This window comes from Xenopus laevis, chromosome 7S, assembly GCF_017654675.1.
Source record: "Xenopus laevis strain J_2021 chromosome 7S, Xenopus_laevis_v10.1, whole genome shotgun sequence".
NCBI lineage: Eukaryota > Metazoa > Chordata > Amphibia > Anura > Pipidae > Xenopus > Xenopus laevis.
This window is the reverse complement of record NC_054384.1, coordinates 61,020,908-61,092,996: the sequence shown is the minus strand read 5'-3', so window position 1 is coordinate 61,092,996 and position 72,089 is coordinate 61,020,908. Positions and strand designations below refer to the sequence as shown.

At 37.4% G+C, this 72,089-nt stretch overlaps 1 protein-coding gene across 1 annotated transcript; it reads right to left on the bottom strand.

Annotated features, from left to right (window-relative positions):
• Positions 1–31,964: 31,964 nt before the first annotated feature.
• Positions 31,965–70,010, bottom strand: barx2.S (BARX homeobox 2 S homeolog). The gene is made up of 4 exons (XM_018227725.2): positions 69,203–70,010; positions 35,997–36,297; positions 33,628–33,712; positions 31,965–33,457 (listed from the first exon to the last, which is right to left on the bottom strand). Exons 1-4 carry the CDS (start codon positions 69,387–69,389, stop codon positions 33,164–33,166), a joined length of 867 nt encoding a protein of 288 aa, XP_018083214.2. The 5' UTR covers positions 69,390–70,010; the 3' UTR covers positions 31,965–33,163.
• Between the last annotated feature and the right edge of the window lie 2,079 nt (positions 70,011–72,089).

The following is a 72,089-nucleotide window of genomic DNA, read 5'->3' as shown; positions in this document are numbered from 1 at the left end:
CATGATACACAAAATGCACATAAGGCCCAATTTAAGAAGGTTCAAGTCTTGGGCCCAATTATTTGGATACTAAAACCACACGAGAATTCCTAAACATTGCATGGTTTCTTCATTTGAATACCTCAGCTTCCTGGTGATCAGGTTTTTTTCTCTGACAAATAAATTAAAAGCACGGCAAGTGTCTTCCAAATATATCTCCCACATGTTCTTGACTACAAAGGCAAAGAATATAAAAGTGAGGAAACTTCTGAGTAAATTGATGCCATAAATCAATAAACTAGCATTATATGTGCAGCTCATACTTCAGTCTCCTGCAAACAAAACTCACTATGTGGCCAAATGTGTGAGGGAATTGGAGTGAGCTCTCTCTGTTTAGGAAGTTGGAGGTAAGCTGGTGCAGCTTGAAGAGCTTAAAGGGGAACTATCACAAAAATGAAATTATTTGAACTTCATCATATTGAAATAAGAAACTTTCAAAACACAATCAATTAAATATTCTACATCATTTCTGAAAGAATCAAGTTTATCTTCACTATGCCAGTGATCTGTTTCTCTTCATTCTCTCTTCTTGCAGTAGTTGGGTGTCAGATATTCATCGACAATTAGATCCAATATATCTTATAGGGAGCTATAGGCAAAAGGAGTCCCCCTATAAGATATATTGCATGAAGAAAGTATGAAGAAAAACAGATGATGAGAGAGCAATAATAAAGATAAACTTGTTTATTTAAGAAATGGTACATCAATTTTTAATTGATCATATTTAAAAAAAAATTCTTATTTAAGTATGCTGACGTTTATATTACATTTTTTTTGTTTATATTTTTATTCTTATTTTTTTCATGTTGTCAAACTTACAACTTAGGGCCATAACACAATACAAAAAGCATTATTGAAGCATTATTGAATAAGTGCAGAACATCTTACATTGTTCATATATTGATCTATAGGTCTCATACATAGCTCCTTATGCTGTGTGTGTGACATTCAATTGCTTTCATACATAGTAAAATGCATTTATTCAGTTTCTCCAGTTTCACTACTCCACTCTATTCTTGCCCTGTGTGTCCTTTTCTTTCCCTTTCCATTGTTTAATATTTCCTATCCTCCCCAAATTGGGTAGTACCCTGTTTGTACATCAATTAAATCCCAATTGAGCTTATATAAAATTTTCATTTTCACGATAGTTCCCCTTTAAGAGAAAAGACACCAGTAGTTGTTCATAGTCACTGCATACCTCCCAAATGTCCCATGAAATGTTTTAAGGGGACAGTCCTGATATTAATGAAATAGCCCGCTTTCCCAGATTGTTGTGCATACTGTATGTCACAAGTTGGTTACCCTTCTCATCTTTGGCCCTTCCTGGCTCTATCCAAATGTCAATGTTTCATGACTGCACCTGTGATCATATTCCCCTGACTTTTTCCAGTGTAAGGGTAGTGTCAGCTCTGCACACTCAATTGGAAGGCGGACAAGGAAAAGAAACAGTATATGGGCAGTGGAGAAGTTAGAAGCAGTACTGAAATGGGATGTGACACATTCAGTAGTTATTTGTACTGTTTTTCTGAAATGCAATGCTGTGTGTAGTGGGTTTGGGGCTCTTGGCAAACAAACATTTGCATTGCCCTATTATTTATATAAAATAGGACTGTCCTGTCTACATCACTTCAGCTGTTGTTAAGCTATAACAACTAAAAGATCTTAGACTATCAATAATGATATAGGTATGGGATCTGTTATCTGAAAACTCATTATCCAGAAAGGGCCATCTTCCATAGACTCCATTTTATCCAAAAAAATTCAAATTTTTAAAAATGATTTATTTTTTCTAAATAATAATAAAACAGTTCCTTGTACTTCATCCAAATGGAAATGAATCATAATTAATTAATTCTTATTGGAAGCAAAACAGCCGATTGGGTTTATTTAATGGTTACATGCTTTTCTAGTAAACTTAAGGAATAAAGATCCAAATTATGGAAGGATTCATTATCTAGAAACAACCAGGTTCTGAGCAATCTGGATAACAGATCCAATACCTGTATATATGAAGATTTTAAATACCACAATCACACTCTTTCATTTTGTAATTTGCCATAGTGCCATATACATCAAAAATGGTCATTATTGGCCCTAACTGGGGGTGACAGTGCTACTAGGTAACAATCAAAACCATAAGATATTCAGAGTTTTGTATAGATCTTGTATGCTCTGTCCTTATAAGGCCAACATAGAGCTGACCTTATATGTTGGGAGAGATTGATTTTACAATTAATTTAATATATGGTTGATCTGAGGTTATTACTTATAAGGGTATATTGATCTAATGCTTTGTATGTTTTTCATATGTAGGGATGTGAAAATCTTAGACACCCTTACACATTACAGACAGGCACATCCCTAATAATATGGACACCTCAGTGGGTCCTTATGGGGACCTTGTGCTTATGTAACCCCTGCAGTTCACACAGTGTACACCAGATGGCACTGTGCCAGAGTATAAAAGGTATAGGAACCATGTGCTCTGGGTCCATTGCTTTAGCCCAACCAAGCAAGCTGGAAGGGAATGGGTAGTGCTGACCCTAGGCGCCGTGGCCCTAGTAATTAGACAGCTATACTCGTTTTATAGATCACTCTAGGAGTGATAGAGAGGTTAATTAATTGAGCAGCTCAAGGCTCCGCCGAGGAGATTAGAGGGATTAAGATCCCAGGGTATTACTAACCCAGAGTAAGGAACCAAGTGTTGAGATAGGGATGTCAGGAGTTCCCCTAGTCTGCCACTGGAAGATATCCTGAAAACTGGGCAATACCCATCACATGCTGTCAACTTACTCTCTGCTGTATATTCCCTAGCCTGTGGGGATTCAGCCTATACGTGCTGTGAGTATATGCTTCCTTTATGCTGCTGTGTATGTTCTATACTCCATTGTGGATCAATGTGCTAAATGATCTCTGTGCTCTTGTTCAATAAATATTGTTCTTGGTTCAACTGTTAAAGAACTACTGGCGCCCATCATTGTGCTATCGCATATCAGTTTACAGTTACACTACACCCTTGCCTCCACCCTGCTGCGAGGGCTTACCCCTGAGAAACAGACCTCATCGGTGGTCTCAGTCCACCAAGGAAAGTAGAGTAAACGGCTCTAGCACAAGTCAGTTTACTACAGCGCTACACATACATAGGATATCAGGGGCATTTTTTTATTGTAAATATATTTATTCACTGGTTGCCAATACAAATTAAGGATTATTTCTATTAATGTATGGCCTGAGTACTAATGACTGGGTCTTTGCTATTCTTGTGTGGTAGATTAAGTCTAAGTGAATATCTGCAATCAATTATGGAGATAAACTGGATCATTTGTGATGTGCATGGCAAGATGCAGAAGATGCGGAAAACAGGTACAGTCTGTCATGTTTTTGCACTTTGCTCACTGACCTGATCAACACAGCTTGCATTCAACAGTCCTGCATTTATGAAGGGTGGTTGCAGGCAATAAAGGTTCCCACCCAGCTCATATTCTCACTTGCAAATCATTCAGCCAGTTGCTGGAAATCCTAAAAAGTCACAAAATTACCAAGCAAAAGTATCAGATGCAGTTTAAAAAGGACACAAGCATAACTCATAGTTAAACTTGTGTTTAGAGGCTGAGTTATTGTGAGAAACAGCAGTTAGCAGTAGATCAAGTATGGGAATTCTTATGCAACAAAAAGAAAACCTCTCTTACCTGTAAAACTTTTTAAAAAAGAGGAAAGATTAACATCTTTACCGAATCACTGAAGGAAAGATAGGGTTGAAAATGAGCAGCCCAATACTCTTTTCTGAATTTTACTTTATTGAGAGTACTTCTGCCATTTTATTTCTCTGCATATTTTAAGAACAGAATTTCCTTAAAGGAGAAGGAAAGGCTTTGTACACTTGGGGGTTCCAAATGTTTGGCACCCCCAAGTGATTGTATTGACCTGAAACCCCGAGCCGGTGCTCATATCAGCAAAAAACTGCACCGGCCCGGGGCTATATCAGTGAGCACCACAGAGCAATTCTCTTCCATCTTCCTCTTTCCTTTGCCTGCTGCGTATGCGCAGTAGAACGAAAGGCCGAACTTTAACTAAAAAGTCAGCTATTTCTTTCAACTGCGCATGCGTTTGCCCCAGGAAAATTGAATAAAGAAGACGCTGGAAGAGGATAATGGTGCTCACTGGTATAGCCCCGGGCAGGTGCAGTTTTCTGCTGATAGGAGCACTGGGCCGGGTTTCAGGTAAGTAAATGGAATCACTTGGGGTGTCTAACCTTTAGCACCCCCAAGTGTACGAAGCCTTTCCTCCTCCTTTAATACAGGAGCAACATCTGTCTGAATAATCTCTATGAATAAACGTATGCTATAGCTTCTTAGAAACTCTTTGTTCCTCTATTTTCATTTTTTAGCACAGTCTGAGTACAACATGTTCCAAATAAATGACAGGTGTAGTTTGTGCTTCACTATAAATTTAAAGTCCTATGCAAAAATTAAAATTAGGCTTTTGAAAATTGTGGTGTTAACTACCTATCATAATAGGTGGTTACACATTGTGTTAGTATGCTTTATTTTAGATATGTGCTTCCAGGCTTGTACAGTATAATTAATTATTTCACAACATGTTAATGGACAATACAATACATTATACAGTAATACGTAAGCACTGGATAAAAGTGGCTAACGATTTGCCAGCTCCTCTGTGTCACTTTGTGCTTCAGTGGCATCACAGCTCCTGTATGTCACTTTGTACTTCATTGGCATCAAAGGTTGGCAGACACTCAACCTCAGCGGTCACGCTCTGCCTTGCATTCCTTACCTTCTATTTATAACAGTTCTTTACATATCTGTTGCCTTGGTAAATGTGCAGTGCTTTGCCAAGGAAGGATTAGAGGAATTATATTACAGAGGTAAAAGCCAAACAAGAGCATTTTCATCCAAGGTTTGCCAAGAGCTAAGCGACAAATTCTGATACTTATGCTATGACTTCTTACTGTTACAGATGATGAAATGTCAATGCAAACTGTCACTTGGAGGCTGAGCTGAAATGATAATGGCTTCATTACTGTGTACACCTCCTAAACACCAGTGTGTTACATTACAAGTATTCATTTATTAAGTGTCAGGGGCCTATCGGCTCCCAGCAGAGAAGTCCGGACCAAGGAGGAAGCCTCGGGTTAAAGTCCAAGTTTGCGGTAACCAGAAAGGGATCAGGAGTAAACATAGTCAATTTCAGGAAATAGTTCAATAGGCAGGCAGAGAAGGAGCAAAGTTAAAGTTCAGGCAGGGTCAAAAAGTCCAGGAATCAGGATAGAAGGAATTTACGAACACCCAGGAATGCAAAAAACGAATCCGATAATCGGGCATCGAACCCGTGACCTCAGCATCCATTTATCTTCAAATTTCACACCGATCTTCGGTGCACTGATATTATTTCATAATGACATAGGGTGGCCACTTTTGTGTTGATGAATTCACCCTATGTGTGGAGCTAAGGGTCACAGTTATTTTCAGTGGAGAGAAGAAAATATATGTACTTTGCCAAGGGGAACCTTTTCAACCAAAGTACTGAGTAAAAAGGCTCTATATAGAATAGACCCTGCATTAGTGACAGGTTACTTGAGAATGTGTAACAAAAGAATCTGAATATTTAAAGCACTGGTTAGAGGTGACTCCACAGCACTGAATATAGGAGCCTTAATGACTGCTTAAACAACAGTGTATATTGTATATAATATATCAAACTATTGCTGCGTAAACGCTGTGTAAACTCTTTCAAAAAGGACTGGGAATGACATGCAAAAATTTGATCTTATTATCAAAGACAAATTAGTCTCTGTGTGTGTGATTTTTGATTAATGTGAAAGTTATTATAAAATATTCTGCTAACTCAAATATGTACTGTATTTTAGAATCTAGTGTGTTATTATTATGACTACTAGTAATGGGCGAATTTGCACCTCGTTTTTGACGCCGGCGCCCATTTTTGATGCCAGCAAATTTTTTCACCCGAATTTTCGCGGGCGTTTCTCGAATTTATTCACTGGCGGCTAATTGCGCAAATTCACCGCGAGTTCGTGCCCTAATGTCCTAAAGATCACAAGGAATACCGGTGACAACAAATATGTAGATTCTACTCTGACTGACTTATGTCCAAGTCTCCCCCATTAATTGCTTAGGTGAAAGAAGCTGGCTGCACACTTTTAGATCATCTGCCTTAATGACTACATAGTGTTGTTTTATTTCATATAAGATCTGAATGGTTCTATACTTAGTAATTAAGTTGGTTTTAATCTTTTAATTAGGATTCTTAAACTGAGTCATTTGTGTCTATAGTGACTTAACAATCTCTGATATATGACTAGAATGAATTCACAGCCACTCCCCAAATAATCAAAGAAACCACACAGCATTATGCAAGCTAGCAGGTAAGCTTTCCTATGGCCTTTCCGTACCACAACTTAACCATGGAAAAACAGGGATGTGTACCACTCTTTCCACAATAAACCAGTCGAATCATAATGGTAGTTAAAACATTGAAATTAAAAATACTTTTTAATGGAAGTTTGTGCAATTGTGTACAAAAACTGTAACCTCCAGAAAATACAAATGAGAAAACACAAAAGCTCTGACCTGAAACGCAAGTATATTAATTTATCCTATCGTTTTTCACTGTCACTTAACACAGACATAAATGTGTAATATGTGGATTAGGTTTAGAAAGCCAACAAATATTTGGTTGTAGTAATGGATGAATGAATTCGGCAGGTATGAATTTGCGGCATACTTCCGCGTTTCGCCGCCGGATCGAAAAATTGTGGACGCACGGAACACTATTCGGATGTCCATTGACTTTAAGCTGATCTCAAAATCGACATGAGCATCAATTTTCAAGTTTCGTGAATTTTTCGCTGTTTCGCAAATTTCGCTGGAAAATCGTCAATTTTTCTGCAAAGCGGGAGAAATTCACTAATCACTAGTTGGTTGTTATAGGTTGTAGATCTAATGCTAACTTTGTGCCCTTTATTACAATTGGCCAAATCTTTCCATTAAACACATAGAAAGTGACATTTCAATGCAAGACGATCTTAAATACAGTTAGAATCATCTGTAGTTTTAATTATTAATTCTGCTGGCACATCGTAATGTTACTTTATTACTTATTTTTGGACCTACAACTTCTAACCTGTTTTTCACTATATCCCATCAGTCTCTTTTCAGTTGTCTTCCGTTACCCATGAACTACAACAGGAACAAATGGCACAGCCATGAATGCCAGAAAACAAATGCAATTTATAATGAAGTAACTGCATTCACACCTAACCTCAAGCCACCGCTATGTCACCATGCATCTTCTCTCTGTTGTACGAGGCATCTTAATTATGTTGTGTGTTCTTTTCTATATTCATCTGCAGTGCAGTGTCCAACTACTGTATTTTTTACCAAATACTGTGCTCGTCTCTGAGCTAAAACATTGTACATTGTTGAAAAGAATATTTTTTTGAAAATGTGCTTGTTTATTTTCCTGACATTGTGGGTACGTAATAAAAAGGATGAATCAGCATAGCCAGCGATAGATGAAGGCTATTATTAATAAGCATGGTAAAATGTGTAATAATATTACAACTTACACAATAAAGAAACAATGTGTGATGAAATTCCAACACAAGTACAAATTCAAGCATTGTAATATATTAGGGCACAATAAATGAATGTGCAACGTGCAAAAAAAAAAAAAAAAGATGCTAAAAACTAACACCAGTCTTCCACCAATCATCATAAATAAAGAAGTATGTAAGAGGTAAGTTTCTAGTTACTGCTATAAGTACAATTGTATTCATAATTCATTTCACAAACATAGGGTGTAGTGCTACACAATCAATCTCACCGCTTTTTGTAGCGTCGGGTGCCAGCTGCGACTCTGTCTGCCCAGGTCCAGTTCAAATTCCAATACAAATTCCAGCAGCACTCCGGTATAGTGAAAGAAATTTATTTGTGCAAATGAAGCAACGTTTCGGGCATAACCAGCCCTTTATCAAGCTTGAGAAAGGGCTGATTATGCCCGAAACGTTGCTTCATTTGCACAAATACAGTACATTTCTTTCACTATACCGGAGTGCTGCTGGAATTTGTATTGGAATTGTATTCATAATTCATGTTCCTTGAAAATGCTGCTTAGGGTCGCAAGTATTGTAATATATTTACAAATCATGCCACATCAATACTGTTCATTAGAAGCCACTCCTATTGTAGTGTTTATTACAAAGAGAATATTAACTCTTTTTTTCAGTATTCATACTCAATGAACAGAGCTGCTTCAAATAATCTTTTTAGATTGACATTCGAAATAAGGTAGTTATATATATATGTTTTGGAAGCCGTGTATTGCAAAAAATACCCCAAAAACATACATTCTAGGCACTGTTTTATGCTCTAATTAACCTTTTTTCAGCACAATCAGTGGAAAGAAACACTTCCATTTTTCTCTAAGACAACGAATTTCTGCAGAGAAAGGGAGCTGTACATTTGCATGAAAGAAGTTGTGTCTACAGAGTGTATCTCGCTATTTTATTCCTCACTCAAACTGCAAGTTGAGTATAAATGAGTCATGCTTCAGATCAAAGCTGCACCCTGTTAAACTTATGAGGCTTGTATGGCTTAAATATACTGTTAATTTATCGACATCAGCTGGAATGAGTTTTGGCATATTGGTACTTTGGACTGGCCCCAGCAGCCAGAATGACAAGGGATTCTTTATTGACTCTTTTGATTTTTTTCTATCTACAGTCAATCTCAATATGCTTAGAAAACGGTATATTAGGCAAATGGCACACAGGACGATTTTGTGCATGTTGTGTAGCTCTATTGTCAAACTTGCCAACATTCACTTTGAAAGGGAAGGCCCAGTGAATGTCCTATAAAAGCGCATATTACATTTCCTTTTTTTGGTGCCAATTTCCATTTCCACCTCTCAATGGGTGTACATTTATTAGTTCCAGAGTTAGGGCCTTTATTTTATTCTTAGTACACTTAGGGCAAAATAAAATCAAGTGCTTTGTGTGATATGACTATGCTTGAAATGATTTTTGTTTTTAGATATTGGCTTTATAGATAAAACCTCAGTTCATAGTCCCACTGTCAGTTGGAAGGTGAGTATATCTGAATTTAGAATATTATTTTTAACAATTCATATTCAAATTTGCACTAATGCTAATTAACACTACAGTTCCCGAATAGCGCTGCTTGTTGGGAAAATGTCATTTATTTGCCCTGCTTCAGTTTGAAAGGAATTACACTGGTTAGTTTAAGCAAGAGAAAATGATCAGTAAATATATGCACATGTTTTAGCAACATGAAGGAAGGAAATATTTGGTAATAATGCTAAAGGGACACTAATTATTTAACAAGCTTCAAAGTATTATATTTATTTTGGCTCTGCGCCCTCAGTGAATCATTGAATCATGAGTAATAGAACTGCAATAGGGGTGGAGGGCTGCGCTTTTTGACATGTGGATCTAATCTTCTTTCAGAAGCTCATGGCACCTACAGTAGGTGGATCCTGATTCAAACAATGACGGTGCTGTCATGAATGCTGCTTCCACCAAATATTTCATCATAATATAAACATAATTATTAATAATCTCTACACTCATTTAAAGTGATTCAGTTATTGCATAAAACAGGATCATTGTTATTTTTGGGTGTCATAAAGAAGTCTTTGAGGACAAAGGAGTTTTATTCATAATTGCAACAACAAAATTAAGGTCTTCATGCAGTTATTGTATTCCTGGTATTGTAAATAAAGAGAGGTTATTCAGAGGTTTTTAAAGCTATAGTAATTGATTACAATAAGACAAGTCAAAGTAAAGGTATGGAACCTGTTATCCAGAATGCTTGGGACCTGGGGTTTTCCGGATAACGAATCATTTTATAATTTGGATCTTCATACCTTAAGTCTAACAGAAAATCATGCAAACATTAAACAAACTCAATAGGCTGGTTTTGCTTCCAATAAGGATGAATTATATCTTAGTTGGGATCAAGTACAAGCTACTGTTTTACTATTACAGACAAAAAGGAAATCATTTTTAAAAATGTGAATTAGGTCGATTATAATGGAGTCTATGGGAGAAGGCCTTTCCATGATTCGGAGCTTTCCGGATAATGGGTCTCTGGATAACGGATCCCTTACCTGTACTACTACAACTTAACTGACAACCCTATACTAAACATATTTATATTTTTATTGAAGCATCTGTCTTCATAGGTGTCTTTCTAACTGAAGCTGCAACCATATTACTGGGACTGTTCATTATAAATTTAGATGTATCATATTATTGTTGCAGTTGCAAACATTTTGCATAGTCATTGCAGGAGTATATGCTATTCATTGAAAACTACTACTTACAAGTGTCTCATTGGGATGAAATTGTGCTTACAGCAGAACTCAAAGTGAGTGTTTCAGATTTCCCCCACCCCCCAGACATTATTTGGGCACTCCTAGTAAAAATAGCCTTGCAGATTTGTTTTGATTATCCAGACTGACTCTTACTTAAATAATATTCTTCATTTTAGAGCAACAGCTAAGCCCTGCTACCTTGCAGCTACCAAGGCTCAATAATAAACGGGAAAAAAGTGCAATAAATCCAATTTCACTAAAGCGCGGTAATTTTGACTATATGTTACTGCATGTTATCGCTGCAAATATTTTTCCGGCAAAATATTCGCAGTGACTAAGTTTACTAAACAGCGATGCGCTCACAAGTCATTGCGATCACTTGCGGTAACTAAGGTAATGAACCAGCTTACATTACGAGTTGCGAATTTTCTGGTGAAAAATTAAGTTCGCGAATATTTATGCTATAAAATAGTCTTGTTTTATGTTGTTTATTATGGCATGATTTGTATCCTCAAAACTGCTAAACGTTATGGATATTATCAACAACACAGTAAACAGATTTCATCCAATCAAATAAGTATGCATCATATCAATCCACATTTTAATACATCCAGTCACAAGACTTACCCCCTGCCAATATAATCATATTAAAAAAATTCATAAACAAGTTGTACCAATCAATCTGTGTGCATCATATAAATGTAGTTTAATCTAGGCTGACAAAGCCTTTGGTCCCTCCTAGCCATAATTCGTCTTTTGTCTGAAAAAGCTGCTGTAGCAGCAGACAAAAGAATAATCCAAAACATCTTTGATTATCCTGTCACTTCTCTTTTCTCCTGTCAGGAATGGCAACAGGAACAGAATGATGGGTAAAACAAGGTGTTATGGGATATTTCTTGTCCCCTTGATAATTTTCTGGCGAAAAAAGAATCTACCGCCACCATATAGATGGCGTTAAATTGTGTGAATATTAAGGCGTTAATTTTGTCTTTCTCACATTTTGCTGTTTCGTAAACCAGGCATTAATGTTTACGTAGCGTTATTTTAAGCCTATTCGAGAACACATATTCTTGCGCGAGTAAATTTGTAAATTTATCTCTACCGCAGGTTAATAAACATATTTGGCGATACATATTTCAATATTTTGTGTGCATATTTTTACCACGCTTTAGTAAACGGACCCCTTAATCTGGCCCAGCATGCAAAGTGTTTGTAATTTCTCCATTTTTGTCTATGTAGGATAGCTGGATACAGTATATGTGTCCCAAAATATGATACTCCATAATTTCATCATATTGTGAGTCATAATCATTACGTGCGTCATACTGATACTTAAAAATGTTAAAGTTGTCTGTAATAACCACAAGCCTATATATTTAACAATAATACCTACCTTAACTTGTGTGTTAAGTGTGTCTGTCACTATAGTTCTGTGGTTGTTTGATAACTTTTATGTATCTTTAAGAAGATGCTAATCTTTTAATTGAAGTTAAGAACTTTATGTGATATATTATTTATCCTCCTTCAGATTTGCACAGATAACTGTCCAATGCTTCTTTACCAGAATAACAACATTAAGCTATTACTACATTTGATGATTCACTCTTTGATCTTTACTCTCCCTTTGTAAACAGATATCATAAACCAGTTAATTATTTATTAATATATATTTGAAACATTAGTTTCAATGTGAAAAGTAAGACACATGATGAATATTTCCACAATTTAAGGTAAAATCTAATGCATTGGCCCATATAGTCAGATAAGTGGTACTAGTAGAACAATCACCCAGTGATGTAATGCAGTGATCCCAACCTTGAGCAACATGTTGCTTACCAAACCATTCAATGTTGCTCTCATTGGCCTCAAAGCAGGTGCTTAGGTTTGAATTTCTGATTTGGAGGCAAACTAGGTGTACTGCCAAATAGAGCCAGGCTACCATTCCACATAGGCAGCGTTGGACTGGCCCATTGGGATACCAGGAAAACTCCTGGTGGGCCCAGGTGTCAGGGGGCTCTTCTGCTGCTAAAGATTAAACCTATTTCATGGTCACTTCTTTGAGAACAAAGAGGCTAAATAGATGGAATAATAGATAATAGTATGTAAAGAAAAGAGACTAAGGGGCAAAATTACTAAAGGGCGAATTGACTAACGATGGCGAAAATTCGCCAGCGTGATGTCATTTCGGAACTTCGACGATTTACTAACGGTCACTGGCGTAACTTCGCTAGCAAAGGAGAAAGGAGAGCAAATTCTCTAAGATGCGGATTTTACTGAACGTTACCTTTTGCACCAGACTTGCCTTTGCCACCACAGACCAGACGAAGTGCAATAGAGTAGATAGGAGTTCCTAAAAAAATAGTTGAAAATTTTTCCCAAAAAACGCTAGCATCTTTTCCTTTTTTCAGGGTGATAGACTGCAAAAGAGCATACATTTTTTTCGGGGTAACCGGCTTCCCCCCTGCATTTCCTAACATGTGGCACATAAACTATACACTGGGCTCATGTGTAGGGCAATATAACAACTCTATTTTCTTTTATTAAGATTTTGCGGGTTTGTGTAGTGTAATGTATTTGCTGCAACATATACGTCCATTGAACTTCACGCCGTATACAAATTAGGCAACCCTATCGCAACTTCGTTTTGCTTGGTGCAGTAACGCTAGCGCAACTTCGCCAGCGTTCGTCGCCCTGGACGCAACTTCGGATTTTAGTGAATTAGTGTTGTCCTGGACGAATCTACACCTGGCGAAGTGTTGTGCTGTGAGCGAAGCCGACGCTGACGAATTTTCGGAGGTTAGTGAATTTGCCCCTAGGAGAATAGAGGTTGAGTGAGGAGAAGAATAATATTAGTTCAGAGAGTGGGCCCCTGGTCTATGTTTCTTTGGTGGGCCCCTGGTCTAAGGTTTTTAGGTGGGCCCCTGGTGTCCCAGTCCGACACTGCACATAAGTGCTGCCAATTACAGTCCTTATTTGGCATCCCTAGGGACTTTGTTCATGCTTGTGTTGCTCCCCAACTCTTTATACATGTGGCTCATGTGTAAAAAAGCTCAGTGCAACCACATGTTTCATTATTATTTGATTGAAAGGTTTCTGCAGCTTTCAGATGTGTGTCTCCTATATGCAAAGCTTCCCATTTGAGTTTAGATTCTTACATTTGTTTCTAATTACTATCCATTTCACCATTTGGAAAGTAAAGTTTATTTGTTTCCTTTTTATGTACTATATAAGATGTCACGCTAGAGTAGACAAAAGCATGTATTGACCTTTATGAATAACATTTGGATGGATACATGCATATGGGAATACAGTATTTATATGTTTTATATTGGTTTAAACTGCAGGCCATTCCATTTTGCTGCACCCGTGGTTTTAAGTAAGCTTCTTTGTCTTCTCAGGAGGCCATCAAATTGCCCATGCCCATTGACTTCTGTTTCCCTTGAAGCTTATGCTAGTGTTTCAATCACTGCACAATATTATAACACATAATAGTAATTAAAACTTGTGCTTTGTTGATAGCGAACATTTAAATGGAAAATACCACCCTAGTATTCAGTAGGTTTTTTGTTGGGATTACGTAAAAACTATTTTCTAAACACTCAACAGCATCTATGTAAAGCTACACAAAACTCCAAGGATCTTTTGATGTTCTTTAGGGACACAGAAGCCCATCCTGTTCAGGTGTGTGGATGAAATTAGTAGTATGGGAGGGGTGCAATTTAAGGTACCTCATGCCTGTCCTGTGGGATTAATACTTAGAAAGTTAGATGACGTGCTCTGGGAGTCAGGACACTGCCATTAAGAGTATAATAATGCTATATGGAGCAGTTTCTATTTATTTACATAGTGTGTTGAATTCTGGACTGCGTCACTGTCTACCTTAGATAGCGTCTTACAGTGCCATCAATCCCTGCACCCTGCCTTAGCTAACAGAGCCTCCAGGACCACCCTAGGCTACTGAATACTGTTTCCTGGCTAAGGAGTAGGAGACACAGTGTTGATAGTCAACAATGTGTATATAGCTTCACCTTTTAGCTTTGTCAGCATCTGAGTTGTGGGCTGACCATGGCACTTATAGATATTTTTATTGCTTCCAGACTGAAGAAGATTAGCATTGGCTATAATATCATTATTGAATTGCATAGTTACATAGTTACATAGTTTAATTGGGTTGAAAAAAGACAAAGTCCATCAAGTTCAACCTCTCCAAATGAAAACCCAGCATCCATACACACACCCCTTTCTACTTTTAATTAAATTCTATATACCCATATCTATACTAACTATAGAGCTTAGTATCACAATAGCCTTTGATATTATATCTGTCCAAAAAATCATCCATTCTTAAAGGCATTAAATGAATCAGCCATCACAACATTACCCGGCAGTGCATTCCACAACCTCACTGTCCTGACTGTGAAGAACAACCTACGTTGCTTCAAATGAAAGTTCTTTTCTTCTAGTCTAAAGGGGTGGCCTCTGGTATGGTGATACACTTTATGGGTAAAAAGGTCCCCTGTCATGTCCCCTCACAAGCGCCTTTTTTCCAGAGAAAACAATCCCAACCTTGACAGTCTACACTCATAATTTAAGTCTTCCATCCCTCTAACCAATCAAAAAACATATTTGATATGTATTTTAATCAACACACCACAGAGAGAAATTTAAACATCATCTGACTTGCAGAAAGGGAAGGCAAAAGACCATTCAAGCTGAATGATCCAGCTCACTGCATTATGCACTAAAGCTGGCCACAGACGCAAAGATCCGATCGTAGGAATCAACGTACGATCGGACTTCCCCATCTCCCGACCTGCGACTAACCATTCTGATTAAATAAAATACAAAAGAACATTTTAACCGATGTTCTGCCCCTGACAGCAATTGTACGATAGTTATGTCCGACCAAAACTAGTGACAGCCTCTCTCTGAAAATCGTACGATCGGCAATACCTGCAGAGATATTACCTGCAGCCGACAGAAATATTTTAACCTGTCCGATCAACCAAACGACCGTTCTCCGCCGGACAAAAAATGTCAGGACTCTCCACACACGGTCTGAAAATCGTACGAATCCTCGATTCGTACAATCAGATCTTTGTGTCTATGGCCAGCTTTAGCCCAATTTTTTGAAGGGCTGTCCTGGTCAAAACTGCCTGCCTGGTTTTCCAAATTAGGAAAACCGGGCAGGCTTTGCTATGATTGACGAGGTGATCGGCCAATTACCAATGGCCACGTCATATTGCTGCCCCTGACTACCCGGATTTAGACTGGCCAAAAGGTGGCAACACCAAGGCCATAAGAACCAGAAGCAACTTTATTTACAATGCTGAGACAATCAGTGCTAAAAATGTAATTAAAACAGGTCTAAGAAAGTATATACACATGTATGTCATCTTCTCAGTTAGTGAAAATGCAAAAATGGTTTATATTATCGTATATTATTACTCACTACTTCCTGTAACGTCCATGCAAAAATGGTTTATATTATCGTATATTATTACTCACTACTTCCTGTAACGTCTGGTATCCCAAAACCCAAAGCAAACCCCAAGGTCCCGGTCTCGGCTCACTCTTCTGCCTATAGCAGCCACCATTGGCTTCGGAAGGGGCCCTCCACAACTCATATGCCACCAGGACTTAACGTGAGAGGACCAAGGGGGAAGCTCTGGGCAGTAGTAGAGTAACACATGACCAGCACATCACTACTGGTCAGGCAAGGGAACCATAAGGTATACACATAAGAACGGAGAACAAGAAGCATGGTGAGGGACAGGCTGGGTGAAATAACAAACAGACAATACAGTACAGAATCAGGAAGCTGAAGCGAAATCGAGGTCACAGGCCAAGGTCAAACACAGATCAGAAGCGCAGCACCAAATCAGTATCTGAAGAAAAGTCAAAGTTCAGGCAAAGGCCAGGACAGGCAAGATCAAACACTGCTTTCACAAACAAGAATCACAACCAGGCACTTCTGAAAATAGACCTATACTGAGCAATGAATCAGAGTCGAGTAGTGGTTTTATAGCCAGACTAATGGCTTACAAAGATCACCTGTGGCCAGATTGACAACAGGTGAAACAAGCCAAGCCTACTTGTAATTACAATGATAGCAATAGGAGTGAACCAGGGCCTTAGCTGTCTACTCGTATAGAGCAGTGTTACCACAGACAGCACAGGAACACCAGGTCCCTGGTTCAACTTCAGGCAGGTTATTACCCTTCCACATAATGCAGAAAGTTTAAGCTCTGTTGATATAGGCCCAGGTTCGGAGCACATTGTAAAATGGGCTACATTTGGTCTTATTTTGTGTGATTTACGTGACAGAAAAACAGTGGTCACAATAATATACATAGAATTTATTCATTGTTCAAAAGCCTGGTGACTTTCAGGATTTTATTTACTCATATGTTTCATTATTTTTCTCATATTGTACCAGAAAAAAGCTCGACCTAGCTCCCATCTGCGAATTTGGCTTATTTACTAATATTTCAGGTAAAAAAAATGGATTGAAAAAAAAATAGAATTTTCTTTACGTCCTTCAGGCAGCACACAGAGCAAACTCTGATCCAATCCTCTAGTAGGACAGAAAACAACCACAGCCAATGAACAAACCAATAATAAACCCCCCTCATAGCACCCAGCAGTGTTTTTTTCTGAATAAAGAATCAGCAAGCGCTCCCGAAACCATGAAGTAAACCATGAAGTAAAAGGCCACTTTATTTCAGAAGATTAAAATCATAGAATCCTGACGCGTTTCGTATCTTGTGATATGTAGTCATAGGCATAGTTAACACAGACATCTAACGGTTATTTAAATCGCCAGTCCAGAAATAACATTGTTAATTATTTAACAAGCTCTTTTTCCCAGAGTTTATTAACCCTTTTGACCTAGCGAAAAAAGCCATAAAAAACATTGTAAAATTCTGTTATTACACAATTACACTCAAACAAACTAAAGCCTTGTTATATTTCCTCTATACGGAAAGATCATTTGCAACAATAATAACTTATCTGGAATTAATACATCTGGTGATTCCTTTCTATTCATGATCTGTTACTTCTTATCAATTAAATATTTACAATTCATAAAAGTAAAAGTTCATAACAAATTTTAGTGAACAAAGGCAATATAAAACAACCAGATATGAATCTATAAAATCCAAGTGAATGAAGCATTCTGAATTTAATAAAGGTTTACCGAGAAATGTACTAAATGTACTTTGGATCCATCTATCACGTAGTGAAGAAAATTCATAACCAAATTAATGTACACCTTTCCATCCATTTTACAAGGCAAGTGGTTTGCAAACTAGTGAAACAAGTGAAGCACATATCACGCTTGTACTTGTTTCAGCCTGAAACTGAATATGTGAGAGAACTGAAGGAAAATGTCCTGAACTGAATTTTGGAACATTAAGGAAATCTCAAACACAACAGGCAATATCTAAAATAAGGTTCTCCAGGGTTAATATCCAGAAAGCCTCTCTATGTAAGCTCAAGTTTTTCTATACCCTGTATTTTGAGATAAGTGATGTCACCCCCACCACATTCTAGAAAATGTCTAGACACCACTGTGGTATTACTACCAGATACAATTTGGTTGATGTGCTCCCTCATTCTGTCCTTTAACCTCCTTGAGGTACAACTAACATACTGTATACCACACTTTGAACAGTTACGCAAACGGACTACACATTTACTATTACAGTTGATGAAATTTCTAATTTTAAAAGGTTTTCTTGTTTTGTCGCTCACAAATTCAGTTGACACTAAAATCCTCTCACAAGTGACACATCTATTCATACTGCATTTATATGTACCGTCATTGTGTAGCCAAGTTTTTACATTCCCCTTGCTTTGGACCACACTTGATGCCAAGAGATTCCCCAAAATGGGGGCACGCCGTGTTACAGACTTCTCTCAAGGTTTTATTTGTAGACTATCACCACCATATAAAACCGGTAGATACTTCTTATCTATTCGCTTTACCTCCTGGTATTGTCTACTAAATGATGTTATGAACATAGGCACATCATTCCAATTATCCTTTCTATTCCTGATCTTATCTTTTAATAGAAGTGACCTGTCTATCTTAAATGCTTTTTTTAAATGCAGATTCCAGCAGATTAAAGGAATAGTTTCGATCTAACAGACGATCCCTCAAGTCAATAGATTTCTTTATAATTTCATCATCCGTGCTACAATTTCGTCAAAGCCGTTGAAACTGACCAAAGGGTTTAGCCCTAAACATGTGCTGTTGAATGGAATGAATCTGCCCTCAGAAGGGTATTACCTGCAAATTTCTTTCTAAGCATTCTAATTTCTTTCTAAGTGCTCACTATTTTATTTTCCTTATGGGATAATTCCAGATCCAAAAAACTTATATTTGATTCTCTAAATTCACTTGTGAACTGTACATTACAATCATTCACTTGTATTTTATTGGTTCACATCTGGTCATTTCATATTGCTTTAGTGCACTAAATGATTTATGTTTGATATAAACAAGATGAGAGTGCTTTCCCTTTTACCGTAAAATTAATAAAGTGTATTTATGTTATTTGGTTATGAAAAAAATACTTTTATGAATTGTAAATATTTAACATATAAGAAGTAACAGATCATGAATAGAAAGGAGCACCGGATGTATTAATTCTAGATGTTATTATTGTTGCATTTCAGTTTGTTTGAGTGTAATTGTGTAATAACAGAATTTTATAAGGTTTTTTATGGCTTTTTTCACTATGTTAATAGGGTTAAATACACTCTGGGAAAAAGAGCTTGTTGATTAATTAACAATGTAATTTCCAGACTGGCGATTTAAATAGTCGTTAGATGTCTGTGTTAACTATGTTACACAAGATACGAAACACATCAAGATTCTATGATTTTAATCTGCTGAAATAAAGGTGCCTTTTTCTTTACGATTGGCTTCAGGAGTGCTTGCCGATTCTTTCTTCATTTGTACATTCACCTTCTGCTACGGTTTCGCGGAGATGCACCCGGTCCACTAAACACATTTGGTGAGTGCATTTCCCTTCAAGCATAAGCATTGTTAAGAAGCTGGCAGGCCCGGATTTGTGGAGAGGTCACCAAGATTTAAGGGGGCGGCATGCTGCATTGGTTCACTGGAAACACTGGGGATGCGCAGGAGTTAGTTTTTCACTTGATTTTTAAATATCCTGTGCGCCAATCCACATTGCTCCAGTCCCAATAATGAAAATTTGAGTGAATAAAAGGGAGGGAACAGAGGTGATGAACAATAGCAGGCCTAGGGGTGCCTGCTATGTAAATCCAGCCCTGGAAGCTGGTTCTGATACAAGTGTGGGACATGGGGTTTTTACACCCAGGTCAAAGCATTTACAAGGTGAGCGCCTTAAGTTTAGGGTCTCAACTGCTACTGTCATTTGTCAGTTATGAATTTTTAAATAGAACACTAATATGACTTTGTAGCCACTCGCTTTTACTAAAAAGTTTTTGGATTTGAGCTGCATTTATTCACGTGTACATTTCAAAAGTGTTCCAGTTCAAGGGACCTTTGGTCCGAAGAGCCAGACTATATAAAGTCTGAAGCTGTACTAGTGACCACCTGAGGGTGGGTTTCTCAGGAAATTGGACCTTGTCCCTTAGGCATAGCTGGCATTCTGGTGGCGGTCCCTGTATCCACTATGGGGGTAGAGTTGACTTGCTGCTGTTCCTGTTTGCCAGTCTCTGTCCTCACAGTGCAGTCCGCTTGGTGAGTTGACGCTCACTGATGATGTCATTGTTAGCAGCGCAAGTGGCGATTGGCTTGGTATGCAGAGTAGTTAGGGATTTTTAATCTCCGTTGGGGACATTATCGGTCTTGCCTATATTCCATTGAAATCCCAGGCAGTGTGCACACTAGTTTCTGCTTGTTCCTGCGGTCCATGCTGCCAGGCTGCAGACTGTCTTGAGGTTGCAAAGGTAGCCTTTTTTTCCCCCATTTTCACAATATATATTACATATGGTGCATTACGTGTGTTTTCTTTACACCTAGATTATCAGGAAAGAGGAAGAGAAAGTCAAAACACAATATCTGCTCGCAGGGCGAATAGTCACTGCTTGAAAGTTATAAGCAGTCTAAATGTGAAGCATGTTTATATCCCCCTACAAAAGATACTGTTTCTAAGCAAGAAATTCTATCATGGTTTAAGAATTTTTTATCTGATACAATGACTCAGATAAAATCAGAATCCAGTAATTTGGATTAATTAGATTCTTCCTCATCTTCAGTCTCTAAAAATAAAAAAAAATGATTTTCCCAGTGGAGAAAGTGTCTAAATGATTAAAGGAGGTTAGAAAAGTAATGGGTCAGAAGGTTGCAACTGCTACTACTTCTGCAGAGAAACAGCGACTACCTTTCTTTGCGGAAAAGAAGTCCATTTCATTCCCAATGAAGTTTTTTTTCTGGTGGCTAGTTTATAAAAAGGAACAACAATTCCTGTAGAAGAATCAGGAATCAAAGACCACATGAATACATTTATAAACCTGCCATTGATGCGGTGTCTGTGTCAATATCTTTAAAGTTTTGGCTAAACTCTCTTGAAGAGGAGATGATTTATTAGACATGTTGTACCCTGTCAAGTTGGCTGCTGATTTCTAGTGTGATATGGCAGTAGATGTTGAGCAGGAAGAAGGGCCCTTTGGCTTAAAGCATGGGCAGTGGATTCTGTCTTAAAAAACTTATATCCATGCCTTTTAAACCTGGTGGGCTTTTTGGCAGCCCTTTGAATAAGTTGTTGGAGAACTTAGTCTCAGAGAAAGTAAAACCTGCCACAAGATAAACTTAAATGTCAGAAGAGACGTTATTTTCAGGTCTCCTCAAGAAAATCTTCTTCCAGATCATCTTCTTTCAGAAGACCCTTCAGAGATGGAGACAGCGGTAGAAATTATGGGTTCAGAAATAGACCCTTCATGTGACAAAAGACCCCTCCCAAAGGAAGGACTCCGTTCAAGGGAAGTATGCAGATTTCTGATGCCAGAAATAAGGAAGAATAGGCGGAAGACTATTAGGCTTATTTTCTTCACGCATGGGAAAAAACCACAACATATTTTTGGGTTCTTTCTATAAAAAGGGAAGGCTATTATATAGCTTTCCATTTACCTCCAATTCCTAGTTCTGTGTCAATCACATAAAAAAGGATGCCGTAAAACAAGAAGCTCTAGAGAGGCCATAGTGGATTTTATCTCCATGAAGGTGTTGGAGCCAGTTCCTCCTACAGAAATTTGAGAAGGCATTTACTCTAAAATGTATCTGGTTCCTAAACCAGTAGGGAAGTTCAGACTAGCGATAAATCTCAAATATCTAAATCAGTTTTCAAAAAAAGAGATATTCAGAATGTAGAGGATCAGATCTTTCTTTCCAGAAAACCTTCCACAACTAAGGTGTACAGTATATATAAGTCTAGATATATGAGTCTAGAGGATTTTTTCCACGTGGTGTGCAGGGAATAACCTCTCTGCTAAAAGTTGTCCTATTTCCAGAATCCTTCAGTTCTTGCAAGATAGGGTTTCTAAAGTTCTAAAAGTTCAAGTTTCAGCACTTTCGAATTTATTGTCTCAAAATGTGGCCTTGGATCCTCTGGTGAAGCATTTTTTTAAAGCAGTTTCGAGAATTAGACTAAGAATCCATCCTGTCGATCCTCCTTGGGGATTTAAATTTGGTTTTGTCCCTTTTGTCTGAAAGTACGTTTGAACCTTTGAAGCTGACGTTATTGTAGCACTTATCTTGGAAGACTGCGCTTCTTGTAGCTATTTAATCTGCGAGGAGAATTGGGGAATTGCAGGCGTTAGCAGCAGTTCCACCTTATGGTACTGAGGACTCTGCTGTATTTTACTCTGAATGTTCCTTCTTCTTCGAACATAAATTCCCAGATAATTCTGCCTGCATTCTGTCATCATCCTAAAAAAAGAAAGCTTAGTACTCTGGATGTGAGCAGATGTCGAGTATATCGACAAGACACAGCCATTTAGATCTACATATGATCTATTTGTTCTATTTGCAGAAAGGAAAAAGGTGAAAAAGCTGCAAAATCCACTATTGCCTCTTGGTTAAAGAATACAATATCCATGGCCTACTATTCATCAGGGAAGGAACCCCCTTCTCAGCCAAGAGCTCATTCCACCAGGGCTGTTTCTACATCTTGGATGGAGAAATCATCTGTCAATGTAAATGAGATTTGCAGAGCAGCATCTTGGAGCAATGTTCATACATAATATTAGGAGCAACTCTTCAGTCTTTGTAATATTCTGTTCCCTCCAATGGTAGCTTGCTAAGTCCATAAGTGTGTGCTGCCTGAAGGGCATAAAGAAAACTAAAAATTCGTATTACCTAAAATTTTCCTTTTCCTGAGTTCGTAAGGTAGCACAATTAACCCTTCCTATTAAACATGAATATATCAAATTGGTCTTGTGTGTTTCTTCCTATTTTGTTAGCTTGAAAATGAACACTGCTAGGTGCTATAAGGGGGAATTTATTATAGGTTTGTTCATTGGCCGTAGTTTTTTTTCTGTCCTACCAGGGGATTGGTTCCAAGTTTTCCCATATGTGTGTACTGCCCTACTGACTCAAGAATAGGAAAATTTCAAGTAAGACAAATTTTCAGTTTCAATTCAAATCGTACGAATTGCCATTTTAAAAACTCAAATTTATCACCCAAAAACATACAAATTTAACACCCAAAATATGGATGGTTAAAAACATCTTCAGATGGTTAAAGGGACAGCTGACTTTGACTTTGACTTTAATTCGACAGGTTCTAGATTGTGTATTTTCTGATGCAGGCTTTTAGCAGCTTTGTGCATAATACATCTCAAAAAATTCACTAAAAAATTGGACTATAAAAAACTGAGTTTTAATAAATAACCCTCTCAGTATTAACAAACTTTTTCTGTACCTCTGATTAATAGTGGGACATTATTCAAGGAAAGCCAGGAAATGGAAACAAACACAGAATTTTTAATGCTCCGTGAAAATGTACAGGGTTATGTGTCATCAATTTTAGTTTAGGATCAAGATATGTCAGAAATCCTTTTCAACTTGTTCAGAAATGAATTGCTCGGAAATGTAGTTACTGGCTACAAGAGATATATTTTGGGAGGCACCCAATGCTTTTCATGGTGTCCTGGCAAGAGCTTTCTTATTTTTATAGATTTCCCAGTTCTGGCAGTGATGTTGCACTGCAGTAATTTATCGATCATAGTTCAGTCTGGCAGGACACATTTTGATGCCTTTAATTCACCACAAATAACAATGTTATCCTAATGTTATCTTTCTGATCTTCAGCACTCCTGTGGCAGTTCTTACTGAATGATGAGTATATTATATGTCCTCCTTCTGTCACTCCCCTCAAAGGAGCACAATAGTTCCTCTGTTGTTGGAGAAGCCTCAATGCACAAGTTTTGACACAGCAACAAGGTGAGGCTTGGTATTGCATCTATAATAGCTAGTTCCTTCTCCCATTCTAGCAGGCCCCACCCAAGCAATACAAAGATATCAAATGAATGTTTATTTAACCCATTCACCAGTGAATAACATGTCAGCCTGTTCAGGAAGTGCTGAATTTTTGTTAGAATGTATTTGTTTAAAAATGATGTGAGATTAACTGTGACACATTAAAATTCCTATTGTAGGGAAACAACTGCTTCCAAAACTGAGATGACAGGTACATATTGTGTAGTAAGTGTAGAAATATAAATTCCCCTTATTATAAAAAAGCATTAAGAAGTGTTACCCTAGACCCAGGGCCATCATCACAAGGTACAGGGAGTACTGCAGTCAGGAGTCTTGTAGCAAAGGGGCCCAAAATCCATTGATTTGTCTACTATGAAAAAACTAGCAAACTTCCATTAAAGCTTGTACTTACTAACATAAATAGGCAATGCCTGCATAAACATAAGTAGTGTCCTAGTCCAACTCACCTGAGGGAATTCATTTTAGGATCAAATTTATAATAAGCAGTGCAGTCTTTTCTGAAATCCTAGTCACACTTCAAATATCAGGGTGAAGACCCCAGAAACATCATGTGGCATATCAGTTACTGTATGTGTCACTGAATGGTGGAAGCAATAAGAGACTATCCATGTCAATTTGCTGTCTTCCTTTGTTGCAGCCACTGATAAGACTATGGTATGCTAAGGGGCCCATTTATTATTAACCTTTTTTCCACGAATCTCGAAAAATATGTGGTTTTCCTGTATTTCTAAAAAAAAAATATTTTCGAATTTTTCCTCCACTAGTAAAATGTCTGAAAAATGCTAATTTTTCCATGGTTTTTGTATTTTATTTTTCCAGATCATTCAGCGCTTTTTTTTTGTTCATACTTTTTATAATCTGAACTCTAAATTCATTCGATGACAGTCATGGTTTTAGAGTTTGTGAGTTTAGTTGTGGTTTCCAAAACCTCTAAAACTACTAAAATCCTAAGCCTCAGCATGTTGCCAATGTAGCCTCCCCCCCCATTGTAAATGTAAATACAGCTTGTCAATAGCAGCAATGAAGCAATGATCCAGAACTTCAAACTTGTCACAGGGGGTCACCATCTTGGAAAGTGTCTGCGACACTCACATGCTCAGTGGGCTCTGAGCAGCTGTTGAGAAGCTAAGCTTAGGGGTTGTTGCAAATTATCAAGCAGAAAATGAGGTTGGCCTGTAATATAAACTGATGCTACAGGGCTGAATATTAAATCTTGATGCTAGTTGCACTGGTTTCTGTGCTGCCATGTAGCTCAGTAAGTGACAGCAGCACAGAGCATGTGCAGTGAATCAGCAGAAAATAAAGATGGGGAGCTACTAGGGCATCTTTGGAGGCACAGATCTTCCCTGCTCAAGGGCTTTGGTTGCCTGGAGCTGGTACAGAAGCCCAAAACATAATGTACAACATTTCTAGAATACTTATTTAGTTTAACTTTCATTGTCGTTTAAAGCACCAGTGATAATAAGTGATTCTGTATAGTTATTCTACAAAATTATATATATGATATATTGCATATCAATATATATATATATATATATATATATATATATATATATTAACACAGATGTATTTCTAGCTAACTGGCTGCTAGTGTCTAATTTACCCAGGCAATTTATCCAGGCAGCGATTTGATTGAAAGACTGGAATATGAATAGTAGGGGAACTTAATACAAATAAGTAAAAAATTAGCTATAGTAATAAAATTGTAGCCACAAAGAGCAATTGATTTTTGGTTGCTGGGGTCAGTGACACTCATTTGAAAGCTAATAAGGCAGAAGAGGAAGGCAAATTCAGAAACTATAAAATTAAAAAACAAAGTCCAATTTTTGGCAAGTTACTAAGAATAGGCTATTCTAGGAATTAAAATGTTGCTAAGAATAGTTCATTCTATAACATACTAAATAGGGATGCATCGAATCCAGGATTTGGTTCGGGACTCGACTAGGATTCAGCCTTTTTCAGCAGGATTCGGCCGAATCCTTCTGCCCAGCCGAACCGAATCCGAATCATAATTTGCATATGCAAATTAGGGTTAGGATTCGGTTCGGTATTCGGCCAAATCTTTCGCAAAGGATTCGGGGGTTCGGCCGAATCCAAAATAGTGGATTAGGTGCATCCCTAATACTAAAACACGACATAAAGGTGAACTACCCCCTATCTACTCCGAAACCTTTGGCCTCAAAAGTCAAATTGTCAAAGGATAGAGACATTTCTGGCAAGTTAGATGAACAGGTAATTATTATCTCACTGTAGGCTTGGTCCTGTAAATACAGTATCATTCTAAAGCTTTGTGTGCGCTGGTATTTTGGGCACAACTGTAGTTAGATACAGAGGGACTCTTACAAGTTGTTTCACACCCACACCCAAAATGTTTATTGACTCTTTAGTTGCTAAGCAACACTTCATAACAATTTCTTATGAGAAATTTAATTCTGGTAGGAAGGCTTTAGGAGATGATCAGGATTATGCAACAAGTCACAGGCAACAGGTCTCTACTATGATGTAGTAGGTGAAATATGGGTATTTTCTTCATCATCTCACTCAGTCCATATCTCCTGCCAAACCCATACTCAGGCCTAGATTTGTAGGCAGGCCACCAAGACGGCAAAGTTCATGAGGAGGCATGCCGTTTGCTGGCTGCATCTGAAATGGTGAATAGTGGAGGATGCGAGGGGTGATAGAGTGAGAGTGGCCTAGAGGCACACCAGAGTTAAATGTGCATATAAATATACAATATATTGTAAATACACCCCTTCCATTTTGTATTTTTGTCCTGAAATTATTTTCAAGAAATAGCAAGTCCAAACTCCATGCAGAATTCTCTTCAGTATTCCTGTATTATATTGTGTATCTTTTATGTATATCTTGTATATTGATGTGAATATTCTATGCTCACATGTAGTGTGTTTTTATTGTAGTGTTCTGTTTTTCTACATATGATTTGTATATTTTATAATTAGCATTCAATGTTGAGTTTATAAAATACACAAAGCTGATGGGCGCCACTTTGTAAGTTGCTGTTACCCTGTTTTCTTGTCAGGCAAAAACAGTTTTAGGCTGGTAGGCTCCCTTCCTTTTATGATTGTGCACGTTGATGTATTCTATGCCCAACATGTGCATAATGGAAATCCAAAAACATCTTATGGTTTAACAAATAAAAAAGGAGAAAAGGGAAAAACAACACTAAAATAACTTTTTTGAGAACAAGAAAAAACAATGTCGATTCAAATGAATAAATGAATTTGTTGCAAAGTGTGTTCTTGCATAGCAGTGAGTATATGGTCAATGTTGAATTAACCCATGAACAAAATAAGGGCTTTGAAATCCAGCTTAAAGAAAAATAGAAAAAGATTTGGAAGTTTGGAACTTGATAAAGCAATATGAGCAGATCACACTAGATACCTTTACCCCAAACAAGGCTAGGATGCCATGCACAAAAACAGGTACAGATCATGAACTCCATCAGGCCCAGATTTAGGGACACAAATATGTGGGTGGCAAAGGTCAGGGGGAGGCATCTGAATTCCAGCAATCGGGAGAACAGCAACAGGGGGGTAGGGATGAGTAGGGGGTGGAAGGGGGGTGGGGGGGCAATAGGATGGCCTACAGGCACACCATTGTTAAATCTGGCCCTGTAGATACTACACATTGGAATTGCGTACTTTCATCAATCACAATCAGCAATCACATTTTACCATCTCATCCTGACCTTTTATTTAGATTTAAAATAATTGATTTCCATCCTAACTTGTCCAGTGTGTATATGCACAATTCTAAGGAAATTGTCTCATTAGGAGTTTAGCATATGGAAACATTAGGACAAATTGATAACAAATTAGGATGATTTCTCCTCCTGCCTGTCCGCTATCTCAACCTGGATGTCACAACGCTACCTTAAATTAAACCTCTCTAAAAACCTCTCTAAAACTGAAATGGTTCTCTTTACTCCAGCTAACACCAGTAACATCCTATGAGTATCCATCATAGTTAAAAATTCCACTATCACCCCCTCTCCCCAGGCCCGGTGCATTGGGGGTTATCCTAGATTCTGCCCTGTCATTCACTCCTCATATCCAGTCACTTATTAAATCATGTCACTTCCACCTAAGGAAGATATCCAAAATATGATCATTTATCACCCAAGATGCTGCCAAAATTCTTATTCACTCTCTCATCATATTATGTCTAGACTACTGTAACTCTCTTTCAATTGGCCTTCCCCTCCAGAGACTGCCACCTCTCCAGTTCATAATGAACACTACTACGAGGCTCATACACCTCAGCAACCGCTCTGCCTCGCCATTCTGTCAATCCCTGCACTGGCTTCCACTACCTCTCAGAATTAAATTCAAATTAATGACCCTGACATTCAAAGCACTTTATAACTCTGCCCCACCCTACATCTCTGAACTCATCTCTATATACTCACCTAACCACTTACTACGCTCCTCTACTGACCTGCTACTCGACACTTCTCTCATTACCTCCTCACATGCTCGCATTCAAGACTTTGCTAGGGCTGCACCCCTCCTCTGGAACGCTCTCCCACTGTCTGTCCGACTTTCTCCCAACCTTTCTGCTTTCAAGAAATCTCTTAAAATGCACTTCTTTCGAGAAGCCTACCCTCACTCTGCTTAACTACCAAACGCAAACATATAGTACCACATTTCTCACCCACTTGCCCACTCCCACACCTTGTGTATTACTCCCTTACCTTTAGTGTGTGTAGAGTGTAAGCTCTTTCTGCATAGGGCCTTCCTCACCTTTTGTACCGGTATTGATTGTGATGTATGTAACTCCATATGTTCTATGTATATAATTCATGTGATTTAGTTGTATAATCACATTTACTTTACAGTGCTACGTAATATGTTGGCGCTGTATAAATACATGTTAATAATAATACTAATAATGATAACCGGCCCTGTTGAGGGTAATGGCATGTCTTTGTGTATTATACTGACAATATTATGCTGGCAGTTTTAGACTTCTTTTTAAGCAGCCAATATTTGGACTGCAGACTGCATACAAGATTTAAAATAAAATATAGGGAGGCACCAAATCTGAAAAGTGAACTGTAAATTTTTAAATATTGAAAATTGAGGGGGAAAAGTATGAACTGTGAACAAAAAGTTGCTGTATTCAATTGACCACAGCTTTACAGGTTCAGATATGGTTCAGCTGAAGTACTCAATTTGGCCAAATGTGAATCCTGGAAAAACTGTGGGTTAGAATTTGGTATCTGGACTACAAAAATTGGGTCTTTTCCAGTATAAGTATTCCCCTATACTAAGCACAATTCTAGATCTTGAATCTCATGCACCCAAGCAAAAGTCAGACAATATAGATTTCTTAATTCAAAAATAAAATACTTTATTATAACTAATTCCCAAACAACATTCAAATATTTGCAGTAAGAGAAGCTAGGCTTACACCACCCAGTATTTTGGTGTGTGTCGTTCTCCTGCTTTAAAAAGAAACATAAATCAGCATTCATATTTGCAGGTTTCCCTGAGTGTTTAAACAAAGCATGTTTTTTATAACAGTGTTTTCTCATAGGAGTAATGCAGTATTCAATTTATTCTGAATATTATTGTTATCCCTGTGCTTTCTGTGTAATGTTTGTAATGGCAGCCAGTTAGCTACTGAGATAGGACATTGATCATCTTCCAAATCCAGCACTCCAGTGTATTCTTCAGTATAATTTTCTCACCCCCTCCAAAAATATTTTATAGGTTTTGGGAAATAAAAAGTTCATAACTCCTACATAAATTGCTCGAGAACCAAATGCAAATCAAAAAAGATAATTGATCATGTTATACAATAGAGCTGCAAGGTGTTTTGTATGGGATAACCATTTGAATTAGAAATTGCCTAATTATATTCAGTAGTATTACCAAAATCAATGATGTGCTTATGACATTCCAAATGCAGTACTGTATGCTACTGCACTTACAACAATATCGATATTACCAGAACACATATATAAAAACCGCTTTGCTGTAAATGTGAAAATGTTAAAGGAGAACTAAATCCTAAAAATGAATATGGCAAAGAACTCCAAATACCCAAAAGATCGCTGACTGCTAAAGGAACCTCCCCCAGATGGTTTTGTCATACCCTATATCCCCCCCATCCCTATCCAAGTTTACTTCCTCCCCCCCTCACACTTTCTCTATTTCCTGCTCCCCTCTTTTTTCTTTACTGTCCATTTAATGCCTCTAAAAATTAAGAATTATCGACACTCAATGATGGCCTCCCCACCACAGGCTGCATAGTCTGAATCCCAGTCTAACAGGAGACCTGATACTTTATACAAATGTAATTTATGTCAATCTTTTTTTTTGTCTTTTTCTGTTTATTTTTTCTTATGTTTTAGCATGAGAAGAAGCAATATTTTTGATTTTTTGACTCACTGTGCCGTTATGAATAACCTGTATTCTGACCTGAAAATCAATAAAAATATTATTTAAAAAAAAAAATGAATATGGCTGAAAATATCATATTTTATATATGGAACTTATTGAACCAGCCTATAGCTTCAGCATCTCTATAGTAGTAATGATCCAGATCACAGGAGTTTCCCATCTTGGATTTTGTTGGAAGTATCTGTAGCACACGTACTGTATCTGTATCAACACTATTCAGACACTATTCTGACGTTAATTTTCAAGTTTTGCAAATTTTTCACCGTTTCGTGAATTTCGTGGGAATTTCACAAATTTTTCAGACGAAGTGAAACAGGAGAAATTCACCCATCACTACAGCACACCACTTACTCGTCTCTATACAGCCTGGCTGGTAGTTCTGAACTGCCATGTACCAATCATTACTGAATTATTTATTAATCAGTCTTGTATGTTGACTTTTATATTTAATATATACAGTATAGTGTGAGTCATTCCCTAAGCTCAGTAAATGAAAGCAGCACAGAGCATGTGCAGTGAATCAGCAGAAAAGAAGATGGGGAGCTACTGGGGCATCTTCAGAGGCACAGATCTTCAATGCTAAAGAGCTGTGGTTGCCTTGGGCTGGTATAGGATGCTAAAACATAATATCCAACATTTCTGCCCTACTTCCTTAGTTACACTTTAGTTCTCCTTTAAGTTGTAGCAAAAATTTCTATACATTTCATATTTCAGATTAAATATTTCAATTCACACTACATTTCCAGTATCATAGAACCCCTTTGCCCAATATTTGTTTGGAGAGGATTTTAAAAGAAGTAGAAGGGGTTTGGGCTTACTCATGCAAGTCTAAACCTTTATTCATATGTAGCTGCCAACATTTTGCGGTCTAGTAGATACTCCTAGATACCACAAATATGCAATTACAAAAGTCATTTCAAAGTGATACTTCATTAAGTGTTTACCTCACAAGTAAACATGATGTGTATTGTTTGGCAAGTACAGAGAATTTAGAAGTCCTGAAACACAGGCAAAACACATAAGGATTTCCAAAATCTTTGTGCATGTACACGTCTTAAATATTATTGGCTGCTCCCCCATCCTGGATAAGTTAAACACTTTTTTTCACATGTCTTGTTTAGATAAATCATTTCAAAAACAACAACAAAAATTGATTTCATATATATTTTCCAATGCAGTAGTAGTTCCCAAACTGTGGTACCAAACCTCCCAGAAGGGCCCTAAGCCCAGTTAGGTCAGTTGGGATTCCATGTATGGTGAACACTGTTTGACTGTTTTATATAAATTAGGAATTATAGCAGTATCACTTATGCTAATGTGGATTTATATCTGTAACCTTCTTGGACTGCAAAGGGATGCTTGGAAATATCTGGGAAACACTATAATGCACCTCCTTCTATTTTATTCCATATATTGATCTGCTCTTTAAAAGTAAATATTTAATTGGTTGTTTTGGATTGCTATACCTGGAGTAATTCTTCCAACTTTTATTAGATAACTCTATGGGGGTTATTTACTAAACTACGAATACAAAAATCATGAAAAATTCATGTTTTTTTTAATATAAAATCTGACTTTTAAAAAATCAAAATTTTTCAGAATTTATTAAACCCTGAGGATGGAAAATCTGAAAATCCGGCATCTCAGACCAGTCGAGGTTGCAAATAAGTTAATGGTAGAAGTCAAAATGATTTTTTGATGTGCACTAGATTTTGTGCAATACCCTTAAGTTTTCGGGTGATAATTCAGAAAGAATTGTGAAAATCTGATTTTTAAAAGCAAAGCAAATTTTCGGGAAAATGTAATAATAAATAAGCGTAAAAAACCCGAGCGGATTTGATCAGAGTTTGTAGCAGAACATATTGAGATAATTTGGTTTGATCTATGGATTAAAATCCTTCGAATCGTTTCATTTGAAGGATTTAATCGTTCGATCAAACGAATATCGCTAAATACTTCGACTTCGATATTCAAAGTCGAAGGATTTAACTTCAACGGTCGAATACCGATGGTTAATTAACCCTCGCTATTCGACCCTAAGTAAATGTGCCCCTAAATCTTTTGTTTCATAAATACAGATTTGAAATCCGACTTGACTTAGTTAATGCTATGACAGAATGCTAAAAAAATTATGAAAAATATTATATATTATTTTCATTTTTTTTGTGTTCCTAGTGTTTACTAACGTACATTACCTCTCTGTGAATTTGTAACAGTATTTCTACAGTTTCCAGTTTCAAGCACAAGATCTAAATTTTTATCCTATTTCAAATCATTAAATAGCATTACAAATATTTTCTTTGCATATGTTGCAGTTCTTGTGAACAATATTGTGAGTTTCAGTCTCAGACTAACTAAGAGTGACAACATTTAGAAACATTTGGCTCATTTATTCTTTAGAAGTTATTTTTTCAAAAAATTATATTTGGTAAAATCAGTTTTTTTTAAGCCAGATTCATAGCATGTAAAAACCAAAGGCACTTCATTTGAGGGATTTTGTTTTAATATGTATCACTGGGTGAACAAAGTCCTCTCCCTCCTCTTGAATCTTTCATCTATTAGTTTCCAGCACAAGAATAAAAAAAACCCATACACATTGTTCGAAAAACAAATGTTCGAAAAACACAGCAACATTTGTATTTACATTCCATAAGGATCTTTCACGGCAATTCCCACTTCCATCTCTTGCATTACATGGCAGCTTTAACCTATTCCGAGCAAAGTGTAGTAAGTGGGATAAATCCTGCAATGTTTAGGTCCAACACTCCTTCCAAAAGGAGGCATAACTGTTCTCTCAGTCTAAATCTAGGCTCTTGCTTTAGCCTTATGAACCACTATCACTTAGTGAGACATCTAACTGTGGTGTAAGTTGCAATGCTGGACCAGAGGCCTGTGATTTCTTAAATTTGTCTTCTGCATTCGCCTCAAGACTGTGAACAATGTAATCTTTATCTGTGACTTTGCCTTGTTCCTCCTCTTCTTCATTTACTTTAGTCTCTGCTGTCTGTGCCAGCTTGTTCAGCTTTTCCTCTGCCTCTATTTCTTCAGAAGTTGGGATAGAATTTTTCTTGGGCCTTCCTTTTGGCTTTGTAGGTGCCTCCTGTCCACCCTTAAGGACCTGGTGTAGAAAATGTTTACAGTAAATATTGTATTTATGAAAGAGATGCACTTATTTGCTATTTTTGTCAAATAAAGCTTTTTTTAAAAAAAATATTTATATTTGATATATTTTCTGAGACAGGAATATTCCCAGGAAAATGTTATGTGCATAGCTTTTAACAAACTTACAATTTTTTTCCATTTCATCCGACGATTTTGATACCATGTCTTGACCTGCAGCTGTGTGAGTCCTAGTGACTGAGCCAAGTCCAGCCTAAATAATAAATTGAACATAGCTGAAATCAGTGCGAAGATTATTTATGTTTATGGTTTGTATTTGGCAATAACTTATGTATACATTATTTAATATTTGAGCAGATAGCCATGTGGTACACACACACACACACACATATATATATATATATATAGCAAATTTGAGTACAGTGCACACGGATAACCGAAAAAAGCAATGCCTGTGTGCTGGTTACATGTGTCAATAGTCATAGGCAAGAGAGAAAAACCGCACCAACAGGTCTTTATACAAAAATAGAAAACCTTTTATTCAACGTTTCGGCTCGACCACTGGAGCCGTTTTTTGTTCCTGAAGACGGCTCCAGTGGTCGAGCCGAAACGTTGAATAAAAGGTTTTCTATTTTTGTATAAAGACCTGTTGGTGCGGTTTTTCTCTCTTGCCTATATATATATATATATATATATATATATATTTATATATATATATATTATATATATATATATATATATATTATATATATATATATATATATATATATATATATATATATATATATATATATATATATATATATATACGGTACCAGGGTATGGGGTCTGTTATCCAGAATAATTTGGATCTTCATACCTTAAGTCTACTAGAAAATCATGTAAACATTAAATAAACTCAATAGACTGGTTTTGCTTCCAATAAGGATTGATTATATCTTAGTTTGGATCAAGCTCAAGGTTCTGTTTAATTCTTACAGAGAAAAAGAAAATAATTTTTAAGAATTTGGTTATTTGGATAAAATGGAGTCTATGGGAGACTGCCTATCCGTTATTCAGATATTTCTGGATAACAGGTTTCCGGATAACGGATCCCATACCTGTATGTATATATACATATATATATACACATGTATATCTCAAAACACGCAGCATTAGAATGCAATTTACATATCTACTTTAAAGCAATGGCACAACATTTATAAAGCTGTGTAATGATGTAATGTCAAGAGGTGTAAAAATCTGGCATAAAACTGGTGAAAAAAGGTTATTTAAGCACATTGTTTATTGTTGAATATCACTGTTGAACAAATATGCCAAGTAGTTCTTTGTAATAGCACAACTATGGAAGTTAATAAATATGCTATGTATGTTTAATGTTTTAAGAGTTCAATAGTGTACTCTGCATAAAAAAAGAGTTTTTATGCAGACAGAGCAGCTGATTTTGTAGTTTAGTGTAACCATGAGCTTACATCTCACTGCCTAATGACTGTAGCTTAGAATCTCTCTGCAATAAAAGGAGAAGCATGGAGAAACTCTCATCTGTGCCAGTACGAATGCCTTTGATCGTGGGCAAATGTACAAGAGGAGGAGTCAGTGACCTTTGATATCAAATACATTTGTCAGTTCAGATCCGAGTGCAATGTCGGGGATGTACCTACATTCAACTGACATCACTGTGCAGCTGGGAAAAATCTGACCCTTAAACAGCTGGACTCATTTGGCATATACAGAGCATTTTGGTAGACTGAAGAAATGCATTTTAGATGGAACTTAGTCACGCGCTTAAATGGAAACAAAACTGAAATTGATAATGTTATGATCAGAAGAACCAGCTCTAATAAACTCAACATGTGCACCATAATAAAACATTCTAGTTTGTTATAACTAGCATGACATGAAAAAATCTTTAAAGAACATATTTTGCTTTAAAAATAGAAAAAAAGTGAAAGCTTTTGATTGCCTCTTATAAATGCATGAAAATCTTCCAAGATACCTAAACCTAAAGCCAGTGCTGCCTGATGATTGGCCTTTAGCAATGGTCAAACCATACAGAAATCAGACTTGCTGGAAGATCTGTATGCTGAAGTGCATTCAGTTAATGATACAGCCCTCTTCTGTTTGCTCTGTTACCTTTGCCAAACCACCAGATCCTAGCATGCAGGACATGAAATTCCCGAATGCTTGAATAAAATCGGAATATTTATGATGTCATAAATAATGATGTGTAAAAATCATTTTGTTAAAAAAAATGAAAATGTATTTACAAAGGATTTTAAAAGTTTACAGCATTTTGTAAATTTTAATATAAGAAGCCTAAAAACATTAGCAAAAGAAGAAAAATATAGATAATAGGAGTGCATAGGTTAGAAGGAAAATTGTTACTCCACAGAATGTAAAAGTGCATGAAACTGAAAGGGAAGCATTAGAAATTTGCGCATAATTTATCCTTTTAAAGGATTAGGTTTTTTTTACCAGTTTTTTACCATTATAACACATATCCATTTCTACTTATAATCTCTGTTTGAATCTCTTACCGGTCTGGTGTAGATAAATATTTTTGCTTCTGGAATTTCCTCTCTAGTCCCATGAGCTGGAGCTCAGTGAAAATGGTTCTGCTGCGCCGTGGTTTCTTCGCTCTTGAGGTGGTATGCTCATGTTCTGACTCACTACTAGGGTGGGCTTCACTGGCTGGGGTCTCGGAGCGAGTGCATCCTGGTGAGAGGTGAGTAGGGGACAGCACCGGGTGATGCGTGGATGTGGGAACCATGTGGGTAACTACATTGGGCTGACGTGTAATTACTGATAGAAGAGGGTACGGTCTGAGTGAAGATGTCCCTGTTGATAAAAAAATAAAAACAATAAATGCATTAGATATATAGCTATAAATAACAAGATATGTTAACTTTGTTCATTCTACTGAAGAATATACAAACATATTTTAATCATGAGGAACAAAGGAACAAGGTGCAGCACTTTATTAGTTCCATTATACAAACTATACTGAACTAAACTACAATATAGTGTTATTGTGTAGTTTGCTATACTGTATGAGCTTGTCCCTGTCTGATTTTTCTCTAATTTAAAACTATACTGTAGCAACAACAGTATACATTTACACCAGGATAAAAAAAAAATTTTCCTTCAAAAGCAATACAAATAACACATAATGAATACATAAAATATACACCTGCCTTCTATAATTTCGATTTTTTTTCCAGCAGGTTCACTGAAACAAATTTGGTTTCTCTTCTCAATTGGCAGCCTTTGATTATCATAGCATAGTCCAGCAAAATTACATATATTGAGATATAACGCAATGTCTCTTACATGGTCTTCAAAAAAAAGCATCTCTATTTTACAGTTGCCGTACTATACCTTTAATAGTAATGAATTCACTGGCAAAAAATGGACAAATCACTTTCCTTGCATCATCAGCAGCACGTAGCTTCCACGGTTATAATTAAAAAGCCACTAATAACAGTGTCAGCAGTGCACCTTTGATATATTAACAGCTACATCAATTAATCAAAGGCTCAAACCATAAAATGTACCAGAGTAGTTTTACTCTTGGCTCACTGTATATCAAAGCTCCAGGGTTGAACAACAAGAATTGATTGTGGGAACATTATGGCTTCTTTACCAAGGTCTGTTAAAAGCATGTGCAGCTCTATATGTTATGTATACACTGTGTTCCCCCTCTAGGCAAATACAATCTGTTCTGGTTAGGAAGATGGTAGAAAAATAGTGACAGACTATGACTGATTGGTGTAGAGAATTGTCAGAAACAATTGTGTAAGCATTTTTTAAATGTTATTAAAATAAGTAGAGATCATGTTGCTTTGAACACTGTATTTCTAATCATAACATACTTGGTGTAGTCGATTACTAGGGATCTATTTTATCTCCCATGGTGTTCAGGTATTTGCACTATGTCAGTAAGCTTTTTGAAAGGTACTCAGTGAATAAGAATTTTTTTTTAAGGAATTCAGGTAATCTTAAAGAAATGGACACCATGGTCTTGTGGCTCATGCCCCTGCCATATTTTCTTATCACATACATCTAGCTTTCCAGAAAGGCTGAGGATTTTTTTCAGACAATTGGAATACAGCATGGTGTTCATATTAAAATACCAATATTGCATGAAAAACAAAATGAAACACTTTTTAAAAATCATTCTACCATTCCTAAAAGGTCCCCTCTAACAAGCCTGAGCTGTATATTCAATTTAAACACTATATATATATATATATATATATATATATATATATATATATATATATATATATATATATATATATATATACATATATATATTTTTTTTTTTATTATGTGCACTTATTATTGTCCAATAGGAATAAGGGAAACAGGAAGCATCCGAACTGATACTGTTAAGTGTACACAATAAGTATTGTAATAATAATTTACATAGTACCATTTTCTCATGCAGTTCTCTACAGAGTAAAGGGATATAAATACAAGACATAAAAACTTACATATACAAATATTCCAACAGAATATTGTAAGGAGATAATAAGGCGAGGGCCCTGCTCACAAGAGCTTACAATCTAAGAGGGAGAGTGAGACATTCAAAAAAACACCTGTAGTTATGCTGGTCATAAAAATAAGGGAACACCAACAAGTCCATTGGAATTAATGCAACAAGTATCACAGAGTGTCAGATTTACTAGCCATTAAATTTTTCCCCCCACAAATCTCAAAAAAATTGTGGTTTTTCTATTTTTCTTAAAAGTGCTTAAAAATTTACAACCACAAAAACCTCTAATAAAAAATTGAAAAGTAAAAGTTGTCGAGGTCCTATATGAGTCATTGGGAGCTGCACTGATTTGAACGCTTCTAATCAATTTGGACTTTTAGAGGTCTTCCAATTTTTCTTTGCTAGGAATGGTCTGAAAAACTCACATTTTTAGAGGTTTGAGAGGTATTTGTATTTTTTTTCAGATCATTCAGCAATTTTTTTTCATTCTCACTTTTTAAACTGGTATCTTTTAAAAAATGTCATGACATTCGTGGTCTTTGAGAAAGTGAGTTTTAGTCTTCAGAAACCACTAAAATGTGAATGTTGATAAACAAGCCTCCACGTGCCTCACCCTGTTCAATAGTATCTTTTCAACAAATCCACTGGAATCCTCACAACTGAACTCATTGCATCAAACTTTACTTGGAGATGTGAATTTAAATTGTGAGGCGGTGGATTGCCAGTGATGAAGGCATCATACAAAATCGATGCAAGTACAAATAACATATTCACTTTTCTTTTGACTACTTTTAATGTTATATTTAAAAGACATAAATAACTGACTACTCAACCTCAACATTTTACAAAGAGGTTATGACAGCATCCTGCTCTTCTACACTAAAAACTGTAAAAACAGGCAAAGTCAAGAGAGGTACATTATCTATTCTGCATTTGAATAATTAGTGATTTATACCTATATTTATTGCACATTACGGGGCCCATTTACTAAGGGTCGAAGTGAATTTTCGAATTCAAAAACTTCGAATTTTGAAGTAATTTTTGGGTACTTCGACCATTGAATAGTCTAAAATTTGATTTGAATTGAAAATACGTCACAGATTCGACCATTCGAAAATCGAAGTACTGTCTCTTTAAAAAATCTTTAACTTCGACACTTAACCACCTTAAACCTGCTGAATTGCTGTTTAGTCTATGGGGGACCTCCTAGAACCTTATGGCTAAGTTTTGAGTAGTCGAAGAATTTTTTTGTAAAATTTGATTTGAACGATTTAATCGATCGAACGATTTTTACTTCGAACGAAAATGGTCGTTTTCGATCGGAAAAATACTTCGACTATCGAAGTATCAAATTCGATGGTTGAATTTCAAAAATTTTTAACTACGAAATTTGACCCTTAGTAAATGTGCCCCTAAATCTGTCAAATTATTTTTTGGAAATAAAAAAATTCTATGAACACTACCAATGTAATATAATGATGTTTATGTATGTGTGTGTGTGTGTATATATATATATCTATATCTATATATATATATATATATATATTTGAGCCTATAGCAGACTTTTTGTCTACTGTGTGACATTTTTGTTGCACACAAAACTTACTGTGCAGCAAATTTTCACTGCTGTTCCGCTAAACTTTCTGAAAAAAAACCCCCATAATTTCTGAAAAGATTCAGTCATCACTATATATATATACTTTCAGTTGAGTGTTCCTGAACTAGTCATTCAGTATAACTTTATAAATATGGCTTTAGGGACACAGTTAGTGGCATTAGTGGGAAATTAGAACTCAACACACTAAAATACCACCATCCTTTATTTACTCCAATAGGAGTGTAAGCGTAAATATCAAAAGTTCATAATTAGATAGATAAGCCTCAAAAAAACGAATAGGAATGAACAGAGAATTTTACTATGGTGAGGACTATTTCATATTTTGTTAAATCTGCCCCTTAGGGTCCCATAGGCTGGGCACACAACTTCACATCCAAACATCTGTGTCATAGGGATGTCGCGGACTGTTCTCCGGCGAACTTGTTTGCGCGAACATCGGCTGTTCGCGTCCGCCGCAAGTTCGCGAACGTCGCGCGACGTTCGCCATTTTGGGTTCGCCTTACCTGGCGCTTTTTTTGACCTCTCACCCCAGACCAGCAGATACATGGCAGCCAATCAGGAAGCTCTCCCTCCTGGACCACCCCCACACCCCCTGGACCACTCCCCTTCCATATATAAACTGAAGCCCTGCAGCGTTTTTTCATTCTGCCTGTGTGTGCTTGGAAGAGCTAGTGTAGGGAGAGAGCTGCTAGTGATTTCACTGATTTGAGGGACAGTTGATAGTAAGTTTGCTGGCTAGTAATCTACTTGATACTGCTCTGTATTGGAGGGACAGAAGTCTGCAGGGATTTGAGGGACATTTTAGGGTAGCTTTGCTGGCTAGTAATCTACCTTCTACTGCAGTGCTCTATATGTAGCTGCCTGCTGTGGGCACTGATCTCTTCTGATCTCATCTGCTGACTGCTGTAATAACCCAATAGTCCTTGTAAGGACTGCTTTTATTTTCTTTTTTGTTGTTTTACTTTGCTACTTTAACAGCCAAGTGCTATTAGTCTAGCAGTGTTGGGGAGTGGGACTGGTGGGCTACTGTGCTGCTCCTAGTAGTTCAGCAGCACCAACCCGAGAATATTTTTTTTTTTAATATACATATAATTTTTTTTTTTATTTTACTTATCTTACTGTTCTTTAAGGTGTCCAGTGCTGTTTGCTGTTCTTCATAGTAGTGCACCAATAGTAGTGCACTTGCAGGCATTATTTGCCCAGTGGCCATCTAGCTGTGTGAGCTTGTTCACATTCTGTCTAAATATCAATAATAATACCGTCTCCAGAAACACCACCTGAGTGACGTTTTTCAAGCAGCAATAATATATTCCGTATCCACCACTGCTGTAGTGTATACGTTGACCTTGTAGGCATTATTTGCCCAGTGTGTTCTTCATTTTCAAACCACTGCCACTTAGCTGTGTGAGCTTGTTCACATTCTGTCTAAATATCAATAATAATACCGTCTCCAGAAACACCACCTGAGTGACGTTTTTCAAGCAGCAATAATATATTTCGTATCCACCACTGCTGTAGTGTATACGTTGACCTTGTAGGCATTATTTGCCCAGTGTGTTCTTCATTTTCAAACCACTGCCACTTAGCTGTGTGAGCTTGTTCACATTCTGTCTAAATATCAATAATAATACCGTCTCCAGAAACACCACCTGAGTGACGTTTTTCAAGCAGCAATAATATATTCCGTATCCACCACTGCTGTAGTGTATACGTTGACCTTGTAGGCATTATTTGCCCAGTGTGTTCTTCATTTTCAAACCACTGCCACTTAGCTGTGTGAGCTTTTTCACATTCTGTCTAAATATCAATAATAATACCGTCTCCAGAAACACCACCTGAGTGACGTTTTTCAAGCAGCAATAATATATTCCGTATCCACCACTGCTGTAGTGTATACGTTGACCTTGTAGGCATTATTTGCCCAGTGTGTTCTTCATTTTCAAACCACTGCCATCTAGCTCTGTGAGCTTGTTCACATTCTGTCTAAATATCAATAATAATACCGTCTCCAGAAACACCACCCGAGTGACGTTTTTCAGGCAGCAATAATATATTCCGTATCCACTGCTGTAGTAGTGTATACGTTGACCTTGTAGGCCTTGTTTGCCCAGTGTGTTCTTCTTCTTCTTCATTTTCAAACAACTCCCATCTAGCTGTGTGAGCTTGTTCACATTTTGTCTAAATATCAATAATAATACCGTCTCTAGAAACACCACCCGAGTGACGTTTTTCAAGCAGCAATAATATATTCCGTATCCACCACTGCTGTAGTGTATACGTTGACCTTGTAGGCATTATTTGCCCAGTGTGTTCTTCATTTTCAAACCACTGCCACTTAGCTGTGTGAGCTTGTTCACATTCTGTCTAAATATCAATAATAATACCGTCTCCAGAAACACCACCTGAGTGACGTTTTTCAAGCAGCAATAATATATTCCGTATCCACCACTGCTGTAGTGTATACGTTGACCTTGTAGGCATTATTTGCCCAGTGTGTTCTTCATTTTCAAACCACTGCCATCTAGCTCTGTGAGCTTGTTCACATTCTGTCTAAATATCAATAATAATACCGTCTCCAGAAACACCACCCGAGTGACGTTTTTCAGGCAGCAATAATATATTCCGTATCCACTGCTGTAGTAGTGTATACGTTGACCTTGTAGGCCTTGTTTGCCCAGTGTGTTCTTCTTCTTCTTCATTTTCAAACAACTCCCATCTAGCTGTGTGAGCTTGTTCACATTTTGTCTAAATATCAATAATAATACCGTCTCTAGAAACACCACCCGAGTGACGTTTTTCAGGCAGCAATAATATATTCCGTATCCACTGCTGTAGTAGTGTATACGTTGACCTTGTAGGCCTTGTTTGCCCAGTGTGTTCTTCTTCTTCTTCATTTTCAAACAACTCCCATCTAGCTCTGTGAGCTTGTTCACATTCTGTCTAAATATCAATAATAATACCGTCTCCAGAAACACCACCTGAGTTGTTGTTGTTTTTGTTTTAAAAATAATGCCAGGCAAAGGCAGGCCGCCACGCAGAGGCACTAGGGGCCGTGCTGCTATGCTATCCTGTGGCCCTAGGAAATTGCCCAGTTTTAAAAAGGCAATGACCCTGAACTCCCAAAATGCTGAAGAGGTAGTTGACTGGCTTACACAGCACACCCCATCCTCTACCGTTTCTAACTTTACCACAACATCCTCATCCTCCACTGCTATGGGCACCCCACGTAACACTTCCTCCACCACCGGCGCCCCTTCTTCACTGGAGTCAGAGGAGTTATTTTCACATGAGTTTCTTGAACTGAGTGATGCGCAACCATTATTGGCAGAAGAAGATGAAGGAGATGAGGACGTTACACCAGATTTAATTCTGGCAGAGAACACAACAGAGATGGACATAATGAGTGATGACGAGGAGGTCCCCGCTGCTGCTTCCTTCTGTGAGCTGTTAGAAGAAATTGATGCATCTGAGGAGAATGATGATGAGGAGATTGATGTTTTGTGGGTGCCCAGTAGAAGAGAGCAAGAGGAGGATAGTTCAGATGGAGAGACGGAGAGTCAGAGAGGCAGGAGGAGAATAAGACTTAGAAGAAGCAGGGAGGACAGCTCGCAGGGAACAGTAGGGCAACAACATGTATCGGCACCTGTGGTCAGCCGGCCAACGCACCCGCCATTGCCGCCAACGCCGCCGACTTCTACTTTTACCCCCAGATTGCCAGCCTCAAAAAGGTCAGCAGTGTGGGATTTTTTAATGTGTGTGCCTCTGACAAAAGCGTTGTAATTTGCAACGAGTGCAGTCAGAAACTGAGTCTTGGGAAGCCCAACAGCCACATAGGTACAACTTCTATGCGAAGGCACATGAACGGCAAGCACAAAGCACTTTGGGAGCAACACCTCAAAGGCAACAGGCAAACTAAAAGCCACCCTCCTTCTGGTCCAGCATCTTACTGCTCTACCTCTGCTGTCCTTGACCCGTCTGAACCACCCTCCACTCCGCCTTCCACCTTGACCACCAGTTCCCATTCCCAGTCATCTGCCCCCAGCCAAGTTTCTGTGAGGGCCATGTTTGAGCGTAAGAAGCCAATGTCTGCGAGTCACCCCCTTGCCCGGCGTCTGACAGCTGGCTTGTCTGCACTCTTAGCCCGCCAGCTTTTACCATACCAGCTGGTGGACTCTGAGGCCTTCCGCAAATTTGTAGCAATTGGGACACCGCAGTGGAAGGTACCCAGCCGCAATTTTTTTTCAAAAAAGGGAATACCACACCTGTACCACCATGTGCAGAGCCAAGTCACCGCATCTCTGTCACTTAGTGTTGGGCCAAAGGTCCATATGACTACTGACGCATGGTCCTCCAAGCATGGTCAGGGCAGGTATGTCACCTACACTGCCCACTGGGTGAACTTGGTCATGGCTGGGAAGCAGGAAATGTGTGGCTCAACAACGACAGTGGAGTTGGTGTCACCGCCACGGATTGCACGCGGTTCTGCCACCACCTCTACTCCTCCTTCGCTCTCTACCTCGTCTTCTTCCTCTTCTTCATCCTCTGCTGCTGGGTCCTCCTCCTCCTCCACACCTGTGCACCCCCAGCTCCCCCTAGGCTATTCGACGTGCCAGGTACGCCGTTGTCATGCTGTCTTGGGGATGACGTGCCTGGAAAGCAAAAACCATACCGGATCTGTACTCCTGTCATCTCTGCAGTCACAGGCCGATCGGTGGCTGACCCCACACCAACTGAAGATCGGAAAAGTGGTGTGTGACAATGGAAGCAATCTGTTGGCAGCACTGAGACTGGGCAATTTAACACGTGCCCTGCATGGCACATGTTCTGAATTTAATAGTACAACATTTTGTCTCAAAGTACCCAGGATTCCAGGACGTTCTCAGGCAGTCCAGGAAGGTGTCGGCCCATTTCAGACGTTCCTATACAGCCATGGCACGCCTTGCTGACATTCAGCAGCGGTACAACATGCCAGTCAGGCGTTTGATTTGCGACAGCCAGACTCGCTGGAATTCAACGCTCCTCATGTTGGAACGTCTGCTGCAACAACAAAGAGCCGTCAACGAATACCTGTTTGAACTGGGTGGTAGGACTGGATCTGCAGAGCTGGGGATTTTTTTCCCCCGTTACTGGGTGCTTATGCGCGATGCCTGCAGGCTCATGCGCCCTTTTGAAGAGGTTACAAATATGGTCAGTCGCACCGAAGGCACCATCAGCGACCTAATACCCTTTGCTTTCTTCCTGGAGCGTGCCGTGCGACGAGTGACAGATGAGGCTGTAGACCAGCGTGACGAGGAGCAGGAAGCGCACGATTTCTGGTCGGAATCACCAGAACGAACCCAGGCACCTGCTGCAACGCAGGGAGAGGTGTCAGAAGTGGAGTCAGAGGAGGAAGGTGGCTTTGTGGAGGAGGAGGACCAACAGGAGCAGGCTTCCCAGGGGGCTGGTGGTGACCTTTTGGGGACCCCTGGTCTTGTACGTGGCTGGGGGGAGGAGACCGTGGATGATGCAGTCCTTGATAACGAGGAAGCGGAGATGGATACCTCTGCATTCAACCTTGTGAGAATGGGGTCTTTCATGCTGTCATGCCTGTTGAAGGACCCCCGTATCAAGAGGCTTAAGGAGAAGGACCTGTACTGGGTCGCGACTCTACTAGACCCTCGGTACAAGCATAAAGTGGCAGAAATGTTACCAACATACCACAAGTCTGAAAGGATGCTGCATTTACAAACCAGCCTGCAAAACATGTTGTACAATGCTTTTAAGGGTGATGTCACTTCAGGAACTCATCAACATTCCAGGGGCAGAGGTGCCAGTAATCCTGCCACGAGCGCACCTGCAAGGACAAAGCACTTTGGCCACTCTGTAACGTCAGACATGCAAATGTTTTTCAGCCCAAGGCAGCGGCAGAACCCTTCGGGATCCACCCTCAAAGAACGCCTCGACCGGCAGGTAGCGGACTACCTGGCATTAACTGCAGATATCGACACTCTGAGGAGCGATGAACCCCTGGACTACTGGGTGCGCAGGCTTGATCTGTGGCCAGAGCTGTCACAATTTGCCATGAACCTCTTGTCTTGCCCAGCCTCAAGTGTGCTCTCAGAAAGGACCTTCAGTGCAGCAGGAGGGATTGTAACTGAGAAGAGAACTCGCCTAGGTCACAAAAGTGTCGATTACCTGACCTTTATTAAAATGAATGAGGGGTGGATCTCGGAGGGTTACTGCACGCCGGAAGACTTGTTCTGAGTTTCTGATTCTGACTCCCCATGCAGCTGTCCTTCTCTGCACGCCTCATGACTCCACATACAGCTGTCCTTTAGCGTCCTCCTCCCTCCACCACCGTTACAAACTAGGGTGCAAACCCTACTGGTTTAATTTGAATCCAGGTAAATCCTGAGTTTTTCTGGCCTCTGTGCTTCAGTGGCTGCGACCAAAAAAAACAGAATATTTTCAGCATTTATATGGCATATTTTTTCTGGCCTCTGTGCTTCGGTGGCTGCGACCAAAAAAAACTGAATATTTTCAGCATTTATATGGCATATTTTTCCTGGCCTCTGTGCTTCAGTGGCTGCGACCAAAAAAATTGAATATTTTCAGCATTTATATGGCATATTTTTTCTGGCCTCTGTGCTTCAGTGGCTGCGACTAAAAAAAACAGAATATTTTCAGCATTTATATGGCATATTTTTCCTGGCCTCTGTGCTTCAGTGGCTGCGACCAAAAAAATTGAATATTTTCAGCATTTATATGGCATATTTTTTCTGGCCTCTGTGCTTCAGTGGCTGCGACTAAAAAAAACAGAATATTTTCAGCATTTATATGGCATATTTTTCCTGGCCTCTGTGCTTCAGTGGCTGCGACCAAAAAAATTGAATATTTTCAGCATTTATATGGCATATTTTTTCTGGCCTCTGTGCTTCAGTGGCTGGGACAAAAATAAATGAATATTTTCAGCATTTATATGGCATATTTTTTCTGGCCTCTGTGCTTCAGTGGCTGTGACAAAAAAATGAATATTTTCAGCATTTATATGGCATATTTTTTCTGGCCTCTGTGCTTCAGTGGCTGCGACTAAAAAAAACAGAATATTTTCAGCATTTATATGGCATATTTTTCCTGGCCTCTGTGCTTCAGTGGCTGCGACCAAAAAAATTTATATTGTTAGCATTTATATGGCATATTTTTCCTGGCCTCTGTGCTGCAGTGGCTGCGACAAAAAAAAAATTAATATTGTTTGCATTTATATGGCATATTTTTTCTGGCCTCTGTGCTGCAGTGGCTGCCACAAAAAAAAATTAATATTTTCAGCATTTATATGGCATATTGTTTCTGGACTTCTGGTTCAGTGGCTGCGACAAAAAAAACATAATTTTTCAGGAAAGTACACATGCCTAATTTTTCAGGGTTCTGCAACAGTGGCAAAATCGCATCTTTTATGGTCACCGCAGGTGATCAATAAAGTAGACCAAAACTGGGCCCACACTGCAGAATCAGTGTTTTTTGGTTCACTTCACTGTACATTGAATTACCTCTGCCTGACCGTGCACGTGCGCACAAGCACGGTGACTGCTAAACACACCACTACAGAAATATTGCCACCAACAGGACGAACATCCTGGAGGTGACAAGCAACTAGTAATTAAAAACTATTATTTGCTCACTTGACGGTATCATTCATTAAAGCTCTTTGCGTCTTTTTGCGTTGCAGTAAGCACCGCGTTTCGTCTTTGCGTGTGAACAGGCTGTAACTTTTACACGACTTGATTGGCATGTAGACGCCGGACGTTTTAAAGCATTTTATTACACAGGTTTAGAAATGTAGTGTGATTTCTGCCCTTTACAGCACAAAACGCAGCGCTGTGTCAACAATGGATTTTTTAGAAACATTTTTGCCCTTGATCCCCCTCTGGCATGGCACTGTCCAGGTCGTTGCACCCTTTAAACAACTTTAAAATCATTTTTCTGGCCAGAAATGTCTTTTCTAGCTTTTAAAATTCGCCTTCCCATTGAAGTCTATGGGGTTCGCGACGTTCGCGAACCGTTCGCATTTTTGACGCAAGTTCGCGAATATGTTCGCGAACTTTTTTTCCGACGTTCGCTACATCCCTACTGTGTCACTAGTGATCACCAGCTTCTAAATTCCACTCCAGGACCACTAGACTAATTCCATCAGCTCTAGCCAAATATCTAGCATTAGGATAAGGCCCCTTCATACTACACTTTCTTTTCTTGTAAAATATATTTTTGAGGCCCCTAAAATCCCTGGGGCCCAACTGCAGTAGAAATCCCTGTGGTGTTTATTTGTGATAATCTTTACAGTGTGCAATATTATTTCATTCTAGTCAAATAAGACTCACCTACATATGGGTATGGGGAAAAAGCCTTAGCTGTTCTTTTTCATGTACTGTATGCACAAAAATGTTGCATTCTAGGTGCATCCTTAATAGAGAAATTAGTATTGTAAGGTATTTCTCCAGAGTAAACTCTATACAAATTTGCAATGTATGCTTGCTTATTTCATGGACTGGCAGCAGCTGACTGCACCACATACCCCCGCTCAGTACGAATCACCTTGGAAATTCTAAATGGAAAGACTTTTAAAAAAAACTCACTCTACTAAAGCAAACTGGATAGTATGGTGCTATGTGTGTTCCATGATCTGAACCATACATATTCTGTTCTCCATTTTGATGATTGCTCATATTTAAAAACACAAACAACATATAAATATTAATATTTATTCAAGAACAATTTGATCTCTACAAAAAAATACAAACAATGTGACTTGTTCATTGCATTACTATGCAAACATATCCTTAAATCTTGTTTACAAACCAGTGTAATTAATGAGCTGAACTTTAAGTCATGTTTCTCATTTGCCAATAAGTAACTTCCTCAATTACTATTACCTCATTATGTCATGTCATGCCATTTTTTTTTTTTTGGAAACCAAAAGGAAAATATTGACAGAGCTGGATAGCATCTTGATCACTGTAAAGACTAAAATATACACTGGGACATAAATGAAATCTAAAAACTGCCACTAAAATGCTACCTTCTAATACAGGGGTCACAAACCTTTCTTTACCCATGAGCCACTTTCAAATGTTAAAAGAGTTGGGGAGCAACACAAGCATGACAAAAGTTCCTGGGGATGCCAAATAAGTGCTGTGATTGGCTAGTTGGCCATTCTTATGTGGACTGGCAGCCTACACAAGGCTCTGTTTGGCAGTGCACCTGGTTTTTATGCAACCAAAACTTGCCTCCAAGCCAGGAATTCAAAAATAATCACCTGCCTTGAGACCACTGGGAGCAACATCCAAGGGGTTGGTGAGCAACATGTTGCTCGCGAGCGACTGATTGGGGATAACTCTTCTAGTAGAACTAAAGCAATATTATCTATTGTTGAGAAAAATTACATTTGATAGCACTTGTTTAAAAGAAAAAGATGAAAGCTTTATCCTAACTAAATCTGCATGGGAGTATTGAGTATTTGTTTGTAGTTGTACATTCTATAGATTGATTTATGTGAGTTTCCAAACCATTTTTGCTAAAATTAAAAAATTAAACACAGGATAGGTCCACTTATTTAATATATCGGTAACAGTGTAAACAATGTGCAATACTTAGGCTGCTGTCAGAGGCTGTTTCAGGACATACTTGGGATGGGCAGTGTGATGAAACTGCTAGTGTATAATTTTTTACTAATGCTAATAACCATGTGCAAGTTATACTCCATCGAACCCAGTTTGTCTTGTGTCACATTTTTATGAAGAAAATCAAATTGTCCTATAACAGAGTATTTGATTCATTAATAGTATATAATATGAAAACAATTTTTGTTGTATATCTGAAATATAATGAAATGGGAGATCATCTTCCAAACACTTTTTCTAGTGTAAGGGGGTTATTTATCAAAATCTTATCACTATTTTCTGAAAACCAATTCTCACCAATTCGCACAGACTCCCCTCCCTCCCTATTTAACAATAAATTGTGCAGAAAAAGACTTGATAAAATTTTTAAAAAATCCAAATAGTATACATTTTTTGGATTTCTCACCGAAACTGAGACTTTTTGGCGCCTGAAACCTACGATTTTTTCAGATTATCATCTGAAAACCACAAAATCTTTGGATTATTGAATGAAACCCAGTGCAGAGATATCTTCAAAATGTCAACGGAACATCTGCCATTTGACTTCTACATAAGCTTGGCAGGTTAGAGTTGGAGTACTTTTTTATTCTGACTTTTAAAACCATCGTCGTTTAATCAATAATTTTCTCCAAAAGAATTGTCTTTTTCCCTTTAAAAGTTTGACCAGAAAAAATCGAACCGCAATAAATAACCCCTAAGCGTTTTCAAATAGCTGCTTTTCTCCATAGCTTTCGTTTCTTGTTCCTATATTCTCATATTTAGGTGCTGAACATTAGTTTATACACATCTTAGAAAGAAGGGAAAAAAAGTTTTTTTGAGCTTGTAAACTCCCACTCAGTAGAACAGTAAAACCTTACTAGTGCACTAATTCTGAGGTAAGTGTACAAAATACATATCCAAGGAGATGTATTTTCCAAGCTTTTTTTTGTCCAAAAACTTATGAATTCAAATGAGAGCTTTCAAAACTCAAATGTTAGAGAATTATTAAATAGGAAAAACTTGACTGTAAAAACTCAGCATTTAAAAGTTTTTGTTTTTTTTTTCTATTTTTTTGACAGTTGGGAGACCAATTAAAAATAAGCAGAAAACGAATTTTCTGCATTCACGATTTTTTCACATTTGTATTTCAAAAAAGTTATTTTATTATTGAGTTTTTTGATAAAAAAGTTTGGTAAATTTTCATTTGAATTATGATAAACAAGCCTCCCCCTGTTACTACAAGCTGCAATAAGCTTTATTCCCTTGTACTTCCTGGTAATCAGCTGGGAGCAGGAAAAAGGACCAAAATGCCTTTTGTGACATCTTGTCTTGATCCTGTAAATATTCAAAAGAATATTATATCTTCACATAATTATATTTGCCTCAGTTTGATAAATTTCCATCCACATGAAAGGTAATATTTTAAAGATATTTCAACCTAGAAATGTTCACCATGTTCTTTGTTACCTATAATGATGATTATTAATGATAGGTTGTTCCCCATTATTAGGGGAGAATACACTGCCAAAATTCCCCTACCCGCTGTGAATGCAAGTCTACACCTGAAGTTGACTCAAAAATCATCTTCAGATTCTCTTTGCATGAAAAGTGCTTTGTAAATGCAAATTGCTGTTTTACCATAGGCTGTAATTAAACAATTATAAAATGTGTCACCATCTTTTCATAATTAAATATGATAAACATATAATTAAGATTTCATCATTAAATATAATAAAATTGTCATTGAGTTCCTTAATTAAATATAATTGAAAAACTGTTAACACTGCACAATAAAAGGAATGAATGCATTTTTTTCTTTGGCCTTTTTTGTGGGGTGACCATCAAACATCTGTGTAGATTTTTGCAGTTTTTTTTTTTTAGGACATTAACTGGCTTTTCTTCGTTTCTAATAATACTGTATATGAGTGTAGTTCATTGGTACATTGATACATTGGTATAACAGTTAAAACAGGTTTATAATATCAGAGTTGCTCCCATTAGTGTGAACTGATTTGTAGCTTTGAGGTTGTGTTATTTTATGAGACTGTTTATTAGACTGAAACCGCAGGAAGTAAAATAACCCTGCCCTGCTGGCAGCCAATCTGTATCATGGAAATAAACACTGTCAGACTAAGTGAGTCCATGTCCAATTCCAAGTATAATACCCCTGAACACACAAGATATTTACAGTACCTGCTGCATTTAAAAAAAATTATTTGACCCCTGATTTTTGCTGTGGTTTAGACAGGATAGGTTTTTTTTAAAAAGAATTAAATATGGATTATAGATAAACCCCTTTATAAAGAGCTACCTATTATCTGAAACCTCATACCAATTGTGGCTGGGGAGGAGATTGTTTATACAAAGCTCATTATCTCTATTTACACAAACTACTTTCTTTACAGGTGGAAAGGGGGAGGAAAAACAAGTAAAACCAAAACATTCAGTGGAGTACAAGTTGATCCAGGGACTAGTCCGATTGCTATTTTAGAGTCAGGAAGGAATTTTTCCCCCACTGAGGCTTCAGATGGAGTTTTTTGCCTTCCTCTGGATCAACTGGCAGTTAGGCAGGTTAAAAAAAGTTAAAAGGTTGAACTTGATGGAAGTGTGTCTTTTTTCAACCTAACTCACTATGTTACTATGTTTATAATATAAAAAAATAGTACATTTATGTTTTTTTGATAGACCATAGTTTTAATAAAAGTCCTAGTTCCTTTAATCCACCTTCCCTCAATAATTAAAAGACAAATTTTTCTTTTGCCCGTACTCTTTGCTTTACTATTCGACAAAGGTAACACAATGCACAACTGCCATTGAATCCTGATGGTTGCTCACTACTGTAAACTGAATATGAGCTTCTTGTATTCAAACATATACCTGCCCCCCCCCCACACACACTGGCAACAATATCACTCTATATCCAGTCTCTCAATGCAGTAATCTGAGAGTCACATTAGATGCCTACCTAACCATTTTTCCTCGCCATCTTTCCTCACCTTTACAGTCAATGCTGATTTAATTTTTAGGATTACTGCTAAAATAAGTCTGTATGTCCCTGTAATGATAATAGTTTGACTTAGGCCCTTACTGCAACCTGTTGCTGTCTCCCAGATTCTCAACCGCACCCACAAACTATCCTTTGATCTACTGCCTACATTATCTTTCCTTCCTCTAAACCAATTTCCTTCCTGTACTCCACTGCACCCTGTTGTTTCTTATGCTGAGCTTGGGACCATATTCCGTCCATATAGTTCACCACAAGAGGGGAATCAAAGCAATATGAGTCAGATCAATATATGTATGTACTAGTATTAACACACAAGATGCTTTGTGGTTGTTATATGAGATACCCCCCTGTGATGGGATACAAACAGTAAATCAGAGTCCTTCATGTGTTTTTACATTAGGTGCCAGTGCCCATCTACAACACAGTATACAAACAGTGCTGTCCAACTTCTGGCCTACATGGTGGAGGGCTAATAATGGAAGCCAATGTTAACCACTTCCTGTTCCACCCACTTTAAACCACACCCATGTTACCACAAGACCATGTCCACATTAATTGTGGTAGCACACCAAAAAACCAAATACTTGGTGTTTAGTGCAGGGATATCACTCATATGTGAAAAAGTCAAGTCATATTAAGACTTACTCCTAAATCCATATGCCTACTCCTCCCCAGTGGATACCACTGCAACCCCCAGCACATGATTAAACACCTTAGGGGCTCCTAAAAATAATTTTCAAATGCTAACAAACCCTCAGAACAAACACCAGGCTTATGTTCCATAGGCAGAGCAAGGCACACACAGGCAGAGTATGGCTCACACAGGCAGAGCAGGGCACATGCAGGCAGAGTATGGCATACACAGGGAGCATAGAGAAGGCAGAGTATAGCACACACACAGGCATAGTATGGCACACACAGGCAGACTATGGTGCACACAGGCAGACTATGGCACACACAGGCAGAGCATGGCACACCCAAGGAGCATAGGACGGGCAGAGTACAGCACACACAAGGAGCATAGGACAGTATGGCACACCCATTGGGCAGGCAGAGTATAGCACACACACAGGGCAGAGTATGGCACACACACAGGGAGCATGGGGAAGGCAAAGTATGGCACACACAGGGAGCATGGGGAAGGCAGAGTATGGCACACACAGGGAGCATTGGGCAGACAGAGTATGGCACACACAAGCAAAGTATGGCACACACAGGGAGTATATGGCAAGCAGAGCAAGGCACATACAGGGAGCATATTGCAGGCAAAGTATGGAACACACCGGGAGCATAGGGCAGGCTGAGTATCGCACACACCGGAAGCATAGGGCAGGCAGAGTTTGGCACACACAGAGAGCATAGGGAAGGCAGAACAGAGCAGGAGACAGGGAAACCTATCAGGACCATTCTAAGATGCTCTACATACAGTGATACAGTGCTGTGTCCCTTCAGTAGTTTGTATGGACAGATGAACAATGTGGGCAGTTTCAGTCTGGGTCTCAGGTGGGAACAGTACAGGGTTTTAGGGTGTGAACAATAGGTTACATGTCTGAACAATGTATGAGGATTACATGTTTGAACAATACAGGGGATTACAGTCTGAATTTGAGGTTTAAACAATGCAGGGGCCAGTTAATCTCTGTAGTGATACCTTTTAAAGTTTACACATGGTAAGCAGACAGACTTTCATGTGGGGCCCACATTTTACACCTTGGATATCCTTTATAAAGGTATGATGATAAAAAAAACTTCAAAAATTATACCAATGTGATGTATGGCAGATTACTCAAAAATTATTAGTAGTAGTATTAATTATGATTATTATTATTATTATTGTTAGCATTATTAATGATGCTAATAAAAATAATAATAATCATTTCCTGAATCACTTGTTAGTCTGTTCCCATAAACTACTGAATAGTTTGCTTTTTCTGTCACTGGATCCAAAAGAAAAATATATTAACAGCATACACAATATGTTCTATGTAAGTCATGCAAAACGCTGTGTCAAGAAAAAACACTTAACATCTAGTAATAAACTTGTATGATACTATCAGTTTGGCATCAGCTGTCAAGCAAGTAGCAACTTTGTTCTGCCACTGCTGCTGGGACAAGATAGATGGGATGCAATCCCAATCAGATACCAATTTAATAACATATTAGTAGAGACATGAGGCACATAACAGAAGCCTAATGTGAAACTGTATGCGTACACAGGTTTCCAGGTACGTTTATAATTGCTATTCCTTTAGAGAAAATCACTGAAAACTGGATTCAGTCCAACCCGCAACTTTAAACTTTGTTCTGCTTAATGCAAAAACATTGTAAGCCATACAAACAGGTTACTAGAAAGGTCCTGCACCACATGTTGGTATGTTTGTGTGCACAGTGAATCATACGATCCCAGGGGGCGGCCCTTATATTTTAAAATGGCAATTTTCTATTATGATTATTATATGATTACCCAATGGCACATACTACTAGAAAAGTATATTATTATGAAAATGGTTTATTTACATGAAGCATGGTTTTACATATGAGATGGTTTATGCAATATCTTTTTATAGATACCTACATTGTTTGGGGGGTATAGTTTTCCTTTAAATTATGGGGGGGGTGCTGTATTATGTTAAAAAATTATGATTTACATCCGAAATTGCTTATGATTTCTCCAAAACTATTATCTGCTAAGTAAAAGAGATTCAGGGGTTTATTTATTAACATTCTAATTTAAATTTCTGCCACAATTTGAATTTTTTTGCACAAAAGCTTACAAATTCATATTATAGTTTCAAAAACTCTAATGTTTGGTATTATAAGCACAAAAAACTTGAATGTAAAACTTGCATCTAAAAGCATGCAAGTTCATGTAGAAGTCAATGGGAGTTGTCCTTGTCAACATTCTTGCTCTTTTTTAATCCTAGATTTTCAAGTTTTTTGAGCTTGTAAACACACAAATTCAAAGTTTTTGAGGTTTTCTTTCATGATTGTATTCAACAGCGGTTTTTAGATTGCGGTTTTTTTTAAATAAATAAACAGGCATTCAAGTTTCTTTTTAAAATTGTGAGTTTATTTAAAGTAGAAAAAAACTCTAAAACCTCAAAAATTAGATTTTTGATAAATAAGCCCATTTATTATTTATCAATAAATAAGCCCATTAAAAACACAGTTGCACAACTATACGATGTCAACATTTTGCATACTACAGCATACTAAAACTTACTATCAAGAGTTAAAGCATGTAGGGAGCTGCAGTCCAGCACATTCATGGATGAATTCTTTAACCAACTGTGCCATACCTCCCAACTGTCCTGTTTTCTATGGGACAGTCCCAATTTTGACAGCTCAGCCTGCAGTACTGGGTTTTTATTAAAAAGTTCCTAGTATAACTTTGATCTCCTGCATTGACAACAGAAAAAGATACAAAGTTTCTGAAACTTAATTAAATGAGAGGCTTTTTGCCCGAGAGCCCAGAACACTTGGTGCCTGCATTTTGATATATTTGTAAGAATTCAAAATAAAAAAAGATACAATTGTAACTACTTAAGATAAGCAAATCTCTTGGGGGAACTGAAACTCACAGCTTAAAGGGCAATTTCACCTTCATTAGCTGTCACATTAGGTAACACAAGGCCCTAAAACTCTCAGAAATGTTTTCAGACTTTCATTACTTGCAAAATTTTGAAATATGTAGATGGTAATTTGGCGGGGGTGGTCATAAAATGGGCATGGTTAAAACAATTCACCACAATATGCACGCAAGATCTTTTTATCCCTCTTTCCATTTTTCAAACGATTAGAGGTATGCAATGCAATTTACATCAAGTACAAAGTACTGACTTTTGCTGTACTCCTTTCTACAAGGATACAATCAAATACTATTCTCAGAGGATGTTCAAATTTCAAAATGTTAACTCCTGTATTTTTTCTGCAGAATAACTAGAATGTGATATGATTTGGTAAGGTGTTTTTAGGAACCTGCCAATTTGATTGTATTTAATAATTATCAAACAATCAATATGCATGTGTATCCTTGTCCAAACCCCTAGTTCTGGGTCTTTTCCCACCCCTTTCATACTGCTGATCGGTCTATGTGCAGGACAGTCTGGTCAAACAAAGATCAGAATATGTTTTTCTCTGTATAGGACCATTGAAAACTGCTGCTGTAGATCAGTTGTCTATATAGTAATGCAGAACAGGGGGCATGTGCACCCAGACACCATGTTTCTACTGGTGAGCTTTGACCTTTTGGCTACAATGCTATGGGAGTTATTTACTAAACTCTGAATGCAAAAATCACAAAAATGTTTTGATTTTTTTTTTATAAAATTGGACTTTTAAAAAATCACAAATTTTTTCGCAATTGATTAATCCCCGAGGATGGAAAAGTCCGAACCTGATAATCCGGCATCTCAGACCTGTCGAGGTTGCATATAAGTCAAAGGGAGAAGTTCAAATGATTTTTTGATGTGCGCTGGGTTTCATGCAATACCCTGATGTTTTCGGATGAAAAAATCCGAAAAAAATTGTGAATCTGATTTTTTCCCGAAAAACTAATTTTCAGGAAAATGTAATAATAAATAAGTGTAAAACACCTGAGCGGATTTGATGGGAGTTTGTAGCAGAAAATATTGAGATAAATTTGTAATTTTATATATAACCCCCTAAATGTATTTGTCAAATTTCTCTCCTGAGGAAAGCTTTGGCAATATTTAAAAAATGAGATTTTTTTATCAATATCACTGTTGATTGAATCTACTTTCCTGGAAGCAGTTTCCAGGATTTTGGATAACTTATGATCTAATTTTTTTTTGAGGTGTAAATATTATTGATAAGTGTCAGCCAAGGTCTGTAGGTGTCCTGCCTTAATGCCTCTTTGCTGTTTACCACCTTCTCCTCCTATGCTTGCTTGTTTACCCCCCCCCCCCACTGGTCACTAGCTCACTAGGCCAACTACAGGTTGCAAGCCCCTTGCCCCCCCCCCCCAACCAGCTGCACCTAGGCAGCCACCTCTTTGCTTAAGTTAGTTCTGGCCAAGCTATTGTTCGTTACATGGTGTTCACATACAAATAAAACAAGAAATTAGTCCCTAATTTGGGACAAATTAAAAACACATATAAATAAATATAAAACTTCACAAAATATAAAAAAAGAAAAAATATTGCCCCTATAACTAACATACAAGTTGCACTTTAATGGTGGCTGAAGCTGTTTTGAAGTAATATATTTTGGTAAAACATTATTATTATTTTAATTGTGAATATTTATATTATTCCCTTTTTCTATATATGTTACAATTTCTATAACTAAGCGATACACTTTATTTATTTTCATAGAAACTACTTTTTATCAGTATCAGCATTGCACAAGATTTTATTTTATTTACATAGATGAAAATTCATTCAATATTCCCTTTTTTAATTTAAAAAAAATCTGATCAATTTCAGGCAGTTCAGGATGTATACATTTTCACAAACCTGCCAAAAATGATATGAGTATTTACCATACAGCCGTAAGCATGTAAAAAAAAAAAACACTGCTTAGCATCCTAGCAGAAAAACCTTTCTGTATCACAAGGGTTAAAATTTCCTATCTGCATCATTGCTAGTTGGCAACGTCTCTGCCACCTGCCTTTAGAACTGAGATAAAATTAGTACTTGGTTAATAAAATTCTGAATACCATATTTAATGAATCAGCTGCTATTTATTGCATAGTTCCGAATGAAAGAAATTGTTACATGTTTAGCCGAAATTCTCAATACATTCCTTACAGCTTTCCAGCTGTCCATATAAAATAAACAACTAGGAGCAATTATCTTAGGCAGTAAATTACTGACGCAAATGCAAAAAAAAATTATGGTTGTTTACATAAATCAAAGAGTAAAATATTATATCATATGAATATTGCATAATGAATAAATACATTTATGAATTAATTAGACAAATTTATTAATAGGGTATTCATACACGTGAAGACCAGTTTATTGGAGGTTGAATTTTAGTGGTTTAGAGGCTTTTGAAACCACGACTAAACTCACAAACTCTAAAACGTGATTGTCAGTGAATTTATTAAAAGATCTGAATATAAAAAGTGCGAACAGAAAAATGTGCTAAATCATGAGACATTTTGGACAATTCCAAGCTGAAAAAAAATCTGAAAAAATCGGATTTGATTAAAAGATCAGCGCAGCTCTTATTCACTTCTATAGCACCTCGACAAATGTTACTTAGCGAAGTATGGTATTAAAGGTTTTTGTCTTTTTTTCACAATTCTTGAATTTTTAGAGCTTAGAGCTTCTAAGAAACATAGGAAAAACACAACATTTTCTAGATTCATGGCAAAAAAAAATCACAATTCGAATGTTATTAAATGGGCTCCTTAGTCTGTTGAACCAGAAATTTGAAATAAAACAGAGTTATTTATAATTAAATTCCCATTTCATTAAATTATTATAATATTACTATATGTATATAAGTTTCCAGGGACTTGTCTAATTGCTGATTGCTGAGTATGTAAATTAAAAAAGTTCGACCAAACTAGAATCCACAATTGGACCATATGTATTGTTAAAAAAGCACGATTTACGCTTGGGTAAAAACTCGATAAAATTGAGCAAAAATCTAAGATTTTCTGACTTTTTCCTGAAAAGACTAATTCCAGAGAAGACCACAGAAACTTCCAAATAGGATAGGAACCTCTCCCATTGATGTATATACAACCTCAGCAGGTCTGGAGTATTTTCGAATTTGGACGTTTTTCATCCTTGGGGTATAATACATTTTGAAAAATTGGAGGGTTTTTTTCCTACTAATAATTTGGATTTTATAGTTAAAAAAAACTCTATGTTTTTGAGTTTTTTGGATAACCCCCATAGATTATTTAAGAATTTAACAACAAATTATTTGATGATGGATCTTTTCAACCCTTCAGCATATTATATTTGTGTGTATATATATATATATATATATATGTATATATATACGCACATACATACACATTGCATTTTGTTTATTGTGTCTATTTACAGTATATTCTTTTCTTTACATTTTGACTAATGCGTATGCAAGACAAGGTTTTTTTTCGCAATTCATTACTGTTTATTTCACACAAAGAATTGTGGATAAGATTTATTACATCAGCTCTGGGGCTGCAGGCCTAGTGCAAAGTACATCATAACTCCAGCCCTTTTCATGGGCTTGGCAAAAGCTAAATTGGATTCATCTTAATGCCAAACATCATAGACCCTCTTTTTCAAAAAGTTTTTTTTTAAGTAAAGAAGTAGATTTAAAGTCTTGGCTTTTTTTCTGTTTTTCTTTACGAGTAGTAAAAACAGTTACCGCTTGTAACAAAAAAATATAATAATGATAATTTCAGATTAGAAAAACATTTCCATGTTCCACATAGAAGAGCTTTGCTCTTTCTTTTTTCAGGGATGTATGAATTATTATTAACAACACTATTATTAACGCAGCTAAACTCTAACAAATTAAAATCAACTGCTCAGGGCAGATTTTTTCTGATGATTAAGCACATATAAAGTTTTGATAAATGTGCCAATTTGTCACTCTCCTGCCTGTCAGTGATCAGTCAGGAAAGTGTTAATAATAACAAAAAAAAGTTAAGATTCCTCCAGTTCAAGTTTTAATAAACCTTCCAACATTTTCTTTTTGTAGTTCCCAGAATATATGCACAGAGAAGAGAGGAAAACGACACCAATTGCTATGCACCAATTTGCTCAGTGATCTTTAATCACCATATTTATGCTAGTTTTGCTCTATTCTAGCTTCATGTTTCTTTTCTATGTAATTCTCTTAGGGCAAATGTTCAGCAAAGGGGTGATACGGGGACACCAGCTACTTCATGTAATAGTCTTAGTTCAGATTTAGGGGAAGCCAAACATGCAGACTAGCAAAACAAAGAATAAAAAAGGTGTCGGTTTTATTAGCATTCTATAATGTCGATGAGTGAGATGTGTAAATATTACTTCTAAAACCATTGCTCATAAAACCCTTACATAAAAGATATATGAGTTTCTAAAATTCTAAGTACTCATAGTATTTTGTTCAGTGTTAAAAATTATCTAAAACTATTTAATACTCGTTACAACTCTTTAGTATGGACACCTTGATTCCCCTGTTTGCTTTTTAGCCAGTCACGTGGTATCTAAAATGCTTCCCTGACTATGGCTAATGCCAAAAAAGTCAGTTCGATCCTCTTTTCCTTTTAGCAACCATGTTAAAGGGGTTATTCACCTTCAAACACTTTTTTTTCCAGTTCAGTTGATTTCAGATTGTTCACCAGAAATAAAGACTTTTTCCAATAAATTTCTATTTTCTATTTGTGATTGTTTTTCTAATATTGAAGTGTCTGGAATGGGGTTGACGACTCTTTAACTGTTCTAAATTGATACATTTAAGGGCAGATTTACTATGCTCAAATGGTAGATTCAAATTTTTTGGGGTAAAAATTTACAATTTTAGATTTAAAACCACCAACTCGAATTTGAATGTGACATTTATTACAGTCAGACCCTTTGAAAATTCGAATTCGAATATTTGCCACCTAAAACCTGCTGAGTTCATGTAGAAGTCAATGGCAGAGGTCCTTTGAAGTATTTGAAGACATTAATAGTAGTGATGAGCAAAATTTTTTGCCAAGTTTATTGTCGAAAATTACACCCATAGACTCCAATGGGAGAAAAAAACAAACGTTGCACATCAACAAAAAAATTGACTCAAAATTTGAGGGTTTTTTTCAGAGTTTGAATTTGATTACAATTTTTGCTTCGGGACTATTTGATCGAATTTTAGACGTTCAATTTTCTTCTTATATAATCTACCATTCGAATTGTTTATAAAATTGAATTTATTAGATACATTTGTTTTCTTTGTCTCTGCAGAGCAGAATCCCTGAGTTTCATTAAAGGCAGCTGTTGGAATTGATACAATAGTTGCTAATATTCCACAGATACTGCTAAAAAATGTATCAACTAATTGTAGAAAACTGTAACAGTTCAGAATCTGCACCTGGATCACCGAGCTGCCAGACTGAAACACTAGGGACAGGAACATTCAACTTTAGACTTAAATTTTAGGGAAATGGTAAAAAACAATAGATGGAAAGCAATTGTAAAAAGTCTTTTTCTATGGTGAACAATCTGAAAACAACTAAACTGAAAAAAGTGTTTGGAAGGTGAACAACCCTTTTAACACAGAACTGACCCCTTTATAATAACACCTACGTTTTATACAAGCTATAATATTGCTGACTATTTATATTGTTTTAAAGTCCATTGTTACTTTTCACACTGCCTAAAGCCTTCTGTTTTTTTTTTTATACTCTCATTGGTATCTGCATGTAGCAGGGTAATAACTGTTATACTTGTTTGTGCTTCGGATTAGGCGACATTGGCTCTGTTCTTGAAAGGACAAGTATTATTCTGGTATGCCAGAAACAAAACACGTATAGCTGCATGGGTACCACCAAAAAAAAAAAGATTTCCCTTGGAGGCATAAAATATAAAAATGAAATGTATTTACTAACTAAAACACTATACAGTGTACTACTTTGCATGTTGTTATTAAGCACAAATAAATACTTTTTCTGCTATCGATCGTGACCCTAATGTGCAACCTACACTAGCAACCCCCCTTCATCACTAATTTTAGTCAAAGTTATTTCCAAATTAAAGCACCATGAACATTAAATGGTTAAAATGTCACAGCATACTATTTTTGCCAGATTTTATTAGACTTTTTTGTACTTTAGGATACAAATTTATAACTGGTTTTTTTTTTGTTTTGTTTTTTGCTGGATGACTGCAATTAGAAGCTTTTAAGCTCCTTGTGTGCCATAAGCCTTAAGTTCAGTATAGGTACGTAAAAATGTTCAAATGTAAAAATGCAAAACTCTGCATTACTTAAAGGGATCCTGTCATCGGAAAACTTGTTTTTTTCAAAACGCATCAGTTAATAGTGATACTTCAGCAGAATTCTGCACTGAAATCCATTTTTCAAAAGAGCAAACAGATTTTTTTATATTAAATTTTGAAATCTGACATGGGGCTAGACATTTTGTCAATTTCCCAGCTGCCCCAGGTCATGTGACTTGTGCTTTCTGACAGGCTGCTGTTTTTCCTTCTCAATGTAACTGAATGTGTCTCAGTGAGACATGGGTTTTTACTATTGAGTGTTGTTCTTAGATCTACCAGGCAGCTGTTATCTTGTGTTAGGGAGCTGCTATCTGGTTACCTTCTCATTGTTCTTTTGTTTGGCTGCTGGGGGGGAAAAGGGAGGGGGTTGATATCACTCCAACTTGCTGTACAGCAGTAAAGAGTGATTGAAGTTTATCAGAGCACAAGTCACATGACTTGGGGCAGCTGGGAAATTGACAATATGTTCAGTGCAGAATTCTGCTGGAGCAGCACTATTAACTGATTCATTTTGAAAAAAAAATTTTTTCAAAAAAAGTATCCCTTTAAGTGAGAATTTACAACACTAGGGGGTGTGCTTCATGGGCTAACCAAGTTTTTTTTTGAACTCCCATAACCATAACTTAATAAAAATAGACCAACTGAAATTTATTAAAAAAGTCAAAGATTTTTCTTTGGGGTGAAAAGTCCGTATTTGATCGAATTTGAATCGTACAAATCAAAGTAATAGCGCATTAGTTTGAATTTTATACTCCACCAATTGACTCCAAGTAGGTTCTAGGAGGTCCTCCATAGGCGCTAAAACAGCAATTTGGCAGGTTTTAGATGGTGAATGGTCTACGTCTAATTTTTAAAGAGACAGTACGTGTTAAATTTTGATTTTGGAATTTTCAAATTCAAATCGAATTTGGACTATTCCCTAGTTGAAGTACCCAAAAATTTGCTCGAAATTGTGACCCTTTGACGGGCTCCCCCAATCGATACCTGGCCGAAAGTCGGTCAGATGTCGATCGGGCAGGGTTAAAAATCCCGTCGGATCATGGACCGCTTCTGTTTGTTGATCCGACCGCCCTTAGTCCTGCATTATGATCCGGTTGTTGGGCTCTAGGTGGGCATATCGGGGAGAGATCTGCTCGTTTGGCGACATCGTCAAATTAGCGGATCTCTCTGTGTATGGCCACCTTTAGCTTAAGCTTAATTCAAATTTTGCTAAGGATTGGAGGATTTTTCATATTTCAATTAATAATTCAAAATAATTGTTTCATTAAGGGTAGATTTATTAAGGGTTCAAATTTTTTAATTAGAATTTTCACTTTGACCTTTGATAAATCTGCCCATAATCTACAATAAAGCTATCATGCAAGCAGCAAATCCCTATATATATATATATATATATATACCAAGATTTTTAATCCTGGGCACCTCATTTCATGTAACCAGGCCTAAGTGTTTTTATGCTAAACTGATAACATCTTTGGTTGCGTCAACTGGTATGTTTCAATCAATATGCAGAATGTTATCCCATTTTAAGGAAATGAACGAACTCGTCAGTAGTGCAATTAATGGATCATATTGTTTTCCAACCTGTTGTTCAGTACATAATCTGCTTCCGACGGATGCCAGCCATTCAATGAATGCTGCTCAAGCAAAGAAAAATAAGTGAAAATATACAAATGCTAAGACAAAAGGTCAATTGTGTACCAAAGGGTTTTGCTTTCCAAAAGTCTCTCTTCAATCAACAGCCCTTTTTAACCACCAACTACATAATGTGTTTTCCCAGTACATCACCAATCCAATTACTGCTACATGGACACCCCTTGTGTTTGGGAGTTTGCAGCTCCTGGTGGAGATGACAGGAACCCATTACTGTACCATAGCACTTTTATTTCACTTTCTGAAAGTAATGGAACCTGTTAGGCATGACGACCAAGGAAACTCTAATGCAGGACAACTGCTCCAAGTGTGTTAAAATAAAAACACTAAAACCAATTTAGTAACACAGCTCTCATTACATTTACTACACAGTTGTAATTATTTTGTGGAATATATATTGCCTTATGCTATCCTTAAATAGCTAGCAATTACAATTCACAAGCAGACCAATGCTGGTATTACACTGAGGTCACCATGATTAAATAGTAATAATAATTAAACAGTACCTGTATAATCCTTCATTTGCCCTTTTATTAACCTTTTCATCTCTGAAAGAGCTCCTGTGATGCTCGGGCACATTCTAAACTGCATTGCACTGACTAGGATCTGGGTTGTTGATCTTTTCCACCACCGCTGTGATAGTAACTGCATGTTTTGGGTGAAAACCTTGTACAGGTATGGGATCCGTTATCCAGAAACCCGTTATCCATAAAGTTCTGATTTACAGAAAGGCTGTCTCCCATAGATTCCATTTTATCCCAATAATTGGAATTTTTTTAAAAATGATTTCCTTTTTCAGTGTAATAATAAAACAGTACATGAATTAAACTAAGTTACCGTATAATTAATCCTTATTGGAAGCAGAACCAGCCTATTGGGTTTATTTAATGTTTAAATGATTTTCTAGTAGACTTAAGGTATGAAGATTCAAATTATCCAGAAAGCCTCCAGTCCCAACAGTGGCGTAACTACCGGGGGAGCAGGGGGTGCGATTGGGCCAGGGCCCCCCCGGCAGCTCACGCGCCACGATTCCCGGGCGGTTCCGGGTGTACGGAGGGGGATGGGGGGCCCGGCAGCACGTCCCGCTCCAGGGTGCCAAGCATTCTGGATAATAGGTCCCATACTTGTAAATGCAGTTTACAAAAAAGTAGCAATAATAGAACAATTTTTGTGAAGCGTATATTTCAGATTACATTTCTATCTTAAAGCGATACTGACGGTCAACGGTCATCGTGAACTATAGGTAACTTTTGTAAAAGAATAATCTTTAAGATAAACTGAAGCATCATATCACTTACTATTAATACCCCTTACAATGACTAGTGCAAATGTACCTTATTTCCTTTATCTAAATAAACTTCTCCATATGCTTTTTTCCCTTTTCCTGTAGTATCTTATTATATTTCCTCGGATACAGTAGTTTGTAGCTTTCATCCTCTGCTAAAAGCTTGCTACATTCCATTATAGGATTACTCTAATGGCCACATCACTGCAGCAGCATTTCCTTTAGAGATTTACTTTTCAAAGTAAGAAAGGTAAAAAGAATGCAGAAACAGGAGTCATTAAGCCACCAAGTATACACATTCATTTTTCTGTGACATGTAAATTATCCATAATTTAGTGCTGGTGATTTGCAATAAAAGAGAGAGCAATAAAAATGTTTTATTAAGACTGATGAAAAGACTGAATTTGTCCAAATTAATTTCTCCTGCATGAAAGATGAATGAGTAAAATGTCACTTGTTGAATCTGCACTTCAAAGTAATGGGTGGTTCAGATGTGAATGTTATATTTATATATGTATCTGCAATATACTGTACACTATGTATTTACCAAAGGAAACATTTCAGTAGCACTCCAATTAAGTGAGGAGAAGTGGTTTATTTGTGCCAAAAATCATCCATCATTTCAGGTATACCAGCCATTTATCAAGCCTACACACTGTGTAACATTCAAACTTAAATAAGTCTTTATGGGAATCCCACCTTGTAATTGTGAGACACAATTCCCAGCAACTCCTATAAAGTGAAATATCAAATTCTGTTCAGCGGTATTTAAAGTGGATAGAACAAAATCTATGCTACTCTATATAATAAAGTAAATTAAAGTTACATGATTATTAATATAAACAATGTCTCTATAGAGAATGGCTATCCATGTGAAAAATATATTTACATTACATGTGGCTAATCCATAAAGTGGCAAAAACTAATAGTTCTAAATATGTCTACTGTCTGTATACTATTTGTATGCTTACACTGGAATATGCTAAAATGCTAAATAAACAAATTTTTGTGTGCGTATATCAATTGAATGCAAACATTCCTATTTACATGAATAATATACATCTATTTTATATGAATATTTGTGTTTTCTTTGTTCAAAACAAGTACAGTACTCGTGCATTCTAATGTATAATCTACTGCTTGATGGGAACTATAAAGGGTATTAGAAGTGACCTTGGAGTTCCTTGACCTGTTTCCTTATGCCTTTGTATATGGTAATGACAACCTTCTGGAGTTTCTAAAAACCTTATATTGTACAAAAAAGGAACATTTTCCCCAATATCATTTACAGTAGCGGTAGCACTGCAATATATGTATTTCATGTATCTCTTATATGTATTTCATGTATCTCTTGGCAACTCTGAATTAAACGATTCAATGATTCCTCCTGATTCCTCTTGGCTTTACCACCTTATACTTAAATTTTTGACGTCGTAGGGTATTTATATATTTTTTTATTTATTTGTTTCCCTCCTCTAACTGTCGCTGTTACAGTTGAACATGCTGTATATCCCTGATTTGTATCAGGAATATCTAACAACTGTTGCAAAATACACACACACATATATACATTGATATGAATTCAATAAAAGTGACCATAGTGTTTAAGAAAAGAATCACTAGACTTGCTACTATGAAATCCGGCATAATTTTCAGGCAGCAAACATGAAAGACAACTCACAAAACACAGAGCCTAGGAAGGTCGCCCACAAAATAGCTGGAAAATAGACCCCCCCCCCCCCGCCAGCACCTATACAGAAAACAATAGAATTTGCCGGTGCGGACTTAACCCTTTCCGTTTTTCATACTTTATCCAGTAAATAAGAATGCTAAATACTGCAAAGAGAAAGTTTTCCTATTCTTGGTACTCAACATATTTTATTTCTCTTTGTTTAATTGTCGTGTTTGCTTCACATATAACTGTGCAGATTTATTAGAGAAAATCCTCTTGCTAAAAGTCAGGTTGCTTTCCCCATTAATTCCCCAGAAGATTTTACTCTGCAAATTCATAGATCTTGGCTAACAAACTCAGTGTGATTGCAAACATGGTGAACTGAAAAAGAACCCAGGATTTCCAATGTTTGTTCTTTAATAATGCATGAAATTAAAATAAATAAAGGTCTCGAAATTAGGTGATTTACCAGTTAGTCAACAGTTTTTGGCAGGAGGCGATTTGTCAGATATAGTGAAATATGACTTGGACTGCTAAAGGTGGTGATTATGGCTAAAAGGAGAGGGGGTCAATTTGTATTACGTCTTGAGTCTGTGTAAGTGGATTGAAGGAGAAATACCCGAGCACACCTACTGCAAGTCCTAACTTTTTTCAAAGTTGAATGTGATTTCTGAGAGTGACGTGATGTTTTTTATTACTTATCAATCATAGCAACCTAAAAAAATTTGAATATTCAACCATTTCATGCGGTAGGTGCTTTGACACTTTGTGTTCATGCTGCAGCAGCTTTAAGCAAAACAATTGAAAATACAGTACATGCGTTCTGGATATTTAGGGTATTGTTGGTGGTCAGACTATCTGCAAAACTGGGAAGAATTATATGGTACAGGCAATATTATAACTCTTATTCTATTAAGGTCTTCTTATTTCTTATTCTTCTACAGCAAAAATTAGATGAGCCCCAAAATCCATATGGAAATGAAAGGAAGTTGTCTTCTTATAAGTGGGAATTTTGCTTCCTTTACTAAGCACTAGCAGCTCCAATCTCAATAACAAACAGGCGTATTTATGTGCTTACTATTTTTTCTCATGCTCACCAAGTATTTCTTCTATATTTCACATAATAGCCAGAATATAGTATTGGGTTAGTTTAAGGCAGACTGATTGAACAATAGCTGTTAATTGTGTTCTGTTGTATATGAGACTATACACTCTTTGTGTTATTGTCATTTATAATTAATGGACAGCATATTTAGTGAAACTGCAATTCTCAGCATAACACAGGTGGTGCCTCTAAGAGATTCAGCGGTCACATGTATTATATATAAAGTTCCCACGGGTTCAAATGAAATGGTGATGTTACATAGAGAGTGTGCACTTGCCAGCCTCACTGTAACATTTACATGCTTTTACATTCCCTTGAAGTAGAACAGATGGATTCTTATGAACTTATTTAATTCATCTTCCAGTTTCCAGATAAAGGAAGAGCATTATGCAAGGAATGGTCTTTCCCTATAATTATAAGGATATCTTTGCATTGGCAAGTACAGATGCCTGAATCATAGCACATGTGTTCAAGAGACGAATGCCAGTCCCCTGATGAAAGCCCCTACACATGCCAAAATGCTACACCGATGAAAATGAATTTCATTCTATTGTGGACATCAAAATGCTCCATAATGCTGAATTATTGTTTCTGATGAGGTCATTATCCCCACATTATCCCAGAAGTAAAATAAAATAATGCATTGTGGAGTGGAATTTTTAAAAATGTATATAAAAAATGTGTGTTTTAGTATTGTTATACTACTATTGCATGTTATAATATACATTTACCAATATGATGACAGCATTCACTCACTGGTAGTGATTAATGGTCGACTTTATGAAGTCATATACTGTATTGCTCCTGGTTTCAGTGCAGTGTATGCTTGTGCAAGCTCCGTATTTTACTAGAATATTAATGAATTAATTAATTAAAGGGGAACACCAACAAATTACAACTTTATAAGCATTTTTCCAACTGACAATAGTTTCAAATGCATTCAAAGCATTTGTTAATCCCTGCTGATCCTTGGTTGTGACTTCTGAAACAGTGTAGGAGATGGCAGCTGAATAACAGCCCTGGAAGAGATCTGACTCCTGACTCCCATGGTTTTTAATAGTCAGATCCAGAGATGAACAAATGCTGCTTTTAACAGTGAATAACTGCACATGCTAGAAAATGAGTATGCCACTTGAGAGAGAAAGCTCATGTAGATGCACTTTCCAAATTCCAAAAATTGACAAGAACAAGCCAAAAGTCACTTTCATTGCAGGAACCCCAGATTCCTGTGAGACACGGCTAATAAATCCACAAGGACTTGTACCTCTGTTATACTTAATAGGCTCACATGGCCATATGTATGAGCAGTGTCCCCTCCATAGCCTCGCCCCCCCCCCTTACCGGTGCAGGAGTGCAGAGGTCTCGGTCTGACCAACAGCGAAGGACACACGGAGTACAGGGAAAGCTTCTCGAAGTAATCGCACGTCTCCTTGGACAGAATCTCATCGATCATAAAGGACTTGTAGCGCCGCCTGGCTGATTTGATGTGGCCCGGAGAAGGGAGTCGGAGCTCGGCCTGACAGTGCATGGTGCCCCAGTGAGTCCGGCTGCTAGCGGGCTGTACACACGCACTTACAGTAGCACCTGCCACTCACTGGCCTCCTATAGACACGCCGCACATATACACCATTGCCATCCCTTATTAGGACACTCCGACTGTCAATCACACTCAGCTGCTCTTTTACAGTCCCCCTCCTCCTTATTATCCGCCCGCTCCGACTGCTGGGAGGGACCAGTCACTGCCACTAACTTGCTCTCCGCTCTCTCCTCCCTCTGCTTTGCTGCTTCTCTCCTCACTCGCAATCTCCTCTCCCCTTCCAGTGTTATTCTTCTTCAAAATCTGTAACCTAGGCTTTCTAAACTCAATTCTCTCTCTAGCCACTTGCTTCTCTCCACTGTCATTTCGTTTTTTCTAAGCCAGTTACTCACTCACTCACTCCTCTCCTCACAACTCACTTCTCTCCACAGTCGTTTAGTTTTCCCTCTCAACAACTCGCTTCATTACCCAACCAATCACATTTCTCCCCAAACATTCATTGATTGTCTCCTGCCCCCCCATGCTGAACCCCTGACTTCTCTCCCCCTATACTCACTTCTCGCTGCTTTACTTTCCTACTCCTTTCTCTCATCCCATCCATTCGTTTGCAGCAGGAGTGCAGTTTGCAGAGCAGTCTTCGATTTCGATAGAAATTCCTCTATTAGTACCTGAATGAGAAAATGGGCCCGATCTGAAACTGTTACCTTTTCCCGGGTGCAATGCAAGTTATAGCACAATATTGCACTTTATGATGTCCCTGAGTAGCCGGGCCTGTGGGACAGACTGTTGCAACACACTCTTGTTTTCTCTGCCCATCATTTCTCATACTCTACGGACTTACTGGGCCACACATGCCTGACAGCAGTCCAGCCAGAAGGAATACATTGGTTTTTTTATCGCACTTTTAGCATTATAATTTCTTTCTCTCTCTCTACCATTCCCATCTATTCTTCTGTTTTAGACTGACTCCCCGTCATTCTCCCCCCTCCTTGGTTAGAGAAAAGTGGCCTTAATGTCCCTGCGTTACCCACGTGTCTGTGATCCTCCTGCCTGGGGGCCCTTCACTTGCAAATTGCAGTAGACTGGGGCATTAGTAAAGCTCAGCTCGTTCCAAACTCATACAAGAGAAGTACCCCAGAAACGTAAAGATCTGTGGCCATATGCTGTATCGTTATACTACCCCCCCCCCCCAAAAAAAACCTCACAGCTCCCCAAAGACAACAAATTTAATTATTATAAAACCCAGGCACTTTTCCTGAAGTTTGGAATGTATATAAAAAGACTCATTTTCTCTAGAGCGTGTACAAAGTGCTTGTGTTGGTAAGATATTTTTCTTACATATAATCAGTGAAATGTTTTATTTTTTCAGCCTCTTTATACACAAATATTTTATTGGCAGATTGTATCACCTTGTAACAGTCTCTGCCTGTTTTTAGCAAACGATATGCCCCAGGCTCACAGGGAATCTTCAACAATCATTTCTTTTTTAAAGTTTAAACATATTTGTAGCTGCTCAGTCAAATGTGTGCAGTTCAACCTGGGGACTCGACATTCCCAAGCCAATGCAGGAGCGCAATCCTTCCCTTGCTTTCCAACAAATTGCTACGAGCTTTCTCAACATTTTTTTTTGTACTGATTTAGCGCATTTCATTGTAACATTAATATACACGCTTGATGAGAAATGCTTAAGCATTGAATTCCCTTCATTTTAAAGAAGCTTTACTTCAAGTAGATGAGTCTTAAAAAATATTTCTGAAGCATGTTATGAATATAATTCCCATACCCATTCAAAAGATTGCGAACAGCAAATAATTAAAACACGTTTCCTTGTATAGGAGACAAGAATATCAAGAATATCAGATCAAGACCTATTTATATAACTAGTTTAATAACGATGGTTTTACGGTCAGTTAAACTAAAAAAATAATAACGTGGGAAGCTCGACTCGATTCTACAAATGTAGCCTGAAATATGATTGTACTACAATATATATATATAGTGGGCCAAGGACAGCACTCCCAGGATTTTAATAATGGGCAGATTATTCTAGGAGTGCTGTCCTTGTGGTCCAGTGTAATTTTTCTGTACTAGCACCCAGGTTTTGTTTGTATTATAGATATATATATATATATATATATATATATATATATATATATATATATATATATATATATATATATATATATATATATATATATATATATATATATATATATATTATACATATACAATGTGAAATATACATGCAATTGGTTCCTACATTTAGATTTTTGTGATGGTCAGAGGAAAAACGACCAAAGGCCCTCTTTTGAGCTTTGTATTGTTTTGGTTTTCAGTCGCATCAAATCAGCTTTCCCAATTCGCTGTATATTTATCATTCAATGATTAGGTAATAAAGGTTTCTTGTATTTATCATAATTCTATTATTCATATATTATTGTTCGTTTTAAGAAATCATGAGAATAGAAAAATGCATTTATTTTTTAACATCTATAAAAAAAATGTCTAATTGCCATTTTAGAATGATCGAATTTCTTTCCGTTCAGAGGGAGAACAGCAAACTATTTCGAAGCTCCCTCAGCTTATTTCATTTGATGAAAAGTTTTTCCTTTCCAATTATATTGGGTAAAACATCCCTGAGCCTTTGTGTTTCTTTCCCTGATCCCACTCAGTCCCGAAATCTTTCTCATT

Bases quoted from the DNA above. Each gene is read 5' to 3' on its own strand.
- barx2.S (XM_018227725.2), bottom strand. From the start codon at position 69,389: ATGCACTGTCAGGCCGAGCTCCGACTCCCTTCTCCGGGCCACATCAAA. The intron at 36,298-69,202 runs GTAAGGGGGGGG...TTTTATCAACAG, and splicing joins ACCTCTGCACTCCTGCACCG to GGACATCTTCACTCAGACCG. The intron at 33,713-35,996 runs GTAAGAGATTCA...TTTATTATTTAG, and splicing joins TATTTATCTACACCAGACCG to GCTGGACTTGGCTCAGTCAC.